A 59,124-nucleotide genomic window follows, 5' to 3' on the forward strand; every position below is an offset into this window, starting at 1 on the left:
TATTCAACGAGCAAACAATTCATGCAGTCTATGCTCCCCTCCTTTGTGCGTCAATGCAATATGCCGAGATACATTTAAATATGTTGGTTTTGTCGAATGAAGTCATTTTGCTGGAAATTTCTAGTATGACATAAACGTAAATTCATCAACTAATGTCAATATACATTCATGTTGAAGGTAAATCAATAAAAGAACTTCGGATGTACGAGTTTATGTGCCATTTTCATTTAAATATGGAAACATTTTCAAAATGCAGCCAAAAAGAAAGTCCTATAATTGTTTAATTCAGTGCTCGTACAATTAACATTAAAGTTTCTGACACATGCTGCAATAGTAATCTAATCCCTTATTGAGCTCTTTTTCAACGGAACAGCGATATTTGAAACAGATTTAAACTGTAATATGTTTGAAAAGTTTAGTTTCGACACATTTCAAATATAATTTAACTAATCTTGAAATAATGTTAATCTATTAAGGAAAAATCAAGGTACTAAACAGAAACTGCAGGAATCGGATCAACTCCAGGAGGATCTATACTGGGTACTTCGATACAGCAACATCTTCCCATGTAAATGGTTAATATGTCTCATGTGCATACATTTCCAAAACCAACATAAAGCCCTATCTTAATTTTCGATAACTTGTATATGTTATAGATCATTGAAACACAAATATTTGACAACAATATTGCTATCCTGAGTTTTAGCAGCGAGGAACCTCTTTTATAGTTAATATCAAAAAAGAAGATGTGGTATGATTGCCAATGAGACAATTCTCCACAAGAGACCAAATGACACAGAAATTAATAACTATAGGTCACCGTACGGCCTTCAACAATGAGCAAAGCCAATACCGCATAGTCAGCTATAAAAGGTCCCGAAATGACAAATATAAAACAATTCAAACGAGAAAACTAACGGCCTAATTTTTGTACAAAAAAATGAACAAAAAACAAATATGTAAAACATCAACAAACGACAACCACTGAATTACAGGCTTCTGATCCATAGTTAATGCATTTACTTAAGATAAATAACTACTTTCATCACATATTAACTACAAGAAGGGTACTTGATGGGGAGAAGACATTAGATGTCCTTAATGTCATTCAAATGTATTTAATAAATACAAATTAAGAAGATGTTGTATCATTGTAAATGAGACAACTATACACGTGACGTGAATATAAGCAATTGTGGTTTATAAGTTATAAGCTAGTTTACACCCATACACAAATAAGTCAGAATCTCCAGGACTAAAGTATCAATAAGAACACACTTCCATCGGATTGAGTGTAAAAACGTCATAAACAGTCTGATAAACCGTAACTTTGTGCAATGCCAAAATATAAGTAGACAGGATGTATGATTACGAGTATTCATGATTATAATTTTATATCCGTATATGTTTAGTTAAATTTTCATTTTTCAAAAACAAAATCAATGGTAGAATAGATAGAACAGTATTAAAAAGTTTTACTTTGGAGTACGATTGGTAATTAATAAGGATGTTCATGCAATGGATCAATGAGTTTTACAAGGAATCGTATCTTAACTACTAGGCGCTATAAACTACTAGGCGCTATAAACTACTAGGCGTTATAAACTATACCATCTGTATGTGATATAATTAGAATTAGAAATACAGCTAGACATCATAAATAAATATGTGTATCTATAAAAACATTTTATAAAAGTTTTAGTTAAATTTAAGTAACGAAATGCATGACTCGATACATTTATAGTTATACATAAATTACATTTGTTGAAATAAAAAAGCGACTTCAGACAAGGATTTAAGACCGGTTAAAGACCTATTAAACTAAATAGCCACGCCCAGTTAAACACTTTAAACTCTCGATAAGACTCATTATACTGCCGACGTCGTAGTGTAAGTTAAGACTGTTATGCCTATTATACTACAGTCAATCAATTCAAACCATTTCAATTGTTTAGTTTTGCAACATTCCTCTAACAAAATTATTATCCCAGTATTAAAATTCAGTTCAATCAAACTTTACACTGAAAAACAATTGATATACATATGTTTGATTTTTAAAGTGTATTAAAAATGACTCAGTTGATTTTTTTTTTTTTAAATGATTAAATGTAACATTTTCAAACATTTTGACCTCTCTTGTTTGTATAATCAGACATACAATGTATAAATAACAATTTTTCAATTTAGCACCTGTTTTTTATTGTGAAAGGGATATTTTATTTCTCTACCTGCTTAAGAAAGGCATAAGACACACAGTGATTATTAATTGATGATGATGACCATCTTACCAAAACAATTTTTACTCTGAAGCGACAAGTAGTATCTCTATATTTAAATACGGTTTGATTAACTTAGAAGCAGAAACTATCAATTTATGCCCGGTTTAACTCAACCGAAGATGCAATTAACAACCTCTAGCACTCAGAGTTGGCAAGTAAGCAGAGGCATTTGGAAGACAAAACGGACCAGCAAAATATTAAAGGATCAGCCAAATATTAATACTTTTAATTAACCGTTCATGATTGAAAAATGTATCTACCTCATGCAAAGCTCTTATTCCTTTTCCGGGCTCCACTTGTCTTTTGATTATTTATCTTTTATCAGCTCATCAACGAGTGTATGTAGTGAATGATTTTCTAATATGTTGGCTTCGAGCATTACCAAAGAGACGTTGATTGTTCAAGTGCGCATATTGTGCAGTAAAATAGGTAACATGGTTGATATTATCCTTATACTATTGAACATTTAATTATTTTTATACTATCCTTGTCATGGTATCTTACGTTTTATTTTGGATAATGGAAACAGCATTGAACATTGTCAACCCAAATCAAGTAGTGCCTTTACCAAATGCATACTGAATATCCAGTAGGCTCTCAAAATGTTTACCTCAGAATTGTCAAGAATATGATAAATCTGTAAATCAGTGGAAATATGAAATCAAACACTTCTACTTTAAAATAAGTACCTAAATAGTTCAGTGTACCAAATCTTTATCAGTTTCTTATTACGAGTATTTGTAAGGGTATTATTGTTTACCCTTATTTTGTATTTGAATATAGCATATTCTATGATTGGTGTTCATGGTAGGATGAATACGTTCATTTCCAGTATGTAAAGTGTGATGCCAGACCTAGGTTGCATTTGGACAGGCATTTTATACTCAAATAAGGTATCCTACAAAAAGCTGTCATGTGATCACTTTAATTTAAAATAAAACATATACGTGTCGATGATCTAATCTAATCTTTTGAATGCATAAAACATTTAAATTTTAAAGCATGCAACCGTGGCAGTGTACGCCGCATTTAAGCAATCAATTTAACGATTGAAACTACATATTCAAATTTTTTTAAAGGCTATAGGAATTACTATCTAGTACCTTTCGAGGTAAGTCCACATTTGAAATGGTACGTCTATCCCTTTCCAACTGATTTTTACAAATTGTAGTTATGTTGTACTGTTACACAACTGTCCTAGTTTAGGAGCGGGTTGAGCATTCTTTAAACAGGAATGACTTTTAAAGTTGTCGTTGTTTTTAATCTAAATCTGTTTTTTCATTTTCACGTTTTACCTGTTTTGAATAGTGTCATGGCGCGGTCTTTTATAGTTTACAATATGATTTTAGTTTTTTTTCTTTCTTGTTCTTGATAATGTTGCTTTCATCTGTTGGTTTATGCTTAAAAAGTGTACATTTTTCAATTTGTTCTATATGGCTAGTTGTCAGTGACGTCTCGGATTTCTAGTCTAGTGATATTTTCTGTTTTAAAAACGTAACTAGAAACAGTATAATTACTTTACGATTGGTACAATATTTTACTAGTTTTATCATGGTGGAACAATTATTCCTAATGCAGAATTTAATAAAAGTGAGATTTAGTCAGTAAATCCTCAATTATTGTTTGAAGGAAGACAGAAATGTTTATTTTTCATATCCTTGTGTTAAATTTTCGAAGTAGCTGTAATCAAAGATAAAGTTAAGGTCTTCTCATCGAATGTTATACCGGAGTCATCATGATTAGTTTACCTTCAAAGCATATATAGATGTCATAGATCAACAGTAAGGTGTTCCTTTTGGCGTTTTTTCTCTCTATTTGAATGCATTTTAATATAAGATTTGGGATGGTGATATGCCAAGTTAATTTTTCAGAAGAAAACAAAAAAAGCAACAAATTAATATCAGACTTAATATTTATACGGGTCAATGATAAACTGAAAACATGAGAAGATAAAACATTTCTTAAGCTTTACCTCGAACTTTTCTTATTTTCATTTCGATAATTTAAGGATATAATTTCATGTGATTATTATTTATTTGATGTTTAAGTTTAGAGTATATTATATTAAGTTTGTGTTTTCGCATCCTCATTTCGGGTACATGGGTCAATATCCCTGATGCGCCTCAAATTGAGGAATTTAAAAGTTGTGCGTAAAAAAATATAGCTGTGTAGTGATATTGAACATGTTTCAATTTTTAACATGTGAATGTGCTTAACCATTTTTGCTGATTTGGAGAGTAATGGACCATAGTATACGTGTGTTAAAACTGTGGATGTATTTAATATATGCAAAGAACTAAATTTTCAAAGAACTTATTGTGTGAAAAAAGGTATTTTTTTACATCGATGAGCCGCACAATGAAATAATTTAATAGTGTGCTTATTTACGGAATAATTAATCTCACTTCGTACCACGACAATTTAATCACATACTATGTGAACATGTATCAGCTTCGAAATGAGCCATCATACATATCCTAGTTTACGAGCAGAGGATTTGAGGAAAAGGCTACCATTATTGCCTACATGAAATGAATTGCGCATCTGTGCCCAATGTATAGGATTTATTTTAGAAGTTGTTAGACTGTGTTATGCATGATTGCATTTTGTACACCAGAGAAAATTGTGAAAACGAAGGTTAGTTGTCTTTAATAAATTGATAGTTATCACAGCTGGTTCTAGATTAACATTACTTATAAAGATCAACAACCATTTTTAAAGTATTACGGGCACGAGGCAACACCAATCTTTGTTTACATGAGATGCTAAAAGCCACATGTCATTGACTTGAAAAAGGAATAAACTTCTTATTGACACATTTAATATTGTTAAATTGTTAGTCAACATTAATAAGCAGCTGGTCACTAAAACATGCAAATAAACAGACAAACATATTTTAAGAAAAGCACAAATTGCTTTATTTTAATGCACAGTAATTATAAATCACAAGATAGTGTCTTTTCTCAGTGAAAAAAGGGGAGGGTTAAACCTTTTAAAAACAAAATGCTCACCTATTCAGCTATTTAGCTACTACTGATTACTCCTAATAAAAAGAGGTTAAAATGAAGGTTGTACAGCTACAACGGAGAAGAATCTCTCTTTTTTTGTGATAAAACTTTGAAGAATTTATGTTTCTTCTCTCAATAATAAAGTTTATGTTTAAATGAAATGATAACAAAACTAAATAATTGTTTGTCTTATTTCAGTTTCAGACATCATTCCAGTTTAACCTAAGACGGCAAATTAGAGATTTTAAAAAAGTTCTCAATTACTGGTAAGCATTTTGTTTTATTAGGCAAGTTCTCAATTACTGGTAAGCATTTTGTTTTATTAGGCAAGTTCTCAATTACTGGTAAGCATTTTGTTTTATTAGGCAAGGTCTAAATTGTTTATTAGGCAAGGTCTAAATTGTTTATTAGGCAAGGTCTAAATACGATATGAGTGGAGGAATTGAGGAAAAGGCACTGAGTATTCATACATATAGTGCTTAGGTACTGATCTTTTCGACTCGACATTTGGAGTTAAACCCTGCATCAACTGTTTGTTGTACATTTATATAACACTGCAAACTGTGTCGTTATTTAATGACATTATAATACGTGTAATGTCATAATGTTTACTTTAAAACATAATGTGCATTTCTCACTGATAAAGGGTTTTCACTGAAATACATTTAAAAAAAACATTCTATCAAATAGAATTATGTGAAAGGGCAAGTTTTAAAAATTTGCACTTCATTGCGCTTAAATTATATGATAAAAATGACATTCACAGCAGTTAAGAGTGATTTCTAAGTTTAAAAATACTAGATTTCCTGTGGTAAACATAATTACGTATTTTCTTTAAGGGTTTTTGATAAAATCTACATTTTTGCTTAATTTCTCAGTCAAAATGCACTTTTAGACATCAAAACATTGTATCCAATGCTTTAACAGGGTCTGTATAATGTAATTGAAGGTAATTCTCAAATGTTCATCCATATTGTGACCTGTGAAGGTATACTGGAAGAAATCAATCATAATTACACATTATATTCAGTATTCAATGAATATCGCGATAAAAGGGTCAATGCCTTATAGTACTGTAATAATTTTATTTTATTTCAGAAATGGACAAAAATACACAAATTTATTCACAAAGTCATACCGAAGATCAAAAAAGAATATTTGGAAAAATCAGAACTATGGATTTCAATATGGGTCAATATCCCTAATGCACCTCAAATTGAGGAACTCAAAAGTCAAATTGGACATGTTTCAATGTTTAACAAGTGACTGAGCTTAACCATTTGTGCTGACTTGGAGAGAAGAGGACCATAGAATAAATGTGTTAAAACTATGGAGTTATTTAATGTATGATACGAACTAATTTTCAAAGAACTTATTGTGTGAAAAAGGGATTTTTTACCTCGAGGTGCCACATCAAAAAAGAATTTTCGGGGTGTATTATTTTACGGAATAATGAATCTGACTTCGTATCTCGAAGATTTAACCACAAATGTGAAAATGTCTCAGCTTCGAACTGAGTATTCATACATATCCAAGTTTACGATATGAGTGGAGGATTGAGGAAAAGGCACTGAGTATTCATACATATCCAAGTTTACGATATGAGTGGAGGAATTGAGGGAAAGGCACTGAGTATTCATACATATCCAAGTTTACGATATGAGTGGAGGAATTGAGGAAAAGGAACTGAGTATTCATACATATCCTAGTTTACGATATGAGTGGAGGAATTGAGGAAAAGGCACTGAGTATTCAAACATATCCTAGTTTACGATATGAGTGGAGGAATTGAGGAAAAGGAACTGAGTATTCATATATATCCTAGTTTACGATATGAGTGAAGGAATTGAGGAAAAGGCACTGAGTATTCATACATATCCTAGTTTACGATATGAGTGGGGGAATTGAGGAAAAGGCACTGAGTATTCATACATATCCTAGTTTACGATATGAGTGGAGGAATTGAGGAAAAGAAACTGAGTATTCATACATATCCTAGTTTACGATATGAGTGGAGGAATTGAGGAAAAGGCACCGAGTATTCATACATATCCTAGTTTACGATATGAGTGGAGGAATTGAGGAAAAGGCACTGAGTATTCATACATATCCAAGTTTACGATATGAGAGGAGGAATTGAGGAAAAGGCACTGAGTATTCATACATATCCTAGTTTACGATATGAGTGGAGGAATGGAGGAAAAGTCACTGAGTATTCATACATATCCAAGTTTACGATATGATTGGAGGAATTGAGGAAAAGGAACTGAGTATTTATACATATCCTAGTTTACGATATGAGTGGAGGAATTGAGGAAAAGGCACTGAGTATTCATACATATCCTAGTTTACGATATGAGTGGAGGAATTGAGGAAAAGGAACTGAGTATTCATACATATCCTAGTTTACGATATGAGTGGAGGAATTGAGGAAAAGGCACTGAGTATTCATACATATCCTAGTTTACGATATGAGTGGAGGAATTGAGGAAAAGGCACTGAGTATTCATACATATCCAAGTTTACGATATGAGTGGAGGAATTGAGGAAAAGGAACTGAGTATTCATACATGTACAAGTTTACGATATGAGTGGAGGAATTGAGGAAAAGGCACTGAGTATTCATACATATCCAAGTTTACGATATGAGTGGAGGAATTGAGGAAAAGGCACTGAGTATTCATACATATCCTAGTTTACGATATGAGTGGAGGAATTGAGGAAAATGAACTGAGTATTCATACATATCCTAGTTTACGATATGAGTGGAGGAATTGAGGAAAAGGCACTGAGTATTCATACATATCCTAGTTTACGATATGAGTGGAGGAATTGAGGAAAAGGCACTGAGTATTCATACATATCCTAATTTACGATATGAGTGGAGGAATTGAGGAAAAGAAACTGAGTATTCATACATATCCTAGTTTACGATATGAGTGGAGGAATTGAGGAAAAGGCACTGAGTATTCATACATATCCAAGTTTACGATATGAGTGGAGGAATTGAGGAAAAGGAACTGAGTATTCATACATGTACAAGTTTACGATATGAGTGGAGGAATTGAGGAAAAGGCACTGAGTATTCATACATATCCAAGTTTACGATATGAGTGGAGGAATTGAGGAAAAGGCACTGAGTATTCATACATATCCTAGTTTACGATATGAGTGGAGGAATTGAGGAAAAAGAACTGAGTATTCATATATATCCTAGTTTACGATATGAGTGGAGGAATTGAGGAAAAGGCACTGAGTATTCATACATATCCTAGTTTACGATATGAGTGGAGGAAAATGAGGAAAAGGCACTGAGTATTCATACATATCCTAGTTTACGATATGAGTGGAGGAATTGAGGAAAAGAAACTGAGTATTCATACATATCCTAGTTTACGATATGAGTGGAGGAAATGAGGAAAAGGCACCGAGTATTCATACATATCCTAGTTTACGATATGAGTGGAGGAATTGAAGGAAAGGCACTGAGTATTCATACATATCCAAGTTTACGATATGAGAGGAGGAATTGAGGAAAAGGCACTGAGTATTCATACATATCCTAGTTTACGATATGAGTGGAGGAATTGAGGAAAAGGCACTGAGTATTCATACATATCCTAGTTTACGATATGAGTGGAGGAGTTGAGGAAAAGGAACTGAGTATTCATATATATCCTAGTTTACGATATGAGTGGAGGAATTGAGGAAAAGGCACTGAGTATTCATACATATCCTAGTTTACGATATGAGTGGAGGAATTGAGGAAAAGGCACTGAGTATTCATACATATCCTAGTTTACGATATGAGTGGAGGAATTGAGGAAAAGAAACTGAGTATTCATACATATCCTAGTTTACGATATGAGTGGAGGAATTGAGGAAAAGGCACCGAGTATTCATACATATCCTAGTTTACGATATGAGTGGAGGAATTGAGGAAAAGGCACTGAGTATTCATACATATCCAAGTTTACGATATGAGTGGAGGAATTGAGGAAAAGGCACTGAGTATTCATACATATCCTAGTTTACGATATGAGTAAAGGAATGGAGGAAAAGGCACTGAGTATTCATACATATCCAAGTTTACGATATGAGTGGAGGAATTGAGGAAAAGGCACTGAGTATTCATACATATCCTAGTTTACGATATGAGTGGAGGAATTGAGGAAAAAGAACTGAGTATTCATATATATCCTAGTTTACGATATGAGTGGAGGAATTGAGGAAAAGGCACTGAGTATTCATACATATCCTAGTTTACGATATGAGTGGAGGAAAATGAGGAAAAGGCACTGAGTATTCATACATATCCTAGTTTACGATATGAGTGGAGGAATTGAGGAAAAGAAACTGAGTATTCATACATATCCTAGTTTACGATATGAGTGGAGGAATTGAGGAAAAGGCACCGAGTATTCATACATATCCTAGTTTACGATATGAGTGGAGGAATTGAAGGAAAGGCACTGAGTATTCATACATATCCAAGTTTACGATATGAGAGGAGGAATTGAGGAAAAGGCACTGAGTATTCATACATATCCTAGTTTACGATATGAGTGGAGGAATTGAGGAAAAGGCACTGAGTATTCATACATATCCTAGTTTACGATATGAGTGGAGGAATTGAGGAAAAGGAACTGAGTATTCATATATATCCTAGTTTACGATATGAGTGGAGGAATTGAGGAAAAGGCACTGAGTATTCATACATATCCTAGTTTACGATATGAGTGGAGGAATTGAGGAAAAGGCACTGAGTATTCATACATATCCTAGTTTACGATATGAGTGGAGGAATTGAGGAAAAGAAACTGAGTATTCATACATATCCTAGTTTACGATATGAGTGGAGGAATTGAGGAAAAGGCACCGAGTATTCATACATATCCTAGTTTACAATATGAGTGGAGGAATTGAGGAAAAGGCACTGAGTATTCATACATATCCAAGTTTACGATATGAGTGGAGGAATTGAGGAAAAGGCACTGAGTATTCATACATATCCTAGTTTACGATATGAGTGGAGGAATGGAGGAAAAGGCACTGAGTATTCATACATATCCAAGTTTACGATATGAGTGGAGGAATTGAGGAAAAGGAACTGAGTATTTATACATATCCTAGTTTACGATATGAGTGGAGGAATTGAGGAAAAGGCACTGAGTATTCATACATATCCTAAATTACGATATGAGTGGAGGAATTGAGGAAAAGGAACTGAGTATTCATACATATCCTAGTTTACGATATGAGTGGAGGAATTGAGGAAAAGGCACTGAGTATTCATACATATCCTAGTTTACGATATGAGTGGAGGAATTGAGGAAAAGGCACTGAGTATTCATACATATCCAAGTTTACGATATGAGTGGAGGAATTGAGGAAAAGGAACTGAGTATTCATACATGTACAAGTTTACGATATGAGTGGAGGAATTGAGGAAAAGGCACTGAGTATTCATACATATCCAAGTTTACGATATGAGTGGAGGAATTGAGGAAAAGGCACTGAGTATTCATACATATCCTAGTTTACGATATGAGTGGAGGAATTGAGGAAAAGGCACTGAGTATTCATACATATCCAAGTTTACGATATGAGTGGAGGAATTGAGGAAAAGGCACTGAGTATTCATACATATCCTAGTTTACGAAATGAGTGGAGGAATTGAGGAAAAGGCACTGAGTATTCATACATATCCTAGTTTACGATATGAGTGGAGGAATTGAGGAAAAGGCACTGAGTATTCATACATATCCAAGTTTACGATATGAGTGGAGGAATTGAGGAAAAGGAACTGAGTATTCATATATATCCTAGTTTACGATATGAGTGGAGGAATTGAGGAAAAGGCACTGAGTATTCATACATATCCTAGTTTACGATATGAGTGGAGGAATTGAAGGAAAGGCACTGAGTATTCATACATATCCAAGTTTACGATATGAGAGGAGGAATTGAGGAAAAGGCACTGAGTATTCATACATATCCTAGTTTACGATATGAGTGGAGGAATTGAGGAAAAGGCACTGAGTATTCATACATATCCTAGTTTACGATATGAGTGGAGGAATTGAGGAAAAGGAACTGAGTATTCATATATATCCTAGTTTACGATATGAATGGAGGAATTGAGGAAAAGGCACTGAGTATTCATACATATCCTAGTTTACGATATGAGTGGAGGAATTGAGGAAAAGGCACTGAGTATTCATACATATCCTAGTTTACGATATGAGTGGAGGAATTGAGGAAAAGAAACTGAGTATTCATACATATCCTAGTTTACGATATGAGTGGAGGAATTGAGGAAAAGGCACCGAGTATTCATACATATCCTAGTTTACGATATGAGTGGAGGAATTGAGGAAAAGGCACTGAGTATTCATACATATCCAAGTTTACGATATGAGTGGAGGAATTGAGGAAAAGGCACTGAGTATTCATACATATCCTAGTTTACGATATGAGTGGAGGAATGGAGGAAAAGGCACTGAGTATTCATACATATCCAAGTTTACGATATGAGTGGAGGAATTGAGGAAAAGGAACTGAGTATTTATACATATCCTAGTTTACGATATGAGTGGAGGAATTGAGGAAAAGGCACTGAGTATTCATACATATCCTAAATTACGATATGAGTGGAGGAATTGAGGAAAAGGCACTGAGTATTCATACATATCCTAGTTTACGATATGAGTGGAGGAATTGAGGAAAAGGCACTGAGTATTCATACATATCCAAGTTTACGATATGAGTGGAGGAATTGAGGAAAAGGAACTGAGTATTCATACATGTACAGGTTTACGATATGAGTGGAGGAATTGAGGAAAAGGCACTGAGTATTCATACATATCCAAGTTTACGATATGAGTGGAGGAATTGAGGAAAAGGCACTGAGTATTCATACATATCCTAGTTTACGATATGAGTGGAGGAATTGAGGAAAAGGCACTGAGTATTCATACATATCCAAGTTTACGATATGAGTGGAGGAATTGAGGAAAAGGCACTAAGTATTCATACATATCCTAGTTTACGAAATGAGTGGAGGAATTGAGGAAAAGGCACTGAGTATTCATACATATCCTAGTTTACGATATGAGTGGAGGAATTGAGGAAAAGGCACTGAGTATTCATACATATCCAAGTTTACGATATGAGTGGAGGAATTGAGGAAAAGGAACTGAGTATTCATATATATCCTAGTTTACGATATGAGTGGAGGAATTGAGGAAAAGGCACTGAGTATTCATACATATCCTAGTTTACGATATGAGTGGAGGAATTGAGGAAAAGGCACTGAGTATTCATACATATTCTAGTTTACGAAATGAGTGGAGGAATTGAGGAAAAGGCACTGAGTATTCATACATATCCTAGTTTACGATATGAGTGGAGGAATTGAGGAAAAGAAACTGAGTATTCATACATATCCTAGTTTACGATATGAGTGGAGGAATTGAGGAAAAGGCACCGAGTATTCATACATATCCTAGTTTACGATATGAGTGGAGGAATTGAGGAAAAGGCACTGAGTATTCATACATATCCAAGTTTACGATATGAGTGGAGGAATTGAGGAAAAGGCACTGAGTATTCATACATATCCTAGTTTACGATATGAGTGGAGGAATGGAGGAAAAGGCACTGAGTATTCATACATATCCAAGTTTACGATATGAGTGGAGGAATTGAGGAAAAGGAACTGAGTATTTATACATATCCTAGTTTACGATATGAGTGGAGGAATTGAGGAAAAGGCACTGAGTATTCATACATATCCCAAATTACGATATGAGTGGAGGAATTGAGGAAAAGGAACTGAGTATTCATACATATACTAGTGTACGATATGAGTGGAGGAATTGAGGAAAAGGCACTGAGTATTCATACATATCCTAGTTTACGATATGAGTGGAGGAATTGAGGAAAAGGCACTGAGTATTCATACATATCCAAGTTTACGATATGAGTGGAGGAATTGAGGAAAAGGAACTGAGTATTCATACATGTACAAGTTTACGATATGAGTGGAGGAATTGAGGAAAAGGCACTGAGTATTCATACATATCCAAGTTTACGATATGAGTGGAGGAATTGAGGAAAAGGCACTGAGTATTCATACATATCCTAAATTACGATATGAGTGGAGGAATTGAGGAAAAGGCACTGAGTATTCATACATATCCTAGTTTACGATATGAGTGGAGGAATTGAGGAAAAGGCACTGAGTATTCATACATATCCAAGTTTACGATATGAGTGGAGGAATTGAGGAAAAGGCACTGAGTATTCATACATATCCTAGTTTACGAAATGAGTGGAGGAATTGAGGAAAAGGCACTGAGTATTCATACATATCCTAGTTTACGATATGAGTGGAGGAATTGAGGAAAAGGCACTGAGTATTCATACATATCCAAGTTTACGATATGAGTGGAGGAATTGAGGAAAAGGAACTGAGTATTCATATATATCCTAGTTTACGATATGAGTGGAGGAATTGAGGAAAAGGCACTGAGTATTCATACATATCCTAGTTTACGATATGAGTGGAGGAATTGAGGAAAAGGCACTGAGTATTCATACATATCCTAGTTTACGATATGAGTGGAGGAATTGAGGAAAAGAAACTGAGTATTCATACATATCCTAGTTTACGATATGAGTGGAGGAATTGAGGAAAAGGCACTGAGTATTCATACATATCCTAGTTTACGATATGAGTGGAGGAATTGAGGAAAAGGCACTGAGTATTCATACATATCCAAGTTTACGATATGAGTGGAGGAATTGAGGAAAAGGCACTGAGTATTCATACATATCCAAGTTTACGATATGAGTGGAGGAATTGAGGAAAAGGAACTGAGTATTCATACATGTACAAGTTTACGATATGAGTGGAGGAATTGAGGAAAAGGCACTGAGTATTCATACATGTAAAAGTTTACGATATGAGTGGAGGAATTGAGGAAAAGGCACTGAGTATTCATACATATCCAAGTTTACGATATGAGTGGAGGAATTGTGGAAAAGAAACTGAGTATTCATACATGTACAAGTTTACGATATGAGTGGAGGAATTGAGGAAAAGGCACTGAGTATTCATACATGTACAAGTTTACGATTTGAGTGGAGGAATTGAGGAAAAGGCACTGAGTATCCATACATGTACAAGTTTACGATATGAGTGGAGGAATTGAGGAAAAGGCACTGAGTATTCATACATATCCTAGTTTACGATATGAGTGGAGGAATTGAGGAAAAGGCACTGAGTATTCATACATATCCTAGTTTACGATATGAGTGGAGGAATTGGGGAAAAGGAACTGAGTATTCATATATATCCTAGTTTACGATATGAGTGGAGGAATTGAGGAAAAGGCACTGAGTATTCATACATATCCTAGTTTACGATATGAGTGGAGGAATTGAGGAAAAGGCACTGAGTATTCATACATATCCTAGTTTACGATATGAGTGGAGGAATTGAGGAAAAGAAACTGAGTATTCATACATATCCTAGTTTACGATATGAGTGGAGGAATTGAGGAAAAGGCACCGAGTATTCATACATATCCTAGTTTACGATATGAGTGGAGGAATTGAGGAAAAGGCACTGAGTATTCATACATATCCAAGTTTACGATATGAGAGGAGGAATTGAGGAAAAGGCACTGAGTATTCATACATATCCAAGTTTACGATATGAGTGGAGGAATTGAGGAAAAGGAACTGAGTATTTATACATATCCTAGTTTACGATATGAGTGAAGGAATTGAGGAAAAGGCACTGAGTATTCATACATATCCTACTTTACGATATGAGTGGAGGAATTGAGGAAAAGGAACTGAGTATTCATACATATCCTAGTTTACGATATGAGTGGAGGAATTGAGGAAAAGGCACTGAGTATTCATACATATTCTAGTTTACGATATGAGTGGAGGAATTGAGGAAAAGGCACTGAGTATTCATACATATCCAAGTTTACGATATGAGTGGAGGAATTGAGGAAAAGGAACTGAGTATTCATACATGTACAAGTTTACGATATGAGTGGAGGAATTGAGGAAAAGGCACTGAGTATTCATACATATCCAAGTTTACGATATGAGTGGAGGAATTGAGGAAAAGGCACTGTGTATTCATACATATCCTAGTTTACGATATGAGTGGAGGAATTGAGGAAAAGGCACTGAGTATTCATACATATCCAAGTTTACGATATGAGTGGAGGAATTGAGGAAAAGGAACTGAGTATTCATACATGTACAAGTTTATGATATGAGTGGAGGAATTGAGGAAAAGGCACTGAGTATTCATACATATCCAAGTTTACGATATGAGTGGAGGAATTGAGGAAAAGGCACTGAGTATTCATACATATCCTAGTTTACGATATGAGTGGAGGAATTGAGGAAAAGGCACTGAGTATTCATACATATCCAAGTTTACGATATAAGTGGGAGTATTCATACATATCCAAGTTTACGATATGAGTGGGAGTATTCATACATATCCAAGTTTACGATATGAGTGGAGGAATTGAGGAAAAGGCACTGATTATTCATACATATCCAAGTTTACGATATGAGTGGAGGAATTGAGGAAAAGGCACTGAGTATTCATACATATCCTAGTTTACGATATGAGTGGAGGAATTGAGGAAAAGGCACTGAGTATTCATACATATCCAAGTTTACAATATGAGTGGAGGAATTGAGGAAAAGGCACTGAGTATTCATTCATATCCAAGTTTACGATATGAGTGGAGGAATTGTGGAAAAGGCACTGAGTATTCATACATATCCAAGTTTACTATATTAGTGGAGGAATTGAGGAAAAGTAACTGAGTATTCATACATGTACAAGTTTACGATATGAGTGGAGGAATTGAGGAAAAGGCACTGAGTATTCATACATGTACAAATTTACGATATGAGTGGAGGAATTGTGGAAAAGGCACTGAGTATTCATACATATCCAAGTTTACGATATGAGTGGAGGAATTGTGGAAAAGGCACTGAGTATTCAGACATGTACAAGTTTACGATATGAGTGGAGGAATTGAGGAAAAGGCACTCAGTATTCATACATGTACAAGTTTACGATATGAGTGGAGGAATTGTGGAAAAGGAACTAAGTATTCATACACGTACAAGTTTACGATATGAGTGGAGGAATTGAGGAAAAGGCACTGAGTATTCATACATATCCAAGTTTACGATATGAGTGGAGGAATTGAGGAAAAGGCACTGAGTATTCATACATATCCTAGTTTACGATATGAGTTGAGGAATTGAGGAAAAGGCACTGAGTATTCATACATATCCAAGTTTATGATATGAGTGGAGGAATTGAGGAAAAGGAACTGAGTATTCATATATATCCTAGTTTACGATATGAGTGGAGGAATTGAGGAAAAGGCACTGAGTATTCATACATATCCTAGTTTACGATATGAGTGGAGGAATTGAGGAAAAGGCACTGAGTATTCATACATGTACAAGTTTACGATTTGAGTGGAGGAATTGAGGAAAAGGCACTGAGTATTCATACATGTACAAGTTTACGATATGAGTGGATGAATTGAGGAAAAGGCACTGAGTATTCATACATATCCTAGTTTACGATATGAGTGGAGGAATTGAGGAAAAGGCACTGAGTATTCATACATATCCTAGTTTACGATATGAGTGGAGGAATTGGGGAAAAGGAACTGAGTATTCATATATATCCTAGTTTACGATATGAGTGGAGGAATTGAGGAAAAGGCACTGAGTATTCATACATATCCTAGTTTACGATATGAGTGGAGGAATTGAGGAAAAGGCACTGAGTATTCATACATATCCTAGTTTACGATATGAGTGGAGGAATTGAGGAAAAGAAACTGAGTATTCATACATATCCTAGTTTACGATATGAGTGGAGGAATTGAGGAAAAGGCACCGAGTATTCATACATATCCTAGTTTACGATATGAGTGGAGGAATTGAGGAAAAGGCACTGAGTATTCATACATATCCAAGTTTACGATATGAGAGGAGGAATTGAGGAAAAGTCACTGAGTATTCATACATATCCAAGTTTACGATATGAGTGGAGGAATTGAGGAAAAGGAACTGAGTATTTATACATATCCTAGTTTACGATATGAGTGAAGGAATTGAGGAAAAGGCACTGAGTATTCATACATATCCTACTTTACGATATGAGTGGAGGAATTGAGGAAAAGGAACTGAGTATTCATACATATCCTAGTTTACGATATGAGTGGAGGAATTGAGGAAAAGGCACTGAGTATTCATACATATCCTAGTTTACGATATGAGTGGAGGAATTGAGGAAAAGGCACTGAGTATTCATACATATCCAAGTTTACGATATGAGTGGAGGAATTGAGGAAAAGGAACTGAGTATTCATACATGTACAAGTTTACGATATGAGTGGAGGAATTGAGGAAAAGGCACTGAGTATTCATACATATCCAAGTTTACGATATGAGTGGAGGAATTGAGGAAAAGGCACTGTGTATTCATACATATCCTAGTTTACGATATGAGTGGAGGAATTGAGGAAAAGGCACTGAGTATTCATACATATCCAAGTTTACGATATGAGTGGAGGAATTGAGGAAAAGGAACTGAGTATTCATACATGTACAAGTTTATGATATGAGTGGAGGAATTGAGGAAAAGGCACTGAGTATTCATACATATCCAAGTTTACGATATGAGTGGAGGAATTGAGGAAAAGGCACTGAGTATTCATACATATCCTAGTTTACGATATGAGTGGAGGAATTGAGGAAAAGGCACTGAGTATTCATACATATCCAAGTTTACGATATAAGTGGGAGTATTCATACATATCCAAGTTTACGATATGAGTGGGAGTATTCATACATATCCAAGTTTACGATATGAGTGGAGGAATTGAGGAAAAGGCACTGATTATTCATACATATCCAAGTTTACGATATGAGTGGAGGAATTGAGGAAAAGGCACTGAGTATTCATACATATCCTAGTTTACGATATGAGTGGAGGAATTGAGGAAAAGGCACTGAGTATTCATACATATCCAAGTTTACAATATGAGTGGAGGAATTGAGGAAAAGGCACTGAGTATTCATTCATATCCAAGTTTACGATATGAGTGGAGGAATTGTGGAAAAGGCACTGAGTATTCATACATATCCAAGTTTACTATATGAGTGGAGGAATTGAGGAAAAGTAACTGAGTATTCATACATGTACAAGTTTACGATATGAGTGGAGGAATTGAGGAAAAGGCACTGAGTATTCATACATGTACAAATTTACGATATGAGTGGAGGAATTGTGGAAAAGGCACTGAGTATTCATACATATCCAAGTTTACGATATGAGTGGAGGAATTGTGGAAAAGGCACTGAGTATTCAGACATGTACAAGTTTACGATATGAGTGGAGGAATTGAGGAAAAGGCACTGAGTATTCATACATGTACAAGTTTACGATATGAGTGGAGGAATTGTGGAAAAGGAACTAAGTAATCATACACGTACAAGTTTACGATATGAGTGGAGGAATTGAGGAAAAGGCACTGAGTATTCATACATATCCAAGTTTACGATATGAGTGGAGGAATTGAGGAAAAGGCACTGAGTATTCATACATATCCTAGTTTACGATATGAGTTGAGGAATTGAGGAAAAGGCACTGAGTATTCATACATATCCAAGTTTATGAAATGAATGGAGGAATTGAGGAAAAGGCACTGAGTATTCATACATATCCTAGTTTACGATATGAGTGGAGGAATTAAGGAAAAGGCACTGAGTATTCATACATATCCTAGGTTACGATATGAGTGGAGGAATTGAGGAAAAGGAACTGAGTATTCATACATATCCTAGTTTACGATATGAGTGGAGGAATTGAGGAAAAGGCTTTCATAACCGTCTACCTGAAATGGATTGCGCATCTGTGCCCATATGTGTCACATAACAAGACGGTGCAGACAGTTCCATAATATATTCGTATATTTTTATTCGCCATGGATTTATAACTGCAATCTAAAACTAAACGTATAAATTCGTATGTATCAGATCTTTGTATCTTTTTTCATACATACCATGCTGGGGTATACAAACCTATATGTTGATACCTGTATTTGCATTAATGACTGAAATGAAAATAACACCCCCCATAAATGAACTGCGCTTGAAGTGTTTTTTTCTCGATTTCAGGAAAAAAATAGCGAAATCTATCTAGGGTCAACATGGTCAAATTTACTTGATGGACTTTGATCCTTAGCTTCTTAATAGTTATTATATTTGTATTGCATAGAATTTAAAAACGTTAAGTTATAAACCATACTTGTACCGATGCTCTCACTACTGGGTTTTTTTAATTACCTTCATCAGTAACACTCCAACACAAAATGTTAAGCCAAAAATGTAAATGTTTCCGAACACTTCAAATTCGTCATGACCAAAAGGGGCTGAACAGGAATAGTCAAGTTCATCTAAGGTAATATTTACATGCGGTAGTTTTGACCGTAGTTTCTAAATTATTTCTAAAGTATTCAACGGAGATATGATTAAAAGTTAAATCCATTTTAAAATCTGTATGCCCACATCTTGAATTCTACAGCAATAACAAATATGCTATTTGAAGTATAGTTGATTGTTTACGCTTACCCTTGTCTTAGAAAATACCCATATGAAAAAGTAAAACAGAAATACCGAACTCCATTCCTTAGCAACCAACGGAACGAGTGGAACACAACTGTCAGTCCTGACTTGGTAAAGACATTATCGGAAAAAAATGGAGAGTTAAAGGTAGTTATTATTGCCAGCTAACCCTCCCACATGTATGACAGTTGTTCCATTATTTTGGCAGAATGGAGTGAGAAACCAAAACAGACATAACTGTTTTTTGCTTGCAACTGGAGGAAACAGTTTTCTGTCTTTATGTTATAGTTTCAGCTAACAACTCCATATGTTTTCAATAGTTAAGTAATTGCATTTCAAGACACGGAAGACCTTAAAACTTAAACTTCATAATTGTCAAAAATCATATTTAACATAATTAATTTCATTTCAAAAGATTGGTTTACAATATTTGTTTGTAATAATGCAATGGTTGTATTGCAGGTATATTGAGGAGACAATGCGCCACACATTTTTTTTAATAGTATGCACAGATATGCTAAGTACAGTATTTGGATGTCCTACATCAGTGTCTGGATCGACGTATCATTGCGTCGGTAGTAGTATTACGACAGTACCGTCTGGAATTCCAAATACAACAACAGTTTTGTGAGTATTTGAAATAAAAGCAATCAGTTGAAATGTAAATATCTGTCTAATATGTGAGGCGTTCCCGGAAAAAAATCTTTATTGAATTGTTAAGACCTACATAAAGCGTGTTTAACCTATTTTTTTGTGCATCAAACCATAAGATACTTTTACGAGTATTAAGAACACCCAAAACAATTGAAAGTCAACTCATATATTTGTTTTTGACCTTGCTAACTCTCCTTTTTTAAGACAAAATGTGAACAAAATGTTTGAGATGTAGAATATTAGAAACCGTATACAGGCCATATATTTAAATTAAAGGTAAATTTTGATTTGTTTGATTTCTTTTTATTTTATCATATACTCACTTTATTGTTCTTATTTGCACTCAATTACGGTAAGAAAAAAACATAATTATAATCAGTATCATACTTTTACGTTTTTTATCATTGGAATGTCCTTCGTAAGGACATTCATCTGTTCTGTCGCAACTGTTCCGCTATTGCCATTGCAAAAAAAATTTAAAAAAATTGTTATCTTAAAATAGTGTCTTCTACTTTTGACGGCTTTGCAACTATGTATACAATCTAATAAGCTCCACCCTGTTCACTGGTGGCTATTCAATTATGCATTACCTTTTCCGGTAAGAATACAGCAAAACAACACTCCCTAATTATATATAAATTATGATATCGGCGCAGTGATTACAAGATATGGTGAGTTAGAAAGGTGTATCGCTTCTTCAAATCGGCATTTGAATAGACGGTGAATTTGTTTACACAGCAACTGTTCCAACAGAGCTATGTGGAAGACCCACTGAGATCGACACTAAATGAATGTAATGTCACCATCACGAATAAGATGAAATGCGACTGTGTCTTAGCTCACTAGCTATGGGAAATTGCTATCTCAGATCTTTACATACCAGAATAGTCATGTAGTTATACAGAATTGTTTCCGTATCCATATAGTGATAGTCTGACTGAGTGTGGATCCGAACAGCGAAGCTGTAGACAATTACTCTTGACGCACCTTTTCCTGCTACAACTATAGTTCATGCAGTTCTAAAAAAATATGTTTGTTACCTTGATTAATCTTCTTAATTGATTTATGAAATGAACACTGATAAGCTAATGTTGCCTATTTTTACAGCCGCAGTTACGGGCCTAAAATATCTGCTCAATTGTCATATATAATCTACATGTAATAGATTTTGTTCGTATGCACTTCTGGTAACAGGTGTTTAAATATGTTCGAAACCTGTTATGGAAAATGAACGCAAGCACACTTTTCATACTATTCGTGATTGTTTTCTTAAATTTGCCTCATAGGAAAGGTTCAGATTCAATTTTGATAATTATTATTAAATTTGTTTAGTTCATCGTACCTTGTAGTTTGTTAGATTATCATTGAAGTGATTTAGGCTTTTGAACACCTATTTATATATTCTACAATACACGTTATTATCACCTATTTTTCATTTTTTATGTAAAATTAAATCTTTTAAAAGTATTAATCATTTTTTTATTACATTTCGTATTTATATCATTTCAACATACAATTAAGGTGTCAAAATATAAGAATTACAAAAATAAAGTTGTTTATAATCTTGTCAATGAAATGCTAAAATAGATAAAAAAAAACTTTTCAGTTTTGTAAATAGAGACGTTTTACTGTATCCTTATAGGAGCTGGCATGTCAGTTAACTGCTAGTAGTCTGTTGTTATTTATGTATTATTGTCATTTTGTTTATTTTCTTTGGTTACATCTTCTGACATCAGACTCGGACTTCTCTTGAACTGAATTTTAATGTGCGTATTGTTATGCGTTTATTTTTCTACATTGGTTAGAGGTATAGGGGGAGGGTTGAGATCTCACAAACATGTTTAACCCCGCCGCATTTTTGCGCCTGTCCCAAGTCAGGAGCCTCTGGCCTTTGTTAGTCTTGTATTATTTTTATATTAGTTTCTTGTGTACAATTTTGAAATTAGTATGGCGTTCATTATCACTGAACTAGTATATATTTGTTTAGGGGCCAGCTGAAGGACGCCTCCGGGTACGGGAATTTCTCGCTACATTGAAGACCTGTTGGTGACCTTCTGCTGTTGTTTTTTATTTGGTCGGGTTGTTGTCTCTTTGACACATTCCCCATTTCCATTCTCAATTTTATAAATCAATAAAAGGAAATTCACGGTTCTTATTTCATTGAGACAATTTTGTTCATAAGAAACTGAAGTTTAGACTATTTGCATTATATCATATTTGTTTTGAAATCAACTGGTTAAAAAGGTAATAGGAATAATGTATCGATCAATAGTGACGTAATTCAAACAATTATCATGTTCAACATATGAAAGAGCTCGAGTTGAACAGTTGAAACTAGGACAAAATAAAAATACAACAAGATATAAAAATGTTCTACAAAGTTTTCTTATTTACAAAGTGTGTTTAATTTATTTTTGAAAAAAGGACGACAGACCATTTGTACACAACACAATCATTTGGTTTAAAAAAAAACATACAGCATTATTGTACAAAACACAATATACCGTGTTAAGAATTCATGGGTTTCATTTGGCCACGCATTGTTAGTTATTGCATTAAATAATTTCCACTGGCATTCCTTGCCATCGATCTTGTCTGCTGCCATACAGCACCGTTAGCAAAAACATTATCTCAACTTGTTTTGAATAAAATAATGCTATATTATTTTACGTCAGAAAATATAACAAATAATAGTATGTGTTCAATTGTATAGACATATGTGTTGAACATATCGAGACTCATTTTTGTTGAATTCTCAAATTTATCAAGAATTAGAGTAAAACTGTTAGAGAACAAACACGCTTGCTCTGTGAGAGGGAAACATAATTAAACATAAATGTGGTAAGGCAGTTAGGAAAAGTGTGTAAATATTGTTCAAAACAAATCTGTCAGTGCATTTGACATATGATTACTGGTATTCAAACATCTTACCTGAACAAAAGTTGCTTTGTATATGTACTACGTTAAATACAAATAGGGAGATGTGGTAAGATTGCTTATGAGACAACTATCTACCAAAAAATATTCGCAATCATATATACCGGTCGGCCTTCATCAATGAGAGAAAAAAAATACCGTATAATCAGCTATAAAAAAAAGCCCCGACATGAGACATGTAAAATATTTCAAACGAGGAAACTAACACAGTTGGCTTCAGATAAATTTAAATACGACAAAACAATTATTAACAATATTTCTTTCCCAAAAATATTGAATAGAAAAATCAAAAGAAACTATTGTACAAAATATAGATAATGAGTTGAACAATGAATAATTAAGAAGCTGCATAGAACACATTTTTGAGTGAAATATTGTCCAAATATCACTTGAATATATTTAACTGACATGAACCTAAACATCATCGTCACTGAGTATGGCCTTAATGAAACGACTTCATAAATATTTAACGGGTAGGAGAAGTCTCTAAATAAAGGCAACAGTAGTATACCGCTGTTCAATAGTCATAATTCGATTAAGCGAAAACAAATCCGGGTAACAAACTAAAACTGAGGGAAACACGTCAACTAAATGAGGAAAACAACGGAATAACAGAAACACTGAACTACAACAAAGGCAAACGCCAACATACATAGACACAGACTGTTTGATAACAACTGCCATATTCCTGACTTGGTACAAGACATGTTAAGGAAAAAATGATGGGTTGAACCTGGTTTTATGGCTAGCCAAGCCTCCCGCTTATATGGCAATGTTCAAAATACCACTAAAATGAAAACACTACGTGACAGGAATACATTACAAGCAAACAATAGATCACTTAGCGCAGAGAAAAACATAAATGAATTGTATAATAGTACATTACAAGATGTAAACAGACTAAAGTCTGTCTACACTGTTATAGATCTATGTGTTGTACTAATTATCACGTTTATAATTGTGTCTATATCCAAAATATCAACAATGTAGCGGTAAAAATGTCCAAGGTTTTGAAGTTTTAAATGTATACTCATTACAATCGATTATTTTAGGAATATAGGCATGTCTATTTTTTCATTTATGTCTGTGCGTCATATGCAATCAAGTAACATATTTTTAAAACAGCTTCATATCATCTTCAGCAGCTTTCTTTATGCTACGTAATTTTTTATTTTTTTTATGAAGATCATAATGGAGATGTAGCAATACATTGTAAATTTTTATTTATCAGGTTCCTGAATAGAAATCAAATCATTGAGATTAAGGTAGATGCATTCCAAGGCATGACGGTTCTTGAAGAGTTGTAAGTATATTTATGCCTACAAAAATAGTACCGCCTTCTGTTGTTAGTACGCTGTCGCATTGTATCTATCCTCATCTTTTCATTGTTTAAATTTATTTCGATTACAGCCTGATTACAGCCTGACGAACTAAAGTAATCATTCGGCAAGTGATATCAAAACCAACATACCAAATGTTGATATTGAGCTCATAATAAGGTTTCTCATTTGACACAGTTGGCTTAAGATAATTTTAAATAAGGCCAAACAATTGTTAGCTAATATATATTTAAAAAAAAAGGATTAAGAAAAATGTAAAGAAACTGTTTTGCAAAATATAGATAATGAATTGAGAATTGTGTTAGTTGAATACTGAATAATTACGAAGCTGCATAGAACATAGTTTTGACTGAAAGATTTTCCAAACATCACTTGAATTCACTTGACTGACATCATCGTCATTGATCATGGCCTTAATGAAACGACTTCATAAATATTAAACGAGTAGAAAAAGTCACTAAAGTCTGTCTACACTGGTATACATCTATTTGTTGTTCTTCTGATCACGTTTAGAATTGTGTCTATATCCAAAACATCAACAATGTAGCGGTAAAAATGTCCTAGGTTTTAATGTTTAAAATGTATACTCAATACAATGGATTATTTTAGGAATATAGGCATGTCTATTTTTTCGTTTATGTCTGTGCGTCATATGCAATTAAGTAACACATTTTGAAACAGCTTGATATTATCTTCAGTAGCATTCTTTATGCTACGTAATTTTTTTTATTTTTTTTTATGAAGATCAGAATGGAGATGTAGCAGTACATTGTATTTTTTCATTTTTCAGGAGCCTCTCGAAAAATCAAATTACTGAGATTAATGTAGATATATTCCAAGGCATGACGGCTCTTAAAGAGTTGTAAGTATATGTATTCCAACAAAAATAGTACCGCCTTCTGTTGGTAGTATGCTGTCGCATTATATTTATCCTCATCTTTTATTAATATTTCATATACAATTTGATTTCGAGAAGGTATTTCTCAATACTTTTATTTATTGAATGTTTATGACCAAAAAAAAACTTTCATAGAAAGGAATACATTTCGTTCATATATCATTTTAACATACGTTTACATTGTACAATTTACAAGAAATACTAAAATATGGATTCGTATAATCTTGTAACTAACTTGATACGATAACTAAAGACCATTTGGGTTTTGTCACAGAGAAATTATCATTGAAAGAAATATAAGTTAATTGTTTATGAAACCTCTACCTCACATGCAGTTAATTACTATTATCCATGAAAATATGTTTGAATTGAAGAGATAGCAAATAAAACGCTTAACACTTAAAAAAAATGTTATTTGTCAGGTATCTGTATGGCAATCGGATAACCAACCTAGTGCCGAATGTATTTCAAGACTTGACTGCCCTAAAAATACTGTAAGTACACTGTATGATAAAAACGTCTATCAGTGCATATGTTAACACGTTTTGTATGATCTCTATCTAACATTCAGATGACTACATACAAATAAAACATACAGCAACCGTCGATAACCATTGATCAATCGTTCTACATGTTCTGATTAGATTGCAGTGATATTTTGCTAAAGGTAAAGAAAGACATTAATCTGACACTTCACATCTTCCATTAGTCAGTCCCAATTTAAGATTACCAAGCAAATGTACTTTAAACTAGTTGCAATTTAATTTATTGTATTCAGTTCTTTTTTTATAGCAATCCACTGGATTTTTAAATATAAATTAATTTAAATTTAATTCCATTACACCCTGACGACCTAAAGTAATCATTCGGCAAATGATATCAAAACCAACATACCAAATGTTCATTTTGAGCTCGTAATAAGGTTCCTCATTTGTCTTAAGATAATTTTAGATAAGGCCAAATAATTGTTAACCAATATTTATTTCCAAAAACAATTATCAAGAAAAATCTATAGAAACTGTTGTGCAAAATATAGATAATGAATTGAGAATTGTGTTAATTGAATACTGAATAATTACGAAGCTGCATTGAACAAAGTTTTGACTGAAAGATTTTCCAAACATCATTTGAATTCACTCGATTGACATGAATCTGAATATCATCGTCACTGATAATTGCCTAAATGTAACGACTTCATAAATATGTAACGAGTAGAAAAAGTCAATAAAGTCTGTCTACACTGGCATACATCTATTTGTTGTACTTATGATCACGTTTAGAATTGTGTCTATATCCAAAACTTTAACAATGTAGCGGTAAGAATGTCCTAGGTTTTAATGTTTAAAATGTAAACTCATTACAATCGATTATTTTAGGAATATAGGCATGTCTATTTTTTCGTTTATGTCTGTGCGTCATATGCAATCATGTAACACATTTTAAAACAGCTTGATATCATCTTCAGTAGCTTTCTTTATGCTACGTAAATATTTTGTTTATAAAAATCAGAATGAAGATGTAGCAGTATATTGGAATTTTTTATTTTTCAGGTCCCTGGGAGACAATCAAATAACTGAGATTAATGTGAATTCATTCCAAGGCCTGGCGGCTCTTGAAATCTTGTAAGTATATTTATTCCAACAAAAATAGCACAGCCTTCTGTTGGTAGTATGCTATCGCATTTTATTCATCCTCGTCTTAAATCCATATTTCATATACAATTTCATTTTGAGAAGTATGTCTTCAATACTTTTATTTATTGAATTTTATGAAGAAAAAAAAAAAACTTTCATAGTAAGGAATACATTTCATTCATATATCATTTTATCATACGTTTACATTGTACAGTTTACAAGAAATACTAAGATACGTATTAGTATAATCTTGTTACTAACTTGATACGATAGCTAAAGACCATCTGTGTTTTGTCACAGAGAAATTATCATTGAAAGAAACGTAAGTTAATTTTTCGTGAAACCTCTACCAAACATTTAGAAGGTATCCTGTATCTACGAACATGTTCGAATTGACGAGATAGAAAATGTGACGCTTAACACTTAAAAAATATTATCTGTCAGGCTTCTAAATGGACAATCAGATAATTAACCTTCTTTCATTTATTGTGTTGTCCTACATCATGCCGTCTGTTTTTCCGTTTTTATAGTATTGTATATTATTTCATTGTATTGCTGATTGTGACATTTTTACTGAGTGTGAATTTGCATAGAACACCGTTTTGACTGAAATATTTTACAAATATCATTGAAATCCATTTGACTGACATGAACTTAAATAAAGGCAACAGTAGTATACCGCTGTTCAAAACTCATAAATCCATGGACAAAAAACAAAATCGGGGTAACAAACTAAAACTGAGGGAAACGCATTGAATATAAGAGGAGAACAACGACACAACATTAAAATGTAACACACACACACACAGAAACGGACTAAGCATTAGACAAAATCCTATGAAAATAAAAAATATTACATGAATTTGGGATAGATAAGTACCGTGACACGTCTTATAGTAACGTGAATTCACACTCAAAAATAAGAGAAAACAAACGACATAACGGAAACACAACGTTAAAATGTAACACACACTGAAACGAACTATAATATAACAATGGCCATATTCCTGACTTAGTACAGGACATTTTTAAGGAAAAAATAGTGGGTTAAGCATCATCGTCACTGATTATGGCCTTAATGTAACGACTTCATAAATATGTAACGAGTAGAAAAAGTCACTAAAGTCCGTCAACACTGGTATAAAACAAACAGTATAATTTATTTACTCACATGAGTAGAAAAGTCACTAAAGTCTGTCAACACTGGTATAAAACAAACAGTATAATTTATTTACTCACATGAGTAGAAAAGTCACTAAAGTCTGTCAACACTGGTATAAAACAAACAGTATAATTTATTTACTCACATGAGTAGAAAAGTCACTAAAGTCTGTCAACACTGGTATAAAACAAACAGTATTATTTATTTACTCACATGAGTAGAAAAGTCACTAAAGTCTGTCAACACTGGTATAAAACAAACAGTATAATTTATTTACTCACATGAGTAGAAAAGTCACTAAAGTCTGTCAACACTGGTATAAAACAAACAGTATAATTTATTTACTCACATGAGTAGAAAAGTCACTAAAGTCTGTCAACACTGGTATAAAACAAACAGTATAATTTATTTACTCACATGAGTAGAAAAGTCACTAAAGTCTGTCAACACTGGTATAAAACAAACAGTATAATTTATTTACTCACATGAGTAGAAAAGTCACTAAAGTCTGTCAACACTGGTATAAAACAAACAGTATAATTTATTTACTCACATGAGTAGAAAAGTCACTAAAGTCTGTCAACACTGGTATAAAACAAACAGTATAATTTATTTACTCACATGAGTAGAAAAGTCACTAAAGTCTGTCAACACTGGTATAAAACAAACAGTATAATTTATTTACTCACATGAGTAGAAAAGTCACTAAAGTCTGTCAACATTGGTATAAAACAAACAGTATTATTTATTTACTCACATGAGTAGAAAAGTCACTAAAGTCTGTCAACACTGGTATAAAACAAACAGTATTATTTATTTACTCACATGAGTAGAAAAGTCACTAAAGTCTGTCAACACTGGTATAAAACAAACAGTATTATTTATTTACTCACATCAGTAGAAAAGTCACTAAAGTCTGTCAACACTGGTATAAAACAAACAGTATTATTTATTTACTCACATGAGTAGAAAAGTCACTAAAGTCTGTCAACACTGGTATAAAACAAACAGTATTATTTATTTACTCACATGAACCAACCGGGAAGCGGTATTCAGTATTACTGAAAAATAATTACACCAGGGTTTTCGATATCACAAACTAGTCAAAACATTTACTAAATTTTATCATCAGTATAAAGACATCATTCGTGAATATAGCTCAACATGCAGACTTCTTATACGTTCAGGTATTTCACATCCAATATTTTATGGAAATATTCTTTATAAAGCACAAACATGTCAGTATTTACCTCAGAAGCTTACAAAACCTTTGAAAAGACTTATTAAGAAGGGATATAGTTACGATACTGTTGTCAGGTCATTTAAGATTGCATATTTTGGCGTTAATATTGATTCACTTATAGGGTCTTTGCATCGGAACTAAACACATTTTTTTTAAAAACCAGTTGTTTGCATGACACGAGTTATGTTCTTCTCATATATGTTATGATGGTATGATACTAAACCCCTCACGGGAAGGATTGTGCCTGATATTCATATGATGACGACATAATCTTTCAATCAGTTTAATTGAAGTCGGGAGCTGGCATGTCAGTTAACTGCTAGAAGTCTGATGTTATTTATGTATTATTGTCATTTTGTTTATTTTCTTTGTTCACATCTTCTGTGCGTTCTGTTATGTGTTTACTTTTCTGCATTGGCTAGAGGTTAAGGGGACGCTTAGCACTTAAATAATATTATCTGTCAGGCTTCTAAATTGCCAATCAGATAATTAACCTCCTTTCATTTATTGTGTTGTCCTACATCATGGCGTTTGTTTTTTCGTTTTTATAGTATTGTTTATTATTTCATTGTATTGCTGATTGTGACATTTTTACCGAGTGTGAATTTGCATAGAAGACAGTTTTGACTGAATATTTCACAAACATCATTTAAATCCATTTGACTGACATGAACCTAAACATCATCGTCACTGATTATGGCCTTAATGTATACGACTTCATAAATATGTAACGAGTAGAAAAAGTCACTAAAGTCTGTCTACACTGGTATAAATGTGGAATGTTACCAGTTTAAAACATATGAATAGCAGCCAAATTGAATTTTGAAGAAGACAGAAGACCCAAAGTGAATGGAGGGGTAGTACAGAATTATAGTATACCTTTATACTCTTAGAAGTTCGAGGCATATAAATGTTAAAAATATGCCGCAAACCCCTTTGTTTTGTCCTTTGAAAAGAATAGTAGTTCATATAAACTTTCCATTCTGGCATATATTGCACAGTTTGAGCCGTAAAAGGAGTTCCTATTGGAAATTGTATTGTCTATATTTACAGATGTGGAACCTATAATATTGTACCAACCGTTCGTGTTGCGGGTAGTTTTAAAATGCAAGTTATTTATCTGTTTTTGCATTTTGTAGTGCATGAATGAACATCATTTAACCATTAAACTATACTTGTATAGATCCTCTACAGTCTAACATTTACAATTGTAATCACGAACATGCTGCTTTCTAATTGGCAAACATTAATTGCAAAAGTGGTATATTTATACTGAGTGTCATACCTTCGATTTTTCTATCAGTGACTAAGCAGAAAGTTGATGAACCAGGGGTACCACAGAACATTTTGACATGTTTACCTATAAAGTCTTTTTGTTTTGTTCACACATCGTTGTCAATATAATGGAATTTTATGCGACTGTCATACAAGTGAGAGGTTTAGCTAGCTAATACACCATTGTCTTCATAAACAAAATGACTGCACCAGTTGTTATCCATTCGTTTCATGTGTTTGAGCTTTTGATTTCGCAATTTGATAAGGGACATTCCGTTTCGAATTTTCCTCAGAGTTCGGTATTTTTGTGATTTTACTTTTGGCTATTTGTTTAATTGATCACGATATTTTGTTATATTTTAATTCCCTTATCGAGTGATTTAACATAGATGTGAACCGCATCAATTCTCTCATTTAACAAGAATCAATAATTATATATACGAAGTCCCCAATTACGGTAGAAAAATCAATAAAAAAAAAAAAAAAAAAAAAATTGGGAAAATTTCCCGAATTTTTCATTGTACTAATGAACTCAAAATCATTAACTTTTTTTCAGATCTAGTTCCTGTTCCGGTTTTCCCGCATTCGCGCAGAAATCTGTCTTGTTTGCATGAGACTGATTTTTTTTTTATATTGATCAGTCTAGTAAAATATAAGATTGGAACTCAATAAAATTTTAATATGATAATTGTTTGATTTAAAAAAAAAACCGTTACCTGATGGAAGGGTTTCTTTTGTTTACATTGAATATGACGTCATAACTTTAAGAACGTCACAGCTAAATCCCTAACAACAGAACCAAAATCGTTACGGTATTTCCGTATTTTTTATTAACATGTTTGAAGTAAAAAAAATATACATACAGACTTCGTCCCCATTCACAGGTTATGCCTGCCTCATATTAAAATGGCTAAACATACAGTTCTCCCTACATAATTTCATCTTTAAATATTTTAAAGTACTCAATGTTAAGGCGCTCTAGTATTATATTTATGGATTAAGAGTTAGGAATCATTCTCACATAAATAATGTGAAAACAGTTGTACATTCAATTGTTTGAATTATTTGAAGTAGAACAGTATGTTAAACCGAAGTATTAACTTTCTTTCGGTTGCTATGTTATCTGCGTGTAAAAGCAATCCCTTTGCAATAATGGGTATGTAGATTAATTGATTGATTGATTGATTGATTGATTGATTGATTGATAATCTTATTCACAAACTATGATGCATGGATAATGTTAATGCTGCATGAACGATGTGAATAGAATTATTTCAAAGTTTAAATGTATTGTCTTTTTAAAGGAATTTGTCTCAGAATCCACTGAACTGCGGCAACTGTGAAATGTTACAACTAAAGTCATTTCTTCAAAATCAGACTTATGGGAATGCAGGTGCAGCGTGTAATGGAACAGGTATAGAGGTAGTTGACTTTGATTTCACCGATTGCACAGGTACGATACTAAAATGAATAATAATTTGAAAAAGAAATTGTTCAAAAAGTAAAATAGTAATCCCATTAACCCTATATATTTCTTTGATATCGATTGGTTAATGATGCGTCGTAAAAACAACTTATCCTCGAACGTTACTCACTAATATACCTGGGAGCTACTGGCAATTACCCCGGTAACTGGACAGACATTCCTACTCAATGGTTGGGCTCACTGAAAATATAATTTGGTATTTTCTACATGATGACTGTATTCTTAGTTGAAGAAACATCGTGTCAATCGCGTTCTATATTTGAAGCGCCACGTTTGATTAGTCTAGTTTCTCTCGTTATTGAAGGACCTAAGACCCGTCAACAATTTTTCAGCTTGTCCTTTGTTATCAAACTTCTTTTTTTTAATAAAATACTATGCTTCATTTTGACTCATTGTGTCTGATTTTTTCTAAAAACGGCGATTTTGACTAAGATAGGTGATAAATTCGTTATCTACGTTCATATTCTTGTTAGCCTCATGGTGTAAAGGAGTACACAGGATGTGTAAATTTCTAGGGACAATTAATGAGAGCCGTTTATCGTACATCCTGCACAATAGAGCTGTAACCTAAGTTTGGTAAAATCCTACATTAATTTATCAACTAATAATTTTCCGTGTAATTGTATCATTTGAATCATGCTGGCATCGATTAATCGATTATTGATTTATAATCGAAATAACTTACAAGCCTGCCTTAGCAGTCCACTGACAAAAAAACCGGTCAAAGGATAGTGCAATGCAAACGGATGATTGGTTACTGTTCTTTATTTAACAATGTTAAGAATAGTTTTTTCTTGTGGTATTGCAACTCGAACCTTCAGATGTTTTGGTAGAATCACACATAAATCACACATTTCGTGGATTTGGTGCATATTTCAATTTTGACTCGCTGCTTAGTTAATAAAAAAGCGTCATCTGATTTCTGATGTAAACATTTTCACATAATTTGCTATAAAAATGTCTAAAATTAAAGCTTTGAATATGATTTAAAACATCACACCATACTTACAGAGTTGTTAGTTCTACCAATGACTGTTGCTTTTTTATTGTCCGTTTCCCGTCTCATTGGTTTATCTACAATTCTATGTTATACTCATATCTATTGCGTGTGAATCAAAATCAGTAGTCTTGATACAATAATAAATAAAAATATATTTTACAGCAACAGAAACAAACACTTTGAATACTACCAAAAGCAACGTTGGTTCCACATCTGGTGAGTACAGTGCTATAATAAGGAATGTAACTTCAAGGTTATTTTATGATAATATGTATTTATTTATTTTTATATATATTTAAGTTCATCATTAAAACGGGAACACACTTACCTTTTTTCAATTCAGAACATTTTGTCTGACCTGTCAAGACATAACGGAAGCAAGCTTGTTCGTAGTGTTCTTGCTGCAGCAGCATAAGTTTGTGATTAGGTCAGTTGAAGATGAAACAAAGAGACTAATGGTATATTAGTGTTAATCGGAATGCAGTTTTAATACATTAGTTATTCTGGTTGGCCCGACGATTATTTGGATTCAGTCTTTCAGAATGATCCATCGAATTGCAACAATGAGAAAAACATGAAATAACGACAACCAATGTTCTACATGCTCCTGACATGGGACAGGCACATAAAGAATGTGGCGTGGTTTTGAAATGGCCGCCAACAAGTGATAATGAACAAAACAAAAACTGGGCTTTGCTGATATGTATTTCTTCCATCGAATTGTACTTTGCAGTTTATTCAATATTCTATAGGTTGCGCTTCCATGATACATGGAAGTTGCTTGCAGGACAATTTAATCAAATATCCCATAAATAGAAGCATTCGAACGTTTTCAGGACGCCATCATAATTTGTTTGACCGTTAAGCACCATATGAGTCACAAATGATAATGAATATGTTCCACCTAATCATCAACTTGCAATGAGTAACATCACGCGTGTATCCAGCTGACCAAAAACTACACACCCTTCAGGATCACCTGCGATAACCCCGAGATTTGACGAAAAGGTACTTGTGTTGTTTATGCGTTCAATGTTGTTTTCCCGTTTGTTTGATGTGTTTGAGCTTTTGATTTTGCCAATTGTTAACGGACTTTCCGTTTTGTATTTTCTTTTGAATTCGGTATTTTTGTTGTATTAGTTGTTTCCTGCTCTTTTTTTTCAATGTCTGTTGTCAACCATTGAAGGTCTTGTTTATCCATAGTACAGGCATGGAAAACCTTATTTCATTTCAAACTTTCACATTCGGTCAAGTTTAAATAAGAATTTCAATGTATCAATGGTCTTTACATGTTTTAAATTTTGTGATTCTAAGGGTTAGACAATAGACATTTATAAATTCACCATTATATGATATATACCCAATTACTGGATATTACTCATCAATCTATCTAAACAAGTAGGGTTGGTGTTGCTCTTTTTTTTTTCTTTTTCTTTTGTGTGTAGTGATTTCTTGACTGCTGTTGGTCATTTTTTTGCGTTTTTTATTCATGTTATTATCCGCTTTTGTTTTACTAATGATTGTTTAGTGCCTAGGTATCTTCGCTGTCTTCTTATTTATCTAAACCACAACATATTTTAACAGCTGTTATCAAATTGTTTCTCAAGGACAGCCTATTTAATTTTACCCCACTCCCAACAAAATTTTAAACAGGACTGTAAAAAACATCATTATCCTCGCGCATTTTTATCTACTGTGACATCCGTGCTATCCGGCAAGCACATTTTATTAGCTCATTACAAAATGCTGATAACTTTGTGATAAATGTCCAATAGGATATATGACATCCGCATTCACTCGAAGTAACACTCCGGGTAAAAGGCCGAAACATTCGCCGCCTAAAGCTTTCACATGCTTTAATAATGTTGTTAATTTACTTTTAAACTGTTCCTGGTGTAGAACAAAATTGGATTACCTAATCAAGTTATATTATTTCAAAGCTTGATTGAAACGTCTTAATTACAATGGCCATTTGTAAACACTATTACATGTTGTAGTTTAGCGATATTGATGGTCAATCTGATTGCCCTACCTTCCCCTTTTACAAGTGTGTATTTCTACTCATGGCTTGATCTACATTTACAGTTTTCAAATTACGTTTCCAACACTTAAACTGTATAGTTAAATGGCATAATATCACACACGGGTAATGGAAGCCATAATTTGGATAGGAAAATTGAAAGAATTAATGAAAAAGTAGTATAATGGAATCTTTATATACTTTATATACTTTGAAGGAACATTCTCTTAATGATCTTACATCAACATTTAAATTTTACAGATTAGTTGAGGCTAAGTTGACTGTCACTTTCCCTCTTATATCTCTATTCTTTAAATATTGCATAGTTCTCACCAGTATCTCGTTCCTCAGTAAAAATTATGTCATGATCTTTGCATACGAATGAGAAGCACACCTACTGTAACTTCATCAAAATGTCTTGTTCGTGATGCATTACAGCCTCTAAAAAGAATCTGCTGTTCGTGAAGTACTATGTTTCTTTGATTGATCACTTTTTCAACCACTGTTGTCTAACCAATCAACTATGTAATTTCGATACGAAGACCTTAAACACAATTATTTTTTTGCTAGAAATACTGTACTGAAAAAGTAAAGAAAGGATTGATCACAATTGATATTTGATACATGTCTCGGAAAATATTTATACATTGCTGGATTGTATTAATGGAATGTCGAACCGTTGTGACAGATTTGATCTCTTCCAGACACATCGTCAATGTGGACTGACATATAAAGGCGGATGACCATTTGTCTTGGCTCTACATGCGTGAAATGCTGTCCAGACATATTTAATGTTTTCATTATCATCTGGGTCAAAATACCATGACTAAGTAACATTTTCTTAACATCTTAAAAAGCATGTTTAATACATACTGGAGTATTATTACTAAGTAAAGTAGTTAGAATAGCTTTAACTTTTAGATTGGAGGTGTATAGTAGTGGGTTCAACATTCCATGGCAAGGGGGTCAAAGTACCACGGCTAAGTAAAATTTTCCAAACATCTTTATAAGCATGTTAAATACATACCAACTACTTATTGCAGTATTATTACTATGTAAAGGAGTTATAATTGCTATAATTTTTGAAATTAGGATGTATAGTAGGGGGTGAAACATACCATGGCTAAGTAACATTTTCCAAACATCTTTATAAGCATGTTTAATACATACCAACTACTTATTGAAGTATTATTACTATGTAAAGGAGTTAGAATGGCTATAATTCTGGAAATTGGACGTATATAGGAGGGGGTTCAATATACCATTGCAGGGGGGTTGAAATACCATGGCTAAGTAAAATTTTCCAAATATCTTTTATGGGCATGTTTAATACATACCAACTACTTATTGGAGTATTATTACTGTGTAAAGGAGTCAGGATAACTATATTTTTTTTAAATTGGAGGTGTATAGGAGGGGGTTCACTATACCATGGGAGGGGTTCAAAACACCATGGCTAAGTTAAATTTTCCAAACATCTTTATGAGGATACTTAATACATACCAACTACTTATTTGAGTATAATTACTATGTAAAGGAGTTAAAATAGCTTTAATTTTTGAAATTGGAGGTGTATAGGAGAGGGTTCAATATACCATGGCAAAGGGGGGGAAGGGGTCCAAATACCATGGCTAAGTAAAATTTTCCAAACATCTTTATAAGCATGTTTAATACATACCAACTACTTATTGGAGTATTTTATTATATCCTGGTTTTCTATGATGATTTTTTTAATTACTATTCAAATGAGTTATAATTGCTGTAATTTATGACATTAGAGGTGTATTGGAGGGGATTCGATATACAACGGTAGGGGGTCAAAATACCATGGCTAAGTAAAATTTTCCGAACATTTTTTCAAGCATGTTTTATACATACCAACTACTTATTGGAGTATTATTACTATGTAAGGAGTTAGAATAGCTACAATTCTGGAAAGTTGAGGTGTATATGAGGGGGTTCAATATACAATGGCATGGGGGGGGGGGGTCAAAATACCATTGCTGAGTAAAATTGTCCAAACATCTTCATAAGCATGTTCAATACCTACCAACTACTTTTTGGAGTATTTTTACTATGTAAATGAGTTAGAAAAGCTTTAACTTTTGGAATTTGGAGTGTATAGTAGGAGATTCAATATACTATGGCAGGGGGGTCAAAATACCATTGCTAAGTAAAATTGTCCAATTATCTTTATAAGCATGTACAATACATACCAACTACTAACTGAAGTATTATTACTATGTATAGGAGTTAGAATAGCTGTACTTCTTGAAATTGGAGGCTCTTAAGGTCCAAGGAAATGGTAAAGATGTGAAAGTCTGTTGTGCATGTATATTGGCTGATTGTCATAAAAAAAATGTTTAAAACACAAATTGTCATTACTTATAATAAACAAATGATTACTTGGCTTTTCCAATTAATTTTGGAATAGTCAAAATGAAGTTTTCTTTTGTTTAATAAAAGTGTACTATATACTTCTTTTAAAACACTAATGTGTCCAATTCACAAATGGTTCATTAGGATGTCGCATTGTTCACACATTATTAACGCCACATTTCACATTTCAAAATTGTTTAAACTTAATATATAAAGTTATCTATATGTTGTTTCTGAAACAACTTATTTAATGTTATTGGTATATTATTACTTGCTTAATTCAATATATCAGAATGGTCTACAACAACTCTGTTTACAGTGTATTTTGACCTGTTGTAGAATTGTTATAAATTTTGAATCTTTATAGAATTTCAACTTAAGATTAATCTTATGATAAAACTCAAATTTTAATTCGTGATAGAATTATTAGAATATATACAAATAAAACTAGTTATGATGTTTAAAAAAAGTATCTTGAATGAAAACCATTATGTAAGTAAATGTTTTAAAACACTTTGCTAATAAGACATGATATAGTGAACTCCCTAGCTACCATGAAAAATTTACCCCACTTTAAATGTAAGAAAAAAATATTAAAGCATGTAAGCAAAAAATCTAGTTAGAATGCTTCAATAGGTATCTGAAACAAAAAATGTTGGAAAAGATTATTTTACATATATTTTTTCTTAGCCATGGTATTGATCCCTTACCATTGACAATTGGCACTCCCCCTTTAAGTTGTCAGGATTTCAGACTACATGGTCTAATAATGATGCTTCAATAAGTATCTTAAATGAAAATTATGTTGGTAAAGACTGTATAGCACTTATTTTTAGTCGTGGTATTTTGAACTTCTACAAAGACAAATTGACCCCCCCCCCCCACCCTTTTAGATGTCTGAATTTCAATCTATAATAAAGGGTTTAATAATATTTAATGTTAAAATAAGTAGTTGGTATGAAAAAAACGTGAAGGAAAGATGATTCAATAATTTTACTAAGTCATGGTATTTTGACCCACCTTGTCATGGTAAATTCAACCCCCTTCATATACACCTCTTACTTTCAAAGATAATATTATTTCAAACTCCTTTTAATACTGTAATAAGTATATGGTATATATAAAACATGTTTTAAAAGATGTTTCAAGTTGTTCACTTAACCATGGTATTTTGACCCTTGCCGTGATATATTGAACCCCCTAATATGTACCTCAAATTTCAAAAATCATATTATTTCAAACTGCTTTTTACAAAGTTCGAATACTTTAATAAATTAATGGTATATATAAAACATGTTGAAAAAGATGTTTTGACCATTTTACTAAGCCATGGTAATTTGAACCCCTCCCCTTTTTTTACCACGGAAAATTGAACTCCCTTTATATGTTAGGATATCAAATAATCAAAGCATTTAAGTTACATGGTATAGTTATAATGCGTCAATAAGTATTTTGAATGAAATTATGTTGGTAAAGACTTCAGATCACTTATACCAAGCCATGGTACTTTTTTTACCTGCCATGGAAAATTGAATTCCACTTTTTGTATGTCTGATTTTCAAACCACAATAAGCTTTAAAATAATGTTTAATTGTCTCATAATTATCTAATTATCTAGAATGAAAAAAAAACAGGGGGGGGGGTCAATTTACCATGGGGTCAATTTTCCATACATGGGGTCAATTTACCAAAGTGGTATTTTGGCCCCGGGGTTGATTTTCTGTGAGGTTCAAAATACCATATGACACCGGTAGTAAGCATCATCGATCACCGACATGTTTTCAGATTAGAATTAATTGCAATATGAAACTAAATTGATTTAGTGATTAAAACATTGATAGGTTAATAAGCTGAATGAATTCAATAATATTGTTGTTGTTTAAAGCACAATATTTCTATTGCTATAAATACGCGAATGAAGGATCGGAAAATTATATGCCAATACAGACATACCCTTTTTTGCAATTCTAACAAACAGTATGATTCCGTATTGCTTGGCCGTAATTACAAGAAGGTATCATTTTCTCCCATTCCCATCTAACGTAACACGTATTTTGACATGGACTGGTCTTTGTTACTGAGTCAAAGTCAAAGTTATTATTACTTCGCTTTTACCATATTTACCTGTTGATATTTGTATAGTGTGTATAAGGTCATTACATGCATTTTATTATATACAAGCATGTGTCTTTAAATTGATTTTTTTTTTCATATTTTTCATGTCGGGGCCTTTTATAGCCAACTATACGGTATAGATTTTTCTCCTTATTGAAGGCGTACGGTTGCCTGCTTCATTTGAACTTTGGTGGATAGTTGTCTCATTGGCAATCATACCACATCTCCTTATTTTTATATGAGATGACAACTCTGAAGTTTAAATAAATAAGAGAAAAAATAAAACTACTTTTATCATACGACAAACAATAACGATCATTTGTGAGGAAAAAAACTCTTTTGACAGTTAAATAATGGTTACCATAGAAACTAGTGAATCTGAGACACTATTTGAGGTAAAAAAAAACCAGGATATTCCGACACAAAATATAATCTCAGAATAAAGAATAGTGGTTATTGCAAGTAAATATTTTCATTATATAACCTTAAAATTATCAGCTAAACGAATTCTTTTCTTAAACTAATGTTTATTTATGGTTGCTATGGTAACAGGAAAATCAAAGGGTTCAAGTTTATAAATTTTACACAAAAATAAGCAATGTTTGGGTCAAAATTGTAAAAATCCAGATGTATATAATAAAAATTATAGTACTGACAAAAATGAATGACTTTCATATAATTTAAAGAAAAAATAGAATTGGGTAGACTATTGAATTTTTATTGGTGGCAGCTACCCAACATTATGCTGTTTCGAAAGCAATTTTGTACAAAAACTACAAATTTTGTCACCTAATAGGGGTCACTTTCATAAAAAAAAATGCACATATGATTTAATTTGTACTGACAAAATAAGTCTCACATCAAAGTGTATTCAATTGATTCGAAAAATATGCATAAAATCTCCATGGCAACCATCCTTTTTGCATAGCAACCGACTGAGGCTGAAAATATTTAATGATGATTTTTAACAAAAATGTACAAAATAAGTCACTTGAAGCCTGCTGATGATAAAATAAAACACAATAACAGTCAAATTGTGCGTTAAGAGATGCGAAACTCTCCTTAGCAACACTTATGCATGACAGAAAAGCCTAGTAACCAACTGATACTTGAGAATACCCACGCTCAATTCATGGATAACAAGCACAATTTAAAAGTATAAATACCTGATAAAAACTATACTAACATAAAAAGATCAATTATGCATCATGTGCATAATAGTCTTTTATTTAAAAATATCTTATGTAACACTACTTATTGCATAGCAACCAGCATAGGTGGTGTAAAAAATGGGCGAAAGATACCAGAGGGACATTCAAACTCATAATAAAAAAAAAATAACGATGCCATGGCTTTAAACGAAAATGACAAACATGCAATAGTTTATAAAACACAATACAGAAATTAAAGATTAAGCAACCCCAACCCCACAAAAAACTTCGGGGTGATCTCAGGTGCTCCGTAAGAGAATGCTGATCCTGCTCCACATGTGGCACCCGTAATTAAATTATATTATTTCATGATAATTTAACAAGAATCAACTTTGTTCTATGATTTTATGTATTCAATCTTTCTTTGAAACAGCAAAAAGCGAATAACTGCATAGGCTCTTGTGGGAAGTTGTGACTTGACCAAGGTCCAAGTGTAATGGCATACGATATAGTCACAGGGGAGGTAACATTTATTTGACGCTGATAACGTAAAATATTGTTTTCGCGACGTCAAACTGGGACATATCGGGAAAAGATGTATAATTCGACTGATTTTTATCATTCAAACTAATAACGTTTGTTTTATATGTATGAAAATTATTTGTATCAAGTTTCAAGAAAGTGTCAATAATGCATTTTTTTTATTTGATAAATAAACAGCAAATTATTTTTTTTCTACATTCATGAATATTTGATACATATGAGTTATTTAAAAAGAAATCATGAATTTAAAGATTTTTTTTATAAAACAGAGATTACAGATAATTTATTGAAAAACTGATTGTGTTTATCATTTACAATGATTTAAATAAAAAAGTTATGTATTTCTTTGAATGGAAAATTAAGTCCACAAATCCAAATTTTGTGCAAACATCTGATATTTCGACCTCATTTTACTCAAAAAGTAGCACATGAAGGTATATGTTTTATTACATACTTGATTTAATCAGGACTGGTATTAATAAATATGCAAATGTCATCAAAATTTCAATATGGGATCAAAACTGTATTGTTTGCCCTAAAAACACTACTATTTGATTTTTCAATACTAAAGGAGAGGGTGACCATAAATATTTTCGGCCCTCTGCATTCGAAAATAAAATCATAATACAAGTAAGATTTTTAAAAAAAGTCAACATAACCAAAATTGACCAAGGAGATATGGCCTTTCAAATTACATAGACAAACCGATGTTGAATTACTGCAGCTCAATTGCTAATATTATTATTGATAAATAAAAACCAAAAACGGCATAATGTGTAGCAAGGTAGTATCTACAAATGAGTCACCATGATCAAAATTGTCATTGACCCATAAAAAGTTATTGGCCTTTGCAGAAAGATTTTCAACACTTTTAGTAAATTTTGTAAATTTTTACAAAAATAGCTCCTGGTAAACATCTGGGCCAAATAAAACAAAATTTAGACTTACATTCAATGTCTAATAGCTTGTTGATTTATCAATAAAGTTATCATACTTTTAATAGACTTGAATAATTTTACTTCTCTGTTTTTTCTGCAATTTCAGGGTTTGAATAATGGCTCGTGTCATACCTCCTTCTGTCAGATAAGATTGTCAACAAAAATACTCAATTGACTTTATTGTAGGGTTGTCATTTCAAATAGAAATTAAAGTGAATATTAAAAGTTTGATCTTTTTATCTTTTTAAACTTTTGGGATTTAATCTTTACAGAGCCCCGTAGGTGCCATGTAAATATGAATATTTTGTTTGCTGTAGATTTAAACAGGTGCGCACCAGTTTGAAAATTCGTGTGCATGACTTTAAAACTGGTGAACACGACTTTTTAAAGCATGTGCATGACTTTGAACGACATGCAACAAATTCAAATTGTGCGCATAAGTTTCATAAATTTGTGTGCATAACTTTCAAAAATATTTCGCACGACTTTCAAACTTGTGCGCTCCTCATTATTGAATCAGTCAACTTTGTTTGAAAGTCGTGGTCACTTGTTTTAAAGGACCGCAAACATTTCTTGGCGTCGTATATTGGTATGATGTTGTCTTATTCGGCGTCATCGTCGTCAGAAGACACATTTGCTTTCCGTACATTGACCTAAAATGGTTTACTTTTTTTTTAATTGTTATTTGGATGGAGAGTTGTCTCATTGGCACTCACACCGCATCTTCCTATATCTAATAAGTTTGATTTAAGAGAATGGATATCTATGAAATTTTCCAGAAGGTTCAATATCAAAATAGTAAGCTTGGGATTGATTTTCGGGGTTTTGGTACCATCAGGTTAAGAAGAAATTGGAACCCAAAAGGGACAATAAGAAGTTTTTTTGCAGTTTCCTGACAATTACTTTAATCGAAGTGATTGGATATCTCTGTTATTCTAGCACAAGGTACCATACAATAAATGGAAAGTTTGGGGGTAATAACTCCAAGAAGGGTTCAAAATTATTTTTTCTAGGGGGGGGGTCATATATTAAGTTTTGCATAATAGTCAGAATTCTTCAATTGCATAGTATTGCGCAATATTGAGAAATAATTCAATTGAACAGTATTGCGCAGTATCACTATGATGTACAATATCAAGAAATCTTCAATTACACAGTATTGCGCAATAGCAAAAAAACTTCAATTTTACAGTATTGCACAATAAATCTTCAATTGCACATAATTGCGTCATAGTAAAATTGCCAAATAACAGAAAATCTTCAATTGCACAAGTTGTTGCATTAGCAAGAACTGTTCAATTCCACAGTATTGCACAATAAGCAAAAAAAATATCTGATCGCAAAGTATTTTGCAATAGCAAGAAATCTTTAATTGAAAATGAAACAAAATAGTTGGTATAAAAGTTGAAAAAAAGAAGATGTGGTATGATTACCAATGACACAGCATTCCACAAGAGACCAAAGTGATACAGAAATTAACAACTATAGGTCACTGTACGGCCTTCAACAATGAGCAAAGCCAATACTGCATAGTTAGCTATAAGAGGCCCTGAAATGACAATGTTAAACAATTCAAAAGAGAAAACTAACGGCCTCATTTAAGTACAAAAAAATACGAAATACAAATATGTAACACATTAACAAACGACAACCACTGAATTACAGCCAGCACCTGACTTCGAACAGGCACATACATACATAATGTGGTGGGGTTAAACATGTAAGCGTGATTTTGCCTATTTCAAATTTTTAAGATCTTTCGCCACATTTATTATGTGTCAAAAACTTATAATATGTTAAAAACTTGATAACAATTTATTCAAACTGTATCAAATTGCAATAGTGTGCCCAAAAATGCACCAACTGTTCAGTGTTTTACCTCAGCGGTCGTATCAGGCTGCTATCGGCGAAGCATTTTTTTTTTAAAGTTGTGCACGAATATAAATTCTGTACTATTTTTTAAACTGGACTGCATCACATTAAACCTCTTGCAAAAGAAAATATCTATTTTCTTTACATGGCACTTAAGGGACTCATTAAATGATTGGTAATCTCTTCATATTTGTAATTCATTTGGTAATCAATCTCTGCATTACCTTGTCCCGCAAAGTTAATCAATGTTCTTTCGAGTTGGTATTGATGAAAAGGAATACAACTGCAATGAAAAGTTTGTATTCTTTGCAAATATATTTTAATCAGAGTTTTTTAAGACGTAATTCATCAGAAATTAGAGACATCACATGAATAGAAAAGAATGTATGATATTGGAATAAATTTGACCTAATTATACTTGTATTCAAAACCGTCCCTGATTTGGGGGGGGGGGGGGGGGGGGGTGGGGGTGGGAGGAACCCGAGGAGATAGGACCTTCAACGGGACTTTTGGTATAGTTTGGGTGTGATTAAGCGGAGATTGCGGGATTTACCCTTTCGGGATAAGGGAATCTTTTTTTTCTAATTTCGCGATGTCGGGACTTAAATCAATTTAAAGTTGGGACCTCAGGATTTCGTGTTTTTAAGCCAGGGATTTCGGAATGAGGACCCCTGCTACCCCTCCCTCTTTATACTAATACAATAGATACAACATTAATGCAGTTTAAGTTTTAGGTATATTCCTTCCATGGATATATATCAGTTATAAAATGAGAAAAAAGTCAGTAAAATGACAGATTTTTTTTTGTATCAGATGATCTCAAATAAGGAGTTGTGGTATAATTGCCAATAAGACAAATACTCACAAAATACCAAAAACTGATGTGTCTACTATTGGTCTCCTTACAACCTTCTTCATTGAGCAAACCCCATACTAAGCTATAAACAATGATAAAAACCAGCAGCATGAACAAATATTTAAAGCAAATAAATAAGAAATGATTTGGGCTTTAACTATAAACTAAGAAATAATATTTATGGCAGACTTTGAAAATTGAGTATGAAAATGGGTATATGTCAAAGAGACATTGACTCAACCGAATGACTACCACTGAATCACATGCTCCTGAATTGGGACAGGCACTTACCTTATGTGTGAGGTAAGGGGGTAATTTGTTAACAAGCTTAACCCTACTAGTCTTAGTGTAAAATTTCGCACCAAATTGATTTAGAAACTTTCAGCAAATACCATGTAAATTGACTGATTTTAAAAACCAACAGGTTTTGAATTAAAGGTGCTTGACCATAGTTGAAATAAAGCAAATAATTAACATTTAGGTTATTTTGATAGGATGTTGTGTGTGCTTTAATTAGAAAAAGAAGTTAGATCAATAATTATAGTGAATTCTAATCAGACCAACTCTGTAAAGTTATTAACTGTTGAACATATAAAAAATCTCAATTGTGTAATTGGAAAGGTTGGAATGAATGAACTTAATATTTAAAAAAAATCTAAATCATTTATGAAATTCAGGACTTAGTATGTCATTAGAGAGGCATAACCAGGGTTGCTGAAATAAAACAGGGTTAAAATTGTTAATTGTAAATGCCCATTAATATGGTAAAATTTTAAGACATTTTAAACCAATTTCAAATAAAAAATAGCCCCCCCCCCCCTTTTTTTTTCAAACCCTGAATCCACCTTTATTAGTCCCCAGTACTTGATAATTGGCATATTCCATCTATAAACAGTTATATCATGAAACAAAACAGTGTACTAATGTTAGTAGATTAGCAGTAGTGTGACGCCAGGTCATCTCAAGTCTTCACCCCATATCTGGCATACTTCAGAAAACACATAAAAAATGGGGAAAAAGGCATTTTTTAAACCGTCAGCTAAAAAAATCTCTTAAGAGTCTACCCAATTTTATTTTTTTGATTAACAGTATAGATGTTTAATATTAGGATTACATAATACATCATATCACTTTTAGTCCAGAATTTTGTATTAATATGATACAAATCAGGTCGTATTCCTTAATATTTCCAATTTAAATTCCCTTCCATTTTCCTGTTGCCATAGCAACGTATTACAAAAACATCATCACTGATAAAAACGTTTTATATGATTTGCAGTGGTTACCGTACTTTCTACTTTAAACTACAAACACACTCCTAGTCACACTTTTGCTCTAGGTAGCCTGCAAATGTGTTGATTTTTGTCTAATTTTGGTACGCTTTTTGGACTGAGGAAACATTTTCCTTAGATACGAGATGTTATGATGTGATCGAAAAAAAAAATTCTCTAACATGTTTTTTATGGTATAACAAATCAATTAAGAGCACTTTAAACAAAAACTTAATTTTTGCACATTTCATGTTTGTACAGTATGAAGCTCTATGCTTATTAGCACGGCCTCTTAAATCTTATATCTTATATATATACAAATCTAAATTGAAAACAACGCTCAAACCTATGATTGCGTTGAATATAAAACGCAATTTGTATACGTATGCATGTAAAACGGAAAAGATGGTATACCGCAAACAAAAGGTGCAAAAATTAGTACACCATATCCGGATTTCGACGATTAATGTCCCTTCAGTGATGTTAGGGATCGAAACGGTATTTGGAAGGCCATATGATTTACCTCAATTTAGGATAGAATCTTGAATTTTGAAGAGTCGAAATATTAGAAATAGGATGAACGGATCATATTAACCCGAAGGAAAATATAATACAAGCCCAAACGAAAAAATATAAACAAATCTAAATTTAAAACAACGTTCAAACCTTTGATTGCGTAGGATAAAACCGCAATGTTTATACGTATGCATGCAAAACAAATTTCTTGATAGAGGGGTCTAAATACAGCACAAACAACATTTTCCAAAAGACAAAAAAAGTGAAAAAGTATATTTTAACAAAACGCATTTGACTAACAGATTGAACAACATATGTTCTTAAACCCTGCTGACTGCCATTGGCGATTGCCAAATAAACGGATCACAAGATGTAACAAAATGGATCTTAATTATTAATTTAATACCAAACAGAAAACAATAATCTTGCGGAAAAAATGGTATACATATAAATGGAAACAAAACATTGGTTTAGTGAAAACAGTTTAATTTGCATTTCTTCTTACACAAACGTGTACAGTAGTTAAATTGCCGTCATTTAAGACAAACCACGAGTTCATATGTATTTTTCAGTTATGAAACAGAAGGTTAGAAGGTTTCGATTTGCCAGTTTTAGCCTTTTCACAAAATAGAAGTATAAATGGAATTTGTCGATATTAAAATAGCATATTCTTCAAAATTGGTAAAGATTTACATGTCATGCGTTTTCATTCTTTAAAAAAAAAAAGAATTCTTTCGAAGAAAACCAATGATATATATTTTACACACGTCTATGAAGGTAACAAAGCGTGTGTGTTCAATTCCAAATTATCTCAAACGATAGTAGGGAGTTATTTCTGTCATTAAATAATAAATCTGCCAATTTGAATATTAAACACACAACTTGATCACTTAATGATCGGATTCTTTTACTTCACACAATCGAGTAAAGACTCATCAGTGACGCTCGAATCAAAAATGTTTAAAAGGCAAACAAAAAGTACGAACATGAAGAGCATCGAGGACCCAATTTTTTTACATTAATAATTGTGTCGGTTTTTTTCAGAGGCCGACAATATAGCTATTATAACCGGGACAGTTACTGGTGCTGTTGTAGTGCTTTGTGTAATCGCATTCTTTGTAATGCGAAAGGTTTGTAATTATGCATCTAACGGTAAAACAGTTGTACATCCATCAATCTAGTAGATATAGAGGTAGTGCTGGCAACAATAGAATCAATATGCGCAAAAATAAGAAGTCACAGGACAACCAGGAGAAGATTTTTAAAGAGTATATGTTGGTATGGGATATATGAATATTATGTATCTACCAAAAAGAGGCGTAGTTTGTGAAACAGCTGTATTTACGAAGTGCAACATCCAGGTCACGAGACTGTATATTGATATCTAGATTCGGCAATGTGTCAGCATCGCTGATTTGCTGCGTCATTAACATGTGCCCCACATTTTGCTTTATTCTTATTGCTATATTGTTATAGTTCAAACTGTAAACAAATTAAGTTATTATAATCAAATCAAAACTTTATTGCGTCTCCAGACCACATAGATGCAATCGAAGTGATTAAGTTATTTAAAGAACGATTATAAAGTGTATACAAATTATTAAATGATTTTCAAACGTATGTGAAATGGTTGATGAGCTGCATGTGAGAAACACTTTTCATTAAAAATTAGAATAATAAAAGTAAAGAAATTATTTTGATTGAAGTGTGAAAAGGGAAATTACATCAAAAGAATTTTATGTATCGTCTATAAATATATTTTGATATTTAATGTCATAATTTGTTTTGACTGGTTTTTAGTTATCATTCAAATAGAAATTTCATGTAATATAGTTACGTAATTTAATGATAAGATCATGTGGTGCAAAATCTTAATTGTATATTTTAATTTAGAATGATATATCAAATTTGTCTTCAAAAAAATATAATAGTGAATACCATTTTTACTGAATGTCATTGAATGAATGTCAGTTTATAGAAAAACACTAATTTCAAATGTATCATTTACATATTCAAATTGAAGTAGATTTTATGGGTGGTTTTCATTTAGAGCCTTTGGTTGAAACACATACGAGGAAAATTAGTATGGCGTTCATTATCACTGAACTAGTATATATTTGTTAGGGGCCAGCTGAAGGACGCATCCGGGTGCGGGAATTTCTTGCTACATTGTAGACCTGTTGGTGACCTTCTGCTGTTGTTTTTATCTATGGTCGGGTTGTTGTCTCTTTGACACAGTCCCCATTTCCATTCTCAATTTTATTCAATTTTTAATTATAACAGAGTTTTGAATTAATGTTTAATAATACTATATTTGAGAATTACATTGCAAAATTCTGCTTCCCTATGTATTTATCTATTTTCCTTAAAAAATAGACATAAGCTTTGGTTAAGACGGATCGATTTACCGGGGGGGGGGGGATTGGATGTTCAAATGAAAAACAAAATTCATAATTAACAGGAATTTACTTTCCGATTTTAATCTGATTATAAGAATAAAAACTACTGAGTATTGTTTTCTTGTTAACGTCAGGAGAAGAGATATGAACATACATCTACTAACGATTATTATAAATAGCAGATTGTTTCCTGGTTACATCTTCTTTCAAAGTTATTGTCAGTGTCAGCTTTATCTGATGTTGTTTGACCAATATATCAGATCAATACGACTATAACAAAAGTAAAATATACTACCGCTATAACATTAAGTATGAAAATGAATTATAGAACATTTGGACTATATAGATATTTTAGTTGTATTTTAGAAAACTTTTCAATCAAAAGCAATATTTAAAAAATGGTTTGCACTGAAAAGAAATATGACCATGTATTACTTAGAGTGCAAACCTTTTCTTAAATACTGCTTAAGTGTAGTCAAAGTGAAGACTATATTTAAACCAGGGTAGTCTATACTGATACTTGTTTCTGTAGATACATCACGATAACTTTGCTTTAGCATCATTAAACCAAGGTAGTGATACTTGTTTCTGTAAAAACATCACGATCACTTATTTTTAGCATCATTATACCAAGGTAGTCTGTTAGTAATGTGAATTATTTAATATTTTACTACATAATTACATCACATATACGAGAATAAATTACATTTGGAGGTAGTTTTAAATAGACATAATATCTTTAATGTTATTATGCAGACATGCTCGATGAGTTGTTGTATGCACATCATGTTATACTTTCAATAGTAGCCTTTGATTTAGAACAATTCGGGATTTTTATAATATTATAAACTGGACGTATGTTAAAGAAAAGATATCTTCTTCGTCTTAAATGTAAACCATGCATCAATCTTTGGCATTTCAGTTGGTCCAATAATGATTTTTTTTTTATAGAAAGCAAATAATAAAATCAAACATTTGATCAATCCCACCGGTTTTTTGTTTTTTTTTGCCTCCACAAATCTTAAGGAACATACAAAATTAACATGGAATTTGTTATAGGAACGTAAGTCCAGTTATGCTTAACATATTTATGTTTAGTGTGACATTCATTTTCACTGAACTAGTACACAATTTTATTTAGGGGTCTGCTGAGGACCACCTCCGGGTGCGGGATTTTCTCGCTGCGTTGAAGACCCATTGGTGGCCTTCGGCTGTTGTCTGCTCTTTGGTCGGGTTGTTGTCTCTTTGACACATATCCTATTTCCATTCTCAATTTTATATATATGTAAACCTTCAAATCTCTTAAAAGTATCAAAAATATTTGGAGCATCCTTTCAGACTCTCAAAAAGCTTTTAATAAATCCATAAAAAAAAGTTACTTTGGTCGTTTGAATATTTTCCTGAATCAAGCAATGAAGTCATTGCGGAAATAACTAAACAAAGTCAAATATATACGAAACAAAACTTAAGAGATATTGAAATGCTCCATTGGTTACTATGAGGATCCTTTAACGGTTCACCGTTTCATGTGTGTATTTGACCTTGCTCAGTCATCTCAAATAACAGAAATTGTAAGCTTATAAGCTGTACATCTATTATTATGCTGAAAAACGTTTTCGATGATATTGAATGAGACCAATTTAAATTTTATGTAAAACATGACTACAATACACATGTATATCAAGTTTAATTGAATAAACCTCTGGTTCTTTTTAGAGGATTTTACATGCATGACTTTATAAGGTTAGTCAAAGATTGGAGGAGAGTATACCCCTCCTGGAGCACATGGTCACACGCATGTTTTTTTTGGTGTAGTCGGTATTTTTTTTTTTAATTCTGACTTGCATTATATTTGTACTGATGTTGGACCGCCGCCAACACTTTTCGTGCAATATTTTATAAACCATTCAACCAATCACGTGGTTACTGATGACAAAATGAAGCAAAGTCAAGTTCTATATTGACGATTTTCAATTGTTATTCACTGTTCAATAGTTATGGTCCTTGATATATTTAAATATGGCACTCTATGTCGTTTCCATACAAAAACTAATGAACTTCTCTGCAAATGCTTTTAGAATTCAAATATCTTGTTACTGATAATGAAATTGGGGTCAAGTTTGATATTTACGATTTTCGCTTTTACCGATCCGGACATATTCTCCTTGATAGATTAGAAATTTGCTACAGAACGTGGCAGGTCAAACAATCCTGAAAGTATGTACCATGCAGTACATTAGAATACATCAACACCCGTTTTGCTGTCAATTTGACAGCTCATTTCTTGTTTTGTTAAATTTCATGGAAAAGTCTTGCAAAAAAGGTGTGTTGTAAACATCACACATAGTTTCTGGTTGTATCATATGATCTCTGATGGATAATTGTCTCATTTGCAATCATAAGTAACATATACTACCGGTATAACATTAAGTTTGATCATAATGAATTAAAGAAAAATTTGGCCTACATAGAAATTTTAAAATTGTTTGCACTCATAAGAAATATGATCATGTATTACAATGAGTGCGAAACATTTCTTAAATATTGCTCAAGTGTAGCCAATGTTAAGACTATATTTAAACCAGGGTAGTCTATAATGTTACGTATTTCTATAGATACATCACAATAACTTAATAGTTTTAACATCTTTAAACCAATTTCGGTAGAAACATCAAGATAACTTTGTTTTAGCTTCACTATACTAAGGTAGTCTATAGTGATACCAACACTCAGTGGTAGTGGAGAAATATCGTAATATAGATGACAATTACAAAAAGTAAGCATAGGACATCAATGGAGCAAGACAGATGATAAAACATAAAGAAGGGCATAAACTTTACAATAATTTCAAACAAACCTGCGAGAACTATCATATTTCACATTCGCTAGCTACTTGCATCATATCAACAATCGTTCAAACAATGATTCTTTTTTGAAGAATGATAAGAGTCGGCCGTCCTTGATAATTTTAAGGACTGGTAAAAAATACATAAAGTACCTAAAGATCCTAATATAGAATAATTTTGACGAACAATTTAGCATTTACACTTTTATGTTTATAACTTTAACAATTTAATACATAATGACTTTAGATATTTGATAGTAAATACATGTGTGGATAGTTTAAAATATACATCAAACTTTGAAAGTTATTTATGAGACATGATTGATGATTTGTTGCATGCACATGATATACATATGCTTAAAGTTAGCCTTTGATTTATGAGCATTCAATACCTAAACAAGATTACTAAATGGACGTAAGTTATATGTTTAAATGAAAAGAACACTATTTATTTCGTGCGTCCGAAGCGATTTTCTGGATTAACGGTCATCATAAACGCTCAAACCCAAAAACAATTTTATTTGCTTTGATAAGATTATTTTGTTGACGGATCATTTTCCTAAACAGATATCCTATGGTTTCAGATACAACATACAAAATACAATAATTTTGGTGAATTTAGAAAACATACAAGATCCTTTGTTTTATTATCGAAAAAAGATATAACGTATAGATAAATTTTCTGTAACTTACTATGTAACACTATTTATAAAACTCACCCTGGATAATGAACATGTCATTCACAATTGAACGTTAAATAAGTAAGAAACAATAAATCAACAAATAAGGAAAACTGTTTAGAATGTACCTTTATTTTTCTTTAGGTTTACTAAATAAGATATCTTCTCAGTGGTCTTATGTAAACGTGGATATCGCGGTTTGTTCATGTGCATCGTCAAAATACAATTATAGTCCAGCTTGTCATGTTATTACTGGCGACCTTGACATCGTTACCAATGAACAACAAATAGAGTTGTTAGCCAAGGGACCAAAATACAGAATTCCTCAGCCTATCAACTGACAAAAGAATTTCAGGTTACTGATGGATGCAGTTGAGGACTATGCTAGAAAATGGGAAACGCGCGAACCAGACGAACCAGAACTGGACACTTTGTCTGAATGGATCAAAGCTATTCGATCATGCATTCAGAAGCGCATTCAGAAACTACGATGTACTATGAGCACAAGGTTTTCTAACCCATTCAAGAACCCGGAGGTTGTGGGTGCGTTATCCTCTTTGCATGACAAACATGTCGTTGTTCCAGCAGATAAAGTTTCAAATAATGTCTTCGTATGTAATCAAAGTGCCTCTGGAAAGTTAGCAACTGTATGTGTATTATTTCAAATAGGTTATAGACGTGTATTATGTCAAATATGTATTTAACCACAGTTTTGATTTTTCAAACTAAACCATTGTCTCGACAGCAATTTCCAAAAATCACTTTTTATGCTCCATTTATGGGCATTATTTTTTCTGGTCTGTGCGTCCGTTCGTACGTCCGTCCTTGCGTCCGTTCGACTGTCTGTCCCATTCATGTTAAGGTTTTTAGTCGAGGTAGTTATTGATATCTGATAAAGTCATGCCGATTATGAGATGCACAGTTTTCTCTGCTTTCAAAATCTTTCTGTTTGAACCCGTCAACCTGTAACTTATCAATTATTGGTAATATTAATTATTTGGAAAACAAAAGGTCCTGGAATGGAGTATTATTTTTTAATCAACAGGATTGTCCTATATTTATTAATTTAGTTATAAATAAAGTTGAATTCTTTCATTCCCTATTTTATGTCATGCCCGTTAACAAATTGAAAACTGTGCCCATACGCCTTATTTTAAGTCCAGATTTTTAGTCCTCGTATTGTCTTCTTAGAAAGTCTTACTGCTTAAAATACTACAATAGGGAACAATTTGACAATGATTGAATTTAGTAGTGTCAACCCTGTGATTATGACCCGTGTATATAGCAAAATCCGAAATGCACCGTTTGGTGGTGCGTCTGTCAGATGAGAAACGTACAGATAAGGTAATAGGTAGCAGGTGAATATACCAAGGCTCCGTGTTGAAGGCCGTACATTGACCTATAATGGTTTACTTTTTTTAAATTGTTATTTGGATGGAGAGTTGGCTCATTGACACTCACACCGCATCTTCTTATATCTATTGGTATCGGTATCAAATTCGATCCGGAACTTGTTAATTATTGGCAATATTAATTTTGTGGAAAACAAAAGGGTCTGCGGAGTGGTGTAATTTTTTATCAACACCATTGTCCTACATTGGATATATATAAAATTGAATTCTTTGATTTGTCGTTTTTACCCCATGACGGCTGACAAATTGGGCCTCGTTATTTTAGTATTATAGATGTTCCCTATGATATAATATTTCTAATTTTAATGTCAAATAAGAGTTTTTACTCCATTTTCACGGTCCACTGAACATAGAAAATGATACTGCAGATGGGGCAAGCGTGTACTATGGACACATTCTTGTTTTATATATCTATACTTATAAATCTAAAGGCCGTTTTTATGTTCACCTGATAAATGTATAACCGAAGAAAGCTACAAGTCAAACATATATATAAGGGTATATATACTTAATAAGAAGTAGATGATGACTCGGTTGCTTTTAAATTATACGGATGCTATGATACTAATTCATTATTGTCATTAAGACAATATTTTCTGTTGTCAGTTTGATCCACTTGAGCATGCTGAACGTGTGAAGGTCCTTATATCCACATTGGAATGTGAAAGAGCTTGTATTTAAATAACGGAATTAAAAGTTTTCAAATGATCTTTGGCATCAAAACTTTCAGATCGATGTCAGTTCTCAGTGTCAGTTTGACAAAAACAATGCACTTTTCTATTAAAGCCGGTATTTACCTTTACTCGTCCTTGACGTGAGACATTAGCCATATAATTATCCATTATTTTATATTCCATCACCTGTGTATTGTTAACATAAATCAAACCATTATCACTTGTCAATTATCCGACAACTTGGTCAAATATCAACTTGTTCTCGCATACCAGACTATTTCGATACACTCTGGCTTTTACTTATTCAATAATAAACAGTTGTAAATATCGTACAAAGTAAAAAATAGTGCGGGAAAATGTTCATTCATGAAATATTCATGAATGAAACGATGTCTCGCGTAGATTTCTTTTGATTTTCTCTTCAGCCAATGGCCGATCCGCAAAGTAGTGTTTGTGATACTTATTTTCAAAATGAAGTTAAATTCATCTGAATTGTCGGTAACAATTCATTCCTTTTTTATTCAAGCTGTAATCTTTTCAAAAGAGTAGCAACTCAAATTATCCAAGAATCAGAATTCGAACGCTAGTACTATATTATCTTGGAGTAGAACATTGCGATGGGCTGTCTCACCGGAAGTTGAGGCCGACGCCTAAGGAAAGTAGCTATAGAAAGCTATAGCAAACTTTCCAAAAACCATTATTTGCAATGTCTCATAAAATAGCTTGGAATTATACTGGATACCAAAACTTCACAAAACTCCGTGTAAAGAACGATACATAGCTGGATCATCAAGATGTTCGACTAAACATCTTTCTAAAGTGTTGACTACTATTGTTTCTACAGTAAAAGATGGCCTTAACAAATATTGTGATGAGATATTTGTAACCAGTGGTGCCAATCAAGATCGACTTCACCATCTCATTAAACAGAGCTTTTTCTATAAAAATGGGAATCGCAGATATTTATTTCTTGTTTTGGGTTAAAGTAATTCTTATTTTGTGAAGAACCAAACTGATTCTATCCGAAAATACAATGAAGATGGACTTTTTAATCGACAATATATTTGTTGAGTTTGGAGGATTGATATTTAAACATACAGTCGGTATAATTCCAATGGGTAATAACTGTGCACCCCTTCTGACCGACTTGTTTTTGTTCTCGTATGAAGCAGCATTTAATCAGAACCTTCTAAAGACAAAAAGAAAAAACACCTTGCAAAATTCTTGTATATTACTTTCTGATGTATTGATGATGTCCTGTCACTGAATAACCCATATTTCAGTCAGTACTTGCATCTCATATATCCCAGTGAACTTGAAATAAAGGATACTACTGATACAAGAGGTACTGCTCCATACCTTGATCTTTTCCTCAATATTGACACAGATGGACGACTTCACACTAAAATTTATGACAAACGGGATGATTTCAACTTCCCAATTATTAATGTCCCATTTCTCAGCAGTAACATATCCTCTGTTCCGTCATATGGTGTTTACATATCTCACTTAATACGTTATGCTCGTGCATGTTCACACTATACTGACCTCATATACAGAAGTTTTTGTTATACTGTTTTAATCCTAAATACAGGATACAATATACAGTGTCAAGAGTTTCATACAGCATAGATAAAAGAAGATGTGGTATGAGTGTCAATGAGACAACTCTCCATCCAAGTCACAATTTGTAAAAGTAAACCATGTCTAATTAAACTCATCAGAGATACCAGGATTAAAATTTTATATATATGCCAGACGCAAGTTTCGTCTTCAAAAGACTAATCAGTGACGCTGGAATCAAAAAATGTTTAAAAGACCAAACAAAGTACTAAGTTGAATATGATGGATCCATTATAAGTATAATGTATAAACATACACCGCAGACATACAATACAAATGACCAAAACATTCAAACAAACGTAAAAATTAATCTAATAAAGACAACAATAAAAAAGCTGTAGTAATAGTTATAACTCATCATAGGTGCCAAGAATTAGTTGAATAAGGGTCTTATTTGGCTCTGAATATAAAGTTCATCATTTCGATGTAGATGGTGTTTCAAGTTTATCAATAAACATTTAAGAAAATCAAACTAAAATACTATTGTGGAACTTTTCTTATAAAGCGTGACCATGTTCACTTGGATGGAGAGTTGTCTCATTGGCACTACTGATACGAATGGACGATGACACAGACAAGATCAGTGCAGTACTAAAAACACAGCATAAGAGATATAAATAATTAAGAGCTTAACCTAATTAGTTACTAACATTTGCCTATTGTTTCTGAATGTATATTGACCTCTATTCTTTTCTAATTTAATTGTGTAGGTCTCAAACACTAACTTTTCTTTTTATTCATATTAAAAAACAAAAGTAAGACTTTAACATTTCAACATTTTATTAATATTTCTACGTTTTGTTAAATTTATTACAACTGCCTTTTACTTGGGTATGCATAAATGCATAAAACTTGTAAAATAAGACTAGCAGACAGATATGGACAGATTTCATGGAATGATCAGACTCATAAAAACCTGATGTATTTCTGCCTTAAAGTATACATCTCAATCAAGCATAAAAGGGACAATCACTTAAGTTATGGTTTTTAATGCCAATCTCAATTTCTAAAGTTTAATTAATTAAAACAACACATTTTGTCCTTCATAAACTTGTTAACATAATCTATACACAAAAAATTAAAATAGCAATATTTAATGTTTGAGAAATATTCATCCTAATTGAATTTGGTTATTTTGTCCAGCTGTGTTCAGTTTTTCTGACAAAAAAAACAGTAAGCAGTAGCGATCCAGGGGAGGGTTCCTGTGGTTGGACCCCCCCTTTTTTATGCCAATCAATGCATTTGAATGGGGTCATATGGTTGGGCCCCCCTTCCCCCTTTTGAAAATGGCTGGATCTGCCCCCAAGTTAGCTAGCATGATATTGTTTTACTTTTGTTATCCCTTTAACAGTGGAAGCATTATAATTACTGTAACAATATGCATAATAGGGTCTGGATGAGATTTACAAAATGGAGAATAAGACCATTACTATAGATAAACAGAACAAAATAATTAAAAGAAATCGGCCCAAAATTTAAAAAAAAAAGAATAATGCTAAAATATAAAGAATAGATAATAATGGACAAAATATAAAGAATAGAGAAATATTACCTAAATCATTAAAGATCATAGCAATGAAGGACCCTCAACAAGATCTTTAAATATGGTTTCAATTCACTGACACAAAACAAAGATTAATTGTGTCATGTCAACATGGTCAAAATTTTTCATATTTTCAAAATAAGGTTACATTTTTTATTCATAATTTAAAAGCATCTTTATAAGTGTTCACATTTTTAACAGCACATACATAAATACACATACTGCCTGCAATAAGTAAATTCACTTACATACATCGATATTATAATGATGAAAACATAAATCTAATACATTCTGTAGGATATTAATCAATTCTTTATTTCAGTTTTGAATTTTTAATGTGGCCCTGATAAATGAATATGCATATAAATAATAATAAGTTATAATACATTTATCATAATAAAAAACTAGAGCAAAAATTCTAGAAAAAGCTCTAAAAACAATAATAAATATACTGACTAGTCTATCCATCTGAACACTAGTTTATGTATTATTTTAGCACTTTTATGTAAATATTTCTATTTCATATGCTGTTCTTTTAACAAGTTATAAACATAATTCTTTCTAAAGAGTAATAACAAATCATGCACTTCATTTGGCATTCATATTCTGAAGCATTCTGGGTAATATTGTCAAATGATTATTAAGGGTTCCACAGAACCCCTGGTCTC

At 32.7% G+C, this 59,124-nt stretch overlaps 1 protein-coding gene and 1 long non-coding RNA gene across 2 annotated transcripts; both read left to right on the plus strand.

The window, feature by feature from the left end:
• The first annotated feature begins 3,285 nt into the window (after positions 1-3,285).
• Positions 3,286-24,885, plus strand: LOC134709176 (uncharacterized). Its single transcript, XR_010105911.1, has 3 exons — positions 3,286-3,390; positions 20,453-20,617; positions 24,813-24,885. It is a non-coding gene; the product is annotated as an uncharacterized LOC134709176 (long non-coding RNA).
• An 832-nt stretch (positions 24,886-25,717) lies between these two features.
• LOC134709177 (protein slit-like) lies at positions 25,718-48,555 on the plus strand. Its single transcript, XM_063569354.1, has 6 exons — positions 25,718-25,783; positions 26,242-26,313; positions 27,370-27,441; positions 32,438-32,586; positions 33,782-33,835; positions 48,325-48,555. Exons 1-6 carry the CDS (start codon positions 25,764-25,766, stop codon positions 48,459-48,461), a joined length of 504 nt encoding a protein of 167 aa, XP_063425424.1. The 5' UTR covers positions 25,718-25,763; the 3' UTR covers positions 48,462-48,555.
• The last annotated feature ends 10,569 nt before the right edge of the window (positions 48,556-59,124 follow it).

The sequence above is a fragment of the Mytilus trossulus genome, chromosome 3 (assembly GCF_036588685.1).
Source record: "Mytilus trossulus isolate FHL-02 chromosome 3, PNRI_Mtr1.1.1.hap1, whole genome shotgun sequence".
Lineage (NCBI taxonomy): Eukaryota > Metazoa > Mollusca > Bivalvia > Mytilida > Mytilidae > Mytilus > Mytilus trossulus.

Excerpts from the sequence above, each read along its gene's own strand:
- LOC134709177 (XM_063569354.1), top strand. The coding sequence starts at position 25,764 with ATGACGGCTCTTAAAGAGTT. Across the intron at positions 32,587-33,781 it reads TGATTTCACCGATTGCACAG|CAACAGAAACAAACACTTTG; the intron begins GTACGATACTAA and ends TATATTTTACAG. Across the intron at positions 33,836-48,324 it reads CAACGTTGGTTCCACATCTG|AGGCCGACAATATAGCTATT; the intron begins GTGAGTACAGTG and ends GGTTTTTTTCAG.